Genomic DNA, 72,089 nt, shown 5'->3' with positions numbered 1-72,089 from the left:
AGAAACTTAAATACCAGTTGTACGTCATGTATTCACTATTTCAATCCTTAAATTCTTGCATACCTCTGTTAATGAATAGTGTAGAAATCTTAATTTATATCATGGTCATCTCCGGCAATTTTACTCGTTGACAATGAATCCCAGCCTCTATATATAGCATTTTTTTAAAACAAGGAATGTAAATGCCAGTGCGTAATCTTCTTTACATTCAATTTTCCAATGTTTATTAGGAGCAGTGTCATTAAGGTTATTTACGTAATACATATGCTTTTCATCGCAAAAAAAAGTTTTGTTTTTCGTTGATCGATTTATTAGGATGACATTAAGTTCTTTATCCAGAGATTTCCTCGACCTCAAACGATTTTATTTCTGATGCTGATAATGAAATGAATTATGAAATCTAAATCTTACGATTGCTCTCACAAAATTACAATGCCAACAGAGCTCCATTTTATATCTTCATTTTTTCATCTCTTTATTGTGTTTCTGTTTTTCATATTCATCTTACTTGTCGATGTTTTTAAGTTTCTCATTTTCCAAGCTGCATATGGATTCTCTACTCCTCTTTCCTCATTTCCTTCCCTCTTTGGTAGTGCCAAAATTATTAACATATTTCATCCTACACGGTCGATCTACTGTGATCTGTTACTGTTATCCGATACATGGTAGAAAGCCCTAAATAAGCAGCTACCTTTTCATAACGTAAGTGATGATTATTTTTTTTGATTTCATAGCCATATTCATACCGTAAATAGGGATATTTCAGTTAATTCGTATGACAATTTTGTCATGGATAACATCAATGCTTCATTTGATGAACTTGAGTTTGATTTTGATTTCGATGATCCTGCTCATCGCACTTTTTCCAATTATGTTTCTGTCAATAAGTTTTCTGATATTCTCAAAGAATTAAAAAATAATAACATCTCTCTTTTTTCATGCAAACGTTAGAAGTTTAAATAGACATTTTGACGATCTACTTTCGCCCATAGATAACCAGTCGCAAAATCCCATATCAATAATTGACTTGACAGAAACTTGGCTCAGTAGTGATTCGTGCCTCCCATTCCATATTAGTAATTACGAATTCATTCATAAAAATAGACAAAATAGGGTGGGTGGCGGCGTTGCCTTGTATCTTTTTATTTAAATTACACTGTGCAGGACGAGATTTCGTTATGCAAGTTTGAATCTCTTTTTGTTGAAATTGCTATCCCTGGTTACCCTAATATAATCGTCGGTGTTATTTACAGATGTCCAAATTCAAATGCTCAAGAATTCCTCCTACATTTAAGTGAATTGTTACATAACGCTCATTTTAACAACAAAGACGTTTTTTAATGATGAAACATAATTACAATACTGTTGCACAGGATTTTCTAGAATTAATGCTATCCGCCTCATTCTTGCCACTTATATCGAAACCAACTCGTGTTGCAATTACCTCTGCCACGTTAATCGATAACATTTTTTCTAATGTCACCTCACATACCGATTCTTACATTGTCCTCTCGGATATTTCCGATCATTTTCCCATTCTAGCAGACTATCCCATTGTTCAAACACTAAACAATGGCACCAGTCGAAGTAAGCGTAAAGTCACTGCATAATTTTTTTTTAGCTCGTCTCGGGATTAGTGTTGAGAATATTGATTGGTCCAATGTCTATTCTAACAATGATGTTGATAGTTCGTTTACTGATATAATTACCTCTCAACTAGATCTAAACTGACCTAAGCAAAAAATTAAGTCAAATTATAAGAAAACACCTAAACTTCCCTGGATTTCGAAGTCTCTACTCAGGTCAAAGAATAGAAAAAATAACCTCTACTACAAATTCAAAATAAAGGGTACTAAACAGTCTAAGCAAAAATACACAAACTATAAAAAGACATTAACTAGACTTATTCGTTTAGAAAAGAGAAATTATTTTGTTACTCGTTTAAAAAGCTTCAAAAATGATACGAAAAATACCTGGAAAATAATTAAGCAGGCAATGAACCAAGTAAATAATAATTGTGATGTTACTAAAATAAATCATGAAAATAAGATAACAGAAGACCCCAAAGAAATTGCAAACATTTTCAATGATTATTTTTCTTCAATTGGAAATAATCTTGCTAAAACTATTCCACCAACAAATATAAATTTTAAAGATTTTCTAGGTAATCAAAATCCCAACTCCGTTTTCTTTTTACCAACAAATAAACAAAAAATAATAAAAATCGTTTCGGATTTGAAGAATAAAAACAGTTCAGGATATGATGAAATCAACAATGTTATATTTAAATCCATAATACCGTTTATCGTTGACCCTTTGGTCCATATTTTTAATCCTTCACTATCGTGTGGTCAATTTCCCAATGCAATGAAAACTGCGAAGGTCATTCCACTTTTTAAGAAAGGTGATAAGCTTGATGTTGGAAACTATAGACCTATCTCTTTATTATCTTCGTTTTCTAAGTTATTGGAAAAGATTGTATATACTCGTGTAATTTCGTTTTTTAAGAAGTTTGATATATTTTCTCACTTTCAATTTGGCTTCCGTGAGAAGCACAGTACCGTACACGCTTTATTGTCTTTTGTTGAGAAAGTCTCTCACTCAATCGATTTATCGTCCCACACTATAGGTATATTTCTGGACTTCTCCAAGGCCTTCGACACCATTAACCATGACATTTTACTTTATAAACTGTCGCACTATGGTGTGCGTGGGAAGGCCTTGGAGTGGTTCAGGAGTTATTTACTGAATAGGAAACAATATGTATCTTTAAACGAATATGAATCTGAACTACGAAACACCAGTTGCGGTGTACCGCAAGGAAGTTTACTTGGCCCTCTTCTTTTTGTTTTGTACATAAACGACTTCTATAAATCATCAAACTCCTTATCGTTTATATTATTTGCTGATGATACCAATATTTTCTTTTCACATAAAGATCCAAATATTTTAGTTGATACAGTTAATACTGAGTTATTAAGTATATCGCAATGGATACATGCGAACAAACTTTCACTTAATTTACAAAAGACAAATTACATGCTATTTAGCAACTCTTTAGATTCATTACCTTCAGATATAATTCTAAACAACACACCATTAAAACAGGTTTCTCATACTAAATTTTTGGGGGTCATAGTTGATAACCATCTTACATGGAAAATGCATATTAACAATGTATGTAAAACTATATTAAGAAATATTGGTGTTATCAATAGAATGAAATTTCTTTTACCACAATCCTCATTATTTATGCTTTATTCTTCATTAATTTTGCCATACCTGAATTACGGTCTCTTGATTTGGGGTAATACCCATCAAACATTGATAGAAAAGATTTTTATACTGCAAAAGAAGGTTATCCGGATCATTTGTAATGCTCCAATACGCTCTCATACTAATTCTTTATTTTTCGAAAACAAGATTTTAAAAATTAAGGATTTATATTCATTTCAACTAGGTCAGTTTATGTATCAATATAATAGCAATAATTTACCTGTTGTTTTTCATGACATGTTTCATAAAAATGAGAGCATTAATAAATACACAACTAGGCAATCAGATGAATTCCATTTACCGCTTTTCAGGACGTTCAAAGCCAAAAATACTTTCATTTATGAAGGCCCAAAATTTTGGAATTCCCTTCATAACGACTTAAAAAATTCCCCCTCTATGCATACTTTTAAAAGAAAGTTATAATCTTTCTTACTGAAATCCTATAATCACGTCTAAAAAATACATCACCACAGATTTATATATTTTTTCACCGTTCCTTTTCACCCATGCGCTACTTTGCTTCTGTTTGTCTACACTCCTCTGTAGTTCATATGCAGTTATCACATTCATTCCTCACCCCCCCCCCCTTTCCCCTCTCTCTCTCTCATTCATCCGCTTTCTTTCTTTAGTTTCTCATTCCTGAGTTTTTTGCGTAATTTTCGTTTATTTTGGTTATTTAATATTTTCTTTTAATGATGTCTCCTGTTGGCGATCATGGTTTATATGTTGATTAATTGTATATATAAAATTGATTTCTCGCTTGTCATATTTTGTGGAGCCCACAATATACAAACTTTGCTTTTTAGTGGGATCCTCCATTTTCACAAATTGTAAATCACTAATCCTTTACACAAGATTATTTTGTATGTAACTTTCTTATAACATGCCTTTTTCAAGTTGATTTTATGACCTTGGTATATTTTTTATGATGTCGTCTTGTTATGATTGTATTTATTTGATTTATATTTTGTTGAAAATGAAATAAAATTATGACTAGCGACCCTCGTCTACCATTATGACTGGTGAACCCCTTCTACTGTTATGACTGGCGAACCCCTTCTACTTTTATGACTAGCGACCCTCATGTATTATTATGACTGGCGAACCCCATTTGTTATTATGACTGGCGACCCTCATCTACTATTATGACTGGCGAACTCCATCTGTTATGACTGGCGACCCTCATCTACTATTATGACTGGCGAACCCTTTGTACTATTATGAATAGCGACCCTCATCTACCATTATGACTGGCGAACCCCTTCTACTATTATGACTGGCGAACCCTTTCTACTATTATGACTAGCGACCCTCATCTACTATTATGACTGGTGAACCCCATCTGTTATTATGACTGGCGACCCTCATCCCCTATTATGACTGGCGACCCTTATGATTAATGTAGCCTCTTCCTTTTTATGACTAGCGACCCTTATCTAGTATTATGAATACCGACCCTCATTGTTGATTATGACTAGCGATCCTTATGATCAATTACCCTTATGGTCCAATATGAATAGCGACCCTTATCTTGCATTATAAAAATCGGACCTTATGACGGGCCTTATGACCTTATGACTAGTGACCCCTTTTACCTATTATGACTAACGAACTTTCGGGTATAGGATTTTACACGTTATGACTAGCGGTCATTATGACTTATGGTCCTTATGACTGACGGGCTTATCCCATAATTTCCACCATGGTGAGAACAGAAAAAAAAAAGAATACATGAATATTTATATAATATTGACTGGCCTTGAGGGGAACATCAAATATGTCGCCCGCAACAGAATCATATAGGCCCGAGTCTTTAGACGAGGGCAATATGGTTCTTTTAAGGGCGACGTATTTGATGTTTCCCGAAAGAAATACATTTTCTTTTCTTAGCAGAAGTATCCGATTGGCATAACAATGCTTGCGTGAGGAGTGTCTGAATTCCTAAACGATTCGGAATTCACTGACCGAGTTCGACACAGCACAGTACGGACGTCCTTTTATCAACGCTTCTTCCACGTGTTAGACTCTATAGGGTGATTCCATACGTGTCGTACGGGACATTTAGAGAACATTTGACAGTTTTTTTACAAGAAAAACTAAAAATATTCCAGTAACTAAATATGATCATCAAGTCCACCAAGACTTAACATGACTTGAATTCACATCCTGTATAATACAGATTTAAAATAGTAATGTGTCGTACGGACGCAGAAAAAGTGGCTTTTTTAGAAACCTCAAGTTTGTACTCTTAAAGTCTGTGAGTTGGACAGATAATTTTCATAGAAACTGAACTCAAATTGATATTCAATTACCCAAGAACAAACACATCTATGAAAGAAAGCAAAATAAACATTCACGAATAAATAAAGCAAATTGCAATTTTCGAGAACAATGTGGCGTACGGGACACTCAAAATGTGTCGTACGGGACATCTCTAAATTGAAGCAAAACTTTCTTACTTTATGTCTCTTTGACTTCTTCAATCACTTTATTTGGCTGATGATAATGATAATCCTATCAAACTAAAGACATTCATTATGTTAGAAACCGCTATTAGCTGAATATTTCTGTCAATATATCATAAACAAAATAATGTGTCGTACGGGACACTTGTGTGTCGTACAGGACACTTGTGTGTCGTACGGGACACTTGTGTGTCGTACGGGAAACTTGTGTGTTGTACAGGCACTTGCGTGTTGTACTGGGCAGTCTGAATAAAACAATGAACTTTTTATCAATCAGAAGGGGAGCATTGCCCCTAAATTCTTCCCTTTTAATGAAAAGTCTTTTAATAAGTAGTCATTCAGGACAATATAATTAAGTAACATCAATATATACAATCGGGAGCAATATGTTATCATTTTTTTTTTCATGATGGGAAATGTTCACAGCATTTTTACGAGCTGAAAAACTTGTGGTTTTGTGTGAAGTTATATTTTAGTTTATTAACTGATGATTTCCAATACACTATTTAAACAATGAATGAATGAAACTGTTTGTGTAAATTATGGGGCTAAAATGTTATAATTTTTCATATAAAATGTATCTTTATACATATATGTCACAACTCTCATTTGTTATTTCACAAAATATTTTATTCCTAAAGAAATGCGGTTCTACTTTTTCAAACCTTTCTGCATTTCATGAAACCATATGGTTTGTCTTATTTTCCAGAATTTTTTTGAACAACATGGTTTGTCTTATTTTCCAGATTTTTTTTACAACTTGAAAAAAGTCAGGAGTTTCAATATAAAAGAATTAGTGATCATCAAGGGAAGTCCAAATAGTTGATTGATATTTATTTTTTTTGTTTTACATCTTATAATAATTCCACATTAGCATGCAAGAGGAAGTCATCTTCCAGGCTAGGGTGAATCAATTATAAAGATTTTCTTTTCATGCTCAGTGACAAAGAAATTAACCTGCTCTGACCAGTGAAAATCACCATAGCTGAAGGGATTCACAAAAGAATACACCTACATGAAATCAATTAAAATAGTTAGAATCACCTATTTCATGTTCTATGGAGATAAAAAAAAAAAAAATTCAGTTCACTATATGTCAAATCAATTACTTGAATTAAAATAGGCCTACTATTTATAGTTTCTGAATCCAAATCCTGCAATTAAAGTATACATCCAAAGAAAATTCACGAAAGTGATGATTATAGACAAATTATATATGAATGGAAAGGTCTTGTCTTTTTATACACAAATATGTCACTAAAAAGTCTTATTGATGTCGTGGAAATGCAAGAAATGAAATTATTAGAGACCCTTCTCAGCCGCCCCCAGACAGACAGTCACGCGATCAAAAACAGTCGAGAATAATGACGTCACATGATCGACTCACTCTGTGCAAGCCAGCAGTACACTGATAGCTGATTCACCTTCCTGGTCTCTATTTTTCTTTGAATTTACCGTTTTCTTCATGTATTGTGATATCCGAATTCTGTTTTCGACAACTTCAGACTATAAGGGAACCAGAACTGTGTTATTTTGCCCGTTTTTTATTGAATTGTGAACTGGAAAGATCGATTTTGTCCACTCGACAGTCTTCGTTGTGTTGCTCTACTATTAACTATTGAAAAACTCCAAGCTGCACGGTCCCATTCACTTGCTCCCGATGCATGTTGCAGGCTACGCTGTTTGATCCAGTCAAAAGTCAAGGTAAGCATGTTTGGAAACTGTACTTGTTCTGACGATGCATTCAGGTCAGATGACAGATACAGATCTGATATAAGTTTAGAATCATGCATTTTGGCATAACTACTATTAAAATTAAAAAGTTTTTATTTTAGAAATAATGTTTTTGCACAATTCCAGCAGATTTTTTCTTCAGATTTCTAAAACTGGTCAGGACTCAGGCAGGCGATTAAATTATTTAGGAGCACTGGTATGGACCATGGCTGAAAATCTGCTGTTTCAGAGGAATGTTTAAGTTTTTATTATACACAGAATTATATCACCATGATGCCGATGTCATGAAGCCAGACAAATTTTCAGCAGTGATTACCCTGATTCCTGGCCAAAATCACTCACACGTATTGCGAGGTTAGTATTACTATTAGTATACTAACCTCGCACCACGAACCGCGTTTGGCAGTGGATTTCTAACTAGTGGGTCGCGCGTGCTGGGATCTCACTTCTTGGGTTCACAACACACGACTTCTATGGCCTGAATTTTCTGTGCGCGGCGGCATGTAATGAACCCTTGGGTGGGCCAAAATTAGAGTCTGGTGTTTCTTTCTGATAAGAGTGTTGCTGCATATATGTATGCGTAATGCCTTCAACAATGAAGATAAATGCAATCTTTGTAATGACACAGAGACTCAGAGAGCACCGTACCTCAAGTGATGTTCGTGTAGTCTCCACTTCACTACTGCTACAGCCTACACTACGCTACACACCTACCCGGGTAGGTGTGGCGTACATGTACGGTAGTGTAGCGGTAGTGAAGTGGAGTGGGGCCTACACAAACATCACTTGAGGTAGAGCACCAGTGTTCTGAGTGGAACTTTTCAGGTGTCTAAACCTACTATCATTTGTTGTTGACTGGGAATTACATGCCACCGCACGTCATCAATCATCACGATAATTAAATTCATACTTTGATTTGATTATTTAAACTATTTATTTTTTTCTCTCTTCTACACACAGATCTGCACACTTGCTGACTCTGGTGACTTCTGGTCTCTGCTTGCTACCTCAATCTGGGAGATTCCATCATGTCCTTTTACTATGATTTGGATATAGCCATTTTTTCTTCACTCTTTCCAGGACCTACGGTTTGCAAGTTGTGGACTGATAATGATACAAAAGAAAATTTTTCTTTATCAATCTTGGAAACAATTTTGAGCACAGTTTTGGAGAGAACTAAGAAATTTGACTTGGACAGGAATACAGCTTGTCAAAAATAATAACACACAATTTAAACGAAAGAACAATTTTAATGTTACTAGGGCATTTTGCGAGAAATGTTATACTCAATCACACGTCCCAAATCAAGGGTAAGTCCTTTGATTAAACATGTAGTTGAATTGGGATTGCAACTCGACCTTATTATGCTTGAATTTGAATTTAAGACTTACGCTTGATTTGCAATTGAACATAAGTTTCTTGCAGTGCCCCATAATTATGTTTTGTTATCAGATATTTAACGTGCTGATTTTTCTCGAAAGGTATAATATATTTGTCCTTTTAAACGGTATTTGAATATGGGTACGCCTTTTATTTGTTTTCCACAATATTTATTGCATGTATGAACAGAAGTGAAATATTTATTGTGAAGCACTGTGAATGTTGTGTGCTGTTGTGTGATGGTTCATCATTTTTGTTATAAGACTGAAAGCCTGGTGGATGTGAGGAAGTGGCCTGGATGAAAGAAAAGTGAACATGTGTCCAATTACTGATTTGCATATTCTAAGACAATTTTGTTTCTGGATAAATTTTGCTATGCATTCCCTACATTAAGAGTAAAGGAGAAGTCCACGCAATCAAAAATTCATTTGAATTTAAAGAAAAATAACAAGATATTGCAGGAAATTTCATAAAAACTTTGATTCAAATTTATATAATTACTATTTTAACAGTTCCGTAAATATAACCTATTGTGATCAGATGAAGAGTTTCCTATCGTCAAATCTGCAAAGAATAAAACACAAAATGCCACAAAAAATAGAAACGAATGTGATGTGAGTGACAACTCTAAATTGCATATCATTGTTTTGTGTATATGACTGTTTTGAGTAAAAACAACAAGGGAAATTACTCTATTCAAATAATTTTTAGTTGATGTGGACTTGACTTTTAACTCTACCCCTCCCATCCCAAATAAGAGTAGAAATAATCTAATCAAGAACTTGAAAATCAAAAGCAGCAATTAAGAAACAAGTTTTGATAAATACAGGTCTGAATAGAATTTCACAAGAAAATAAAAAGAGAAAAAAAGATGGGTAGGGACGGGGAAGGAATAAAAAAAAAATACCCAGAAAAAAAAATCCGAGTTTCGAACCAGGGTCCTCGCACATGACAAAACAATGGCCAACGCATTTGGCCACAGACCATTGCCCTATCGGACAGGCATTTTTAAGATATATGAAAGAAAGTCCGCTCGCCGCTGTTTCCTAATAATGCTTCGGCAATTCAACTGCAATTTCAGTCATTTCGCGATGGATATTGCCGTGTTTTTTTGTGGTTCCTGACTTTGCTACTTAATGAAATTTCATAATTTTTGTTCAGTCATAAAGAAGAATGTCTATGCTTTATATTGATTATAACATTAATGTGACGCAAGTGTGATTTCTACGTGAAAATGTGCTTTGTTTATTCACATATATTTCTTGAAAAAAAAAAAATTTCTAAGCTAAATATCGGTTACCAAAATACGTTAAATGTGCACTTTTTTTCACTGTTCAGTAAATTCAAACTTTTATCTATATAACAAGACCAATCTTAAGAGGAATAAACAATTCTAAGAGCAAAAAACGCTGATTGGAAAGATCGTCTCGAATGGGCTGCTGTCCCCTTATAAAAATCGCCAATGGTATTTGAATGGTGGCGAATGGTAGTTGAATGGTGATCTGAATGGTAAATGGTACGCGAATGGTATTTAAGTGGTGTTTCAATGGTAAGTTCTTAATGGTAAGTGGTGGTTTATGGTAGTTGAATGGTGATCTGAATGGTAAATGGTACGCGAATGGTATTTAAGTGGTGTTTCAATGGTAAGTTCTTAATGGTAAGTGGTAGTTTATTTAATGGTAAATGGTATACCATATACCCAATGGTGTCTCAGTGGTATGTGTCTAATGGTATGATTGGTATGATGAATGGTATACCATACCCAATGGTGTCTCAGTGGTATACAATGGTGTCTCAGTAGTATGTGCCTCTAATGGTATGATTGGTATGATGAATGGTATACCATACCCAATGGTGTCTCAGTGGTATACAATGGTGTCTCAGTAGTATGTGCCTCTAATGGTATGATTGGTATGATGAATGGTATACCATATACCCAATGGTGTCTCAGTGGTATTCAATGGTGTCTCAGTAGTATGTGACTCTAATGGTATGATTTGTATGGTGAATGGTATACCATATACCAATTGTGTCTCAGTGGTATACAATGGTGTCTCAGTAGTATGTGCCTCTAATGGTATGATAAATGGTATACCATACCCAATGGTGTCTCAGTGGTATACAATGGTGTCTCAGAATCTCAGTAGTATGTGCCTCTAATGTTATGATTTGTATGGTGAATGGTATACCATATACCAATGGTGTCTCAGTGGTATACAATGGTGTCTCAGTAGTATGTGCCTCTAATGGTATGATTGGTATGACGAATGGTATACAATATACCAATGGTGTCTCAGTCGTATTCAATGGTGTCTCAGTAGTATGTGCCTCTATAATGATATGATGGTGAATGGTATACCATATACCCAATGGTGTCTCAGTGGTATCCAATAGTCTCAGTGGTATATGTGTAATGGTATGATTTGTATCAATGGTATACCATATGCCCAATATGGTGTCTCAGTAGTATGTGCCTATATAGTGGTATAATTAATGGAAAGTTGTTGGATAATTGTAACGCAATTGTGGCTTAGTGGTGTGTGCCTAATGAATGCTATTTATGTTAATGGTGAATGGTATGCCCAATTGCATTACCCAATAACATAATTCCGAAGATTTAAAGAGAAAAAAGATCAAAGATTAAAAATTAGAATTATTAAAAATTTTGAGTTGTGACTTTTATGCGAGCAGCTTCCCCAAATCAGGCCCATTCGCTCATGATGGCAAACATGGTCTGTTGCATTCTTTTAAATTGTCTTTGTCTTTATTAAGTAAAAGGCCTATATGTGTTTAAATATTATTGAACCAGTGCTTAAAATACAATATTATTAATTTGTTATATTTTACAATTGTACATATTACCTTCTAAATTTATATCTGATGCATTGAGTGCAAAAAAAAAGGAGTCAATGAAATCTTATTTGATAAAAAGGGTTTTTATTGTACCTTAATATCAACGGACAAATTATTTCACAGCCGCTCCCGAAAGGGAAGATATAATCATCATTTACCGTAAAAATCTTGAAATTAAAACATGCAAGTTTTAAAGAGCATGAACAAGATGTGTATCGTACTAAATAGAAAATTGTACATTTCACCATCCTTTCTTTTCTCTTTTTGTTTCTTGGTATAATTTGCACGGCACACCACCTCTCCTATCTGTACGGTATACAGTTTTTTTATGTAACGCCCCCCCCCCTTCTTGAAAGTTTTGTTCTATTTTTAAATTAATTTTCTTATTTAATTATGGCCACTTTTTATAAAGAGAGCTATGGGGTGTTGCAAGAAAATATTTGCAGTCAATCCCAAAATTCGGCTGCAAATTTACAAGTGATAGACTACTTTCATCTAAAGTAAACCAATTTATAGATTTATTGATGGAAGAAACAATAAATCAGTTGCAAGTTTGCAATGAAAAGTAAGACTTTCAATTGATTTTGGAGTTTGAAATTGACTTGCGTTCAACTGCAAGTTTCTTGCAATGTCCCATAGGTCATTATTTTGCTTAAAATGAATTTACTGTTGGTTGTCTTCCTCCCCCAACCCCTATTGAAATTCCCATCGGCAAACCCTGATTTTGGTCTGCAACGACCAAAGCCCCCTCCCGGCCAATTTATATATCGCTACTACTGCTTTAATTTTGATCATAAAACGTTTATTTTTTTTTCTTTACAAATTGTGTTTTAATTATTTTTTCTCACTCATGGATGGTGTTTATAAAGAGGAGAGCTATTCTAGGCCGGTCATTACTTGCTTAATTGAAATGATTTGTCTGTTATTGTCTTGCCCTCCCCCCCCCCCCCTTAGTATCAAAATTCCCTGCCGCCAGGCTAGTACAATATGTAACAGAAAAAATCTAATGAACGAAATTCTCAATTGCAATCAAAACAAAAGCGAAATTAAACAAAGAGAGAATTAAAGGAAAAAAGAAATAAGTAAAAAATATATATATCGAAAAACAGAAAAATAAATAAAAAAAAAAGAAAAGAAAAAGACTAAGACAAAGAAAAGAAGAAAGACTGAACAGAAAAAAAGAAGGAAAAAGAAAAAAAGACAATGGAAAGAAAAAAAAGAAAGACATGGAATTGTAGAACAGAAAAAAATTGAGCAAAATGATTTTTTTCATTCAAAGGATAAGCAGTGGCAAAAATTGACTGCATGGTTAATTGCCAACCCAGAACCAATCAAGAAAAAGACACCCCTGATTTGGTCTTACATGCAATTCACTCCTCCCACATATCGGGATGTATCTTGGCTAAGAAGCCCCCTCCCCCTGATTTGGTCTTGATTTACCCCCCCCCCCCCCCAAATATCGGGATGTGCATTGGCTGCGCTGCTAGCTAGCTCGCTCTATGTATGTAAGTGTTGTTCTCGCACGCGCGCGCGCACGTACGCATGTAACCGCCAATTGCAATATTTGAAAAAAGAACCCGATCAACCACTGTTTTGCTGTTCAGAAGTCCGTCTATAATTCATCATAAACTAAAGGAACACAGGTCAGATTCGGACAACGACTTCAAATTCATTCGCAGAATACGCTAAACAGTAAGTTAGATACCAATTTTCTTTGATATTGTTTTCGTAGTTAGTGGCTCGGCCTGATTTTCTAGAATGTTACTGTTAGTGTTACTGTTAGATGTCGTTGTACTGCCACGGGGATTCACTGCCACCGTACCGCCACTGCCCCGTTGGCACGGGCCGGGACACGCCTGTCTCTGGCGAAATGGATTATGGGGTGCGTTAATATGCCTTTGTATTGGCTGAGGTGAGCTGAGCCGAGCAATGTCATTGAGTAGTAATTCGCTCGTATGGTCTGATATCTATTGTCAATGTTTTACAAAACCATCTCTGAATACCGGTATGAATTTATGAATGAATGACTTGTTAAATTAATGGCATGCTGTACAGTGCAGTACTGTCATGACATTGACTGTCAGTGTCAAAGTGTCAATTAGGCCATTGGTTACTGCACAACATTGACATTGTTTCACTGAAATGGAAATCTTGCCGAAAAATATTGCTCTGGAATGAGGCCTATAATTTGTTGTTGTTGGTAGATAATGTTGGTAAATTAAGATGACATGGACATGGTAGTATTCAGGTGAAACATGGTAAGGTGTCCTAAATTTTAAAACATAAAGCAAAGCCTTAAAGGCTACGCAGGCCCTAAAAAGCTACGCACCACTTATTGCGCATGCAATTTCAATGGTAAAATGTGCACTTTGTGTGCGGAACTGTGACTGGAGAGAGTGACAAACGATTCCTATTCAATTTTTCTAGAGAGACTGCAATAATTATTCAGAGAAAACCTACAACTGTTTGGAATTAACATATTTTAGAAATTGAGGCAGAGAAATATTCCATGATAAATCAAGAAGTGTTCTGAAAACATGGCGGGATTTTGGTATTAGTGAGTTGTGTGATATTTTCTTCTTGGTTAGGCCTAAGGTTTTTTAGAATATTTATTACATATGAATACGATATAATTTGTTCAAATATAAAAATTGGCATAGTTTTTGACGTTTGTAAACAAAATTTGTAGTTTACATGTATATGTATGTATCCCCCCCCCCCCAAAAAAAAAAGGGCCTATACTAATCTGAACTCAGCCATGCCGGCTGACTAAAATCACAATTTCTGAATTTTTTCCTTGGGATTTTTCCGTGGGATTGGGCGCTAATTTCGCACCGATCAACTTCGAGCAAAGTTCACCACCAAATGTTGTTCTCAAATGTCATATCAAGTCTGAATTGCATTTGAATGTCCATATGCCCACCGCTTTTCCGAATATCGGGAACAGCTGTATATCGGCTTCGATCTCTACGTCATTGTTTGAATCCTCATGCGTTGCTTTGCCGTAATTTTTATATGGACTGAAGTTCGTAACCAAATCATGCAAACTGCCGCAGGCAAATCTTTTGGTCGCTAACTTCAGTCCTTATAAATAATGGCAAAGCCAAGCAAAGTGATGTCTGACTGAGAATTTGAACGATAACGTAATGTTTAATGTTGGGGCCCGCAAAGATAACCTGGCTTGAGCCCGGACCGGAAGGTTTAGCAAAAAAAATTCTGGGTCCTGGATCGGCCCGGAACTCGGAGTCACCGCTCAACACCGCTGCTGCACTTTTGTACCCTGCGATGTTAGCGAACTAATTTAACCTAAATATTTGTCCGTATCAATTCACTGAGCATCAGGAACATCTTTATTCCGGCTTCCACCATGATTTCATCATTCGAGTTATCAGATTTAGGGTCTCACTCCACTGTATATTTATTTGGATATTTGCTGAAGTTAGCGATTACAACGCGCAAACACGAAGTCAACAGTGTTGCTGCCCTCTGCGATCGTTTGGCAAAATCTGACTAAGAATTTTAACTAAGACGTCGAGATCAAAGCTAAAATAATGCTGTTTCCACTGCTCAAAGTGGCTGAAATTCATGTAAAGGATAAATTAAGTTAGATTATTCGAGAAAATAGATGAGCTTGGTTCATGAATAGTGGTAAATGGTCGCATTATCTTGGTGTTTATTTGGTATTTTTCGGAGACATAACAGCTTCTGATCTTCACTGTTTTGGCTCTCAACCCGGACCGGCTTGGCCTGGGGAAAATCCCCCCAACTCACTGGTCTCTGAATTCCACCCCGGCATGGCTCCCACCATTACGATAACATCGGGAATGGAGCCAAAATACCGCTGTTCCCGATCGTGATGTTTGGAAAAATGGTGGGCATACTGTGTATTGACCTCAAAATGTGTGTAGACAATTACTGGTGGAAAATTTTGCTCGAAGTTGGCTGGTGTGAAACTGCATTAGTGCGGGAGAATAATCTGAGATCCTTTCATAGGGCTAGGCAAATTCATTTTTAAAGTTAATTATATTTTTTTAAATTAAGTTTGTCCTGTGATCACTTTTTATCTGTGTTTATTTATTTACTGATCAAAAACTTGCCCAAAATAATGTCTAGAATTCACCCACTGGCATATGATTGTCCCGGGACGGATCCTGGATTTCTCAAGGCGGGGGGGGGGGGGGGGCACATTTTTTCAGGAAACTTTAACAAGCACAAAAAAAGAGATCTTTACTTGTGTATGAGACAATTACCGTGTTTACACTTGATCAGCTTTTGGTTTATCTTGCACTGCATTTACACGCTGTTACAGCTTGCGGTGCAGAATCAAAAACCTCAATTGATACTCTCACCAACAATATACGTCATAATAAAGACAACGCTGGATCCGTGCGCTTACAATTATGTCACAATGGTAAAGTAAATGAAATGCTCACCAATTGCCGATGCAGAATCGGCTTTCTGTTTACACGTAGTAAAAAAGCCGATTCTGCATCGGCTCGCGGTTCTGAACCTACTACTTTGGTGGTGCAAATTGCTGATTCTGGACCGCGAGCCGATGCAAGTTAATTGTGTTTTACACGCTATGAAAAAGCCGATTAAGTGTAAACACGGTATACATTTCCGTTAGAAATATTTGCTGTAACTTTCAAAAGGAGGGACACACTTGTGTAAAGACGCCATATTTACATTAAACACATTGGCCCGTATTCTGATAGCGTGGTTTAACTTAACCCTAGTCTAAGTGTGGTAATAAACTGCCATATTTAAACCTAGGTTTAAGTTTCGTATTCCGATAGCAAGGTTTAAGTTAACCCTGGTCTAAGTGTGGTAATAAATCCTCAAAAAGTTAAACTCGCGCAGGGGGTAGTTTAAGCCTGGTTTAAATCCAACAAATCATGGCCAACAATTTTTTAGAATTTATGCCTATATTACATTTCGAGCTACTTCCTCAGTTTTTAACCGATTTTCATGAAATTTGGAACACACATTGGTCTCAAGGTAAGGAGGTGTAAGAATTTTTTTCCCCTTTTTTCGGAAATTGTGTTGCCATGGTAACAGTATATTATGGTTCAAAATTTTGCCGTTTAAAATACTTCATCAGTTTTCTACCAATTCTCAAGAAAGTTGGCTAACACATTGGTTTTGAGGTAAAGATGTGCAAGACACATTTTTGCATGTGTCGGAAATTGTGTTGCCATGGTAACAGTATATTATGGCAAAAACTATGTATAAATCTTGCTGTTCCAACTACTTCCTCAGTTTTTAACCAATTCTCATGAAATTTGGCACATACATTAGTCTTAATGTGAAGATGTGCAAAACATATTCTATACCTAAAGTATATAAAAATTGCGTTGCCATGGTAACATATCAAATATCGAAAATTAGATGAAAAACTTGTGGTTTTAGGGCCTAATTACTTTATAATTTTTTAACCATTTCTCATGATATTTGGCACAGACATAAGTCTTGAGGTGAAGATTTGCAAGACACATTTTTGCATGTGTCGGAAATTGTGTTGCCATGGTAACGGTATATTATGGCAAAAACTATGTAAATATCTTGCAATTTCAACTACTTCCTAAGTTTTAACCAATTCTCATGAAATGTGGTACAAACATTAGTCTTGATGTGAGGATGTGCAAAAAATATTTTATGTCTTTATAAAAAAAATCATGTTGCCATGGTAACAAATCAAATATAAAAAATTAAATGAAAATCTTGTGATTTGAACTACTTTATCAATTTCCAACTGGTCAATTCTCTTAAAAGTTTGGCACATACATTAATGTGGAGATGAAGATGTCTAAGACATATTTTTGCCTGTATCAGAAATCGTGTTACCAAGGTAACAACATATTACATAATGAAATTAGGTGAAAATCTTGCGGTTTGAACTCCTTCATTAGTTTTCAACTAATTCTTATTGGTTTTGAGGTATAGATCTGCAAGACATATATTTGTGTGTGTTGGAAACTTTGTTGCCATGGTAACGTCATATTAAATCAATAAATGTGTAAACACATCTCGTGGATTGAACTTCTTCATTTTATGACATAGGCCTATGCTCATGAAATTTAGAACACATAGGTTTTGAGGTAAAATAATCTGCAAGACACATTTTCTCATTCATCAAAATGTGTTTGTATGGTAACTACACACACCAAAATAAGATTAAGACAATGGTCAATGCTAACTGTTGTTGGCTACATAGAGAATTACATGTAGCTGTAGGCTTAGTTCTAGTTTTAAGGGGGGTGCTAGACCTCTAGATCTCGAACTACAGTCCCTAGCTTTAGATCTAGGCCTAGATCTAGTAATATTAATCCAACGTTAGATCTCTAGCCTTCTTCCTTTTTCAGGCCTAACGTTAGACGAGTAGATCTACTGTAGACTAGCTTACATTTACTATTTTTCGATTTAGAATCTAAATTGAATGTCTACAAATCTCTAGATCTAGACCTATTACATGTAGACCTAGACTGATACAGATCTAGTTCTAGATCTAGATAGGGTCTAACTTTTAGTCTAAGTTATTTAGTCTAGAACTAGGCCAGCGTTAGAGATTCTAGATCATACAGTAAGTCAGTAGACTAGATAGCACAGACTAACGTTAGGCCTAGATCTAAATTCTAACATAAATCTAGGCCTGGCCTAGTCTAGTCAAGACTAAGCTGTTGTTGGTCTAGGTTTAGGCCTGTTTTTTAGTCCTGGACCTGGAAACCTAAACAAGTCCCCAAAAATATTTAAATAAAATAAAAACCTCAAAGAAACAGATATGGACCTAAAACAGGAGTATAGAGAGATGTCTAGGAGTACTAGGCTTAATTCTAAATTTAGCCAGGCCTAGTTTAAGTAGTTACTTGGCAAGCAATGCATAGCGATCTAACAGTAACACTGTAGACAGGGATAACCATCGTTTCTGGGGATTTATTGAAAAAATTATGACATTTTACTGTCATATATTGGTGAGAGAGGCCAACGTAGACTGTCATACTCATCATATACATTACTAGTTCAGCGGAACAATACAGAGACTGAAGCTTTATGACAAATCAGATCTATTCTACTACAAAGTAGGCCTACTAGATTCTAACTAAGACTAAGGTTAGAATATAGATCTATATCTATCCCTGTCCCAAGGCTAAGCCAGCCTAAGTCCTGAATCATGTTCCAGGCCTAGACCAATACTATAAATATGTAGCTTCAGTCTCGCTTGCTTCACTACTCACTAACGTTAGACTACGGTTTGCTTCAGGAAAGTAAAAAAAGTCAAAACAATGTTCAATTCTCCTCCAAACAATTGGGCCTAAGCTAGATCTAACTATAGCCTAGGCCTAATGTTAGACCCAAGACTACTCTCAAAAGTTACAAAAATTTTCCCTTACTTAAAGTTAGAATAAAGATGTCGACCTCTTAACTTATTGTTTTAGATCTAGGACTAGAGTCTAGACTCTAGAGTGGGTGAGGTGAATCTATTCAATTTAGATTTTGACAAACATGAAAAGCAATCGATGGGACTGATACACAAAAAACTATGCAGGTCACTCGGTTTGGGATTTAAATGTTTCAGTAATTAACAAATATGAAGATCATCTGAATGAAAATTTCTTACCATATATGGGTGATGAATGCTTTTCTTTCACTACAATAGTTGTAATTAGTTTCCATAAAATCCAAATTTTTAAGAAAAAACAACTTTAGTGACATTTTTTCAACTTTGTTGCAGTCATCCCTGCAGCAGTAATTTACCAAAAAATGCTAGTCTTGGTTAAAGAGGATTATTATTTCCAAAAAGAATTTTAAACCCGGGTTTAACCCAGGTTTAGTTAAACCTGGCTATCAGAATACCAAAATAATTAAACTACACTTAGACCAGAGGTGAGGTTTAGAGGAGGTTTAGTTAAACCAGGGTTAACTTTAGACTAGGGTTAAGTTAAACCTGCTATCAGAATACGGGCCATTGGCCCGAATTCACAAAGGTGGTTTTGAAATCCCACGGTTGAGTCCATGGTGTATGCAGATTTCCTGTATAAATTACGCTTAATTTAGCACGTATCTTGCGCGTGTATAAAAAATGTCAAATTCTGATGCGCGCTTTTGTCGCAGTGCGCCAAATTGACGCCTGTTACCACTGTTTGAAGAGTGGACTCATTAATTCAAAACAGTGGACTCGTGATTAAAATAGCGTGGATAACCACGGCAACAGGCGTCAATTTGGCGCACTGTGACAAAAGCGCGCATCAGCATTGGACATATTTTGATATACGCTGTAAATAAGCGTAATTAATACAGGATATCTCCATAAATCATGGACTCAACCGGGGTTTTCAAAACCACCTTTTTGAATTCGGGCCATTGACTATTGCTCTTATAAGGGGGGGGGGGAGGTAGGGGCACAGGTCAATTGTGCCCATCTGGATCCGCTACTGTGATTGTCAATACCAAGAAAAGAAAATCATATTGAATGTTATCAATTAATTGATTAGGCCTACCTTTTGAAAACTGCTGCTCTGGAAATATGACTTCAGATCATTCTTTTTCTATTAGATAATTTTCTCTTGCATATCTACATGATTGCTGATCAAAACACGTTACGCAGCAGAGTAACTGTGTTATATTGATCTATATATTTCCAGCATGCACACACAGAAAATCTTTGGTGAGGGAATTTTATTTCTGTGACATCAATGTCAAACATATTTTCAAGTGAATTTGCTGCATATGTTGAAATAAAAATGATCATGATGCTGTATATGAGTGAATCATTGAATTTTGGAGCTTAAAGAAAGTTTTACTATATTAGTATTATATTTTTGTTTTTATCTGCACATGCATATTTTCCAACACTCAAATTGATTTTATTTCATTTAAGATTGGACGACGGATACACTGGATGATAATGTAGATGGTCCAGGATTATCTGGGAAGGAAACTACAGGTGTTGAACACAGAAAACCGTTTACAAGAAAACAACTGGAGTTTGTGAAAGGTAATTGTGTAAGAATTCACTTCAGTGGAAAAAATTGCAAAGCTTCATTAAATAAAACAGATTGTACTCCTGCAGTGACATAGCTGAAAAAAAACTTGTGAGGAATGGTAAAAATACTGAAAAAGGCCAAATGTCATCCCCATTTATAGGATTACACGTCCTTTCTAACACCCCCCCCCCCCTGGAAAAAAATCAATATGCTGGCGGGGGGGGGGTGGAAACTTTGGCCCCAGGTATGCATGTGGTATGGTATTTGTCATCATTTGGGCAACCTCCCATTAATTTAACGGGTTATTTTCTGCTAATCTATGGTTAAACATGAATTTCTTTATCATATTGTACAAAATGTTTTGTTGATATTTGTTAATTGGTACTATTCAATTGAAGGGTAGTGTATTATGCAAATTTCTCGATATTTTAGAAAAATATATCAATTTCTCAAGAAAGCTTGCACGCACGGCAAGCATTGATGTTTTGAACCCGTAGCTGACATACTGTCCTTTGCATTGTTTTCATCCCATATTCCTTATTACAGCTGCAAGAAATTAATCTTGCCGGGTACGCATTCACTTCACCTTGGTCGAGTGCAGCACAGTGGATAAATGTGTTGCTGAAGGAAAATACCATTGCTAGGATTCAAACCCACGACACTCTGTTGAAAGGTGAGAGTCAGAACCACTAGACCACGACGCACCCACAATTAACAAGCTGATGTCATACCCCCACTTGTTCTTTTGTATTTTATAACAAGAATTCATGTTTATTCACATTTTGACCTCCAAGAACTAAAAAGTGGAGTGAAAATTTATTTAATGTAAACGCATGCATTGCTTGAAATCATTTCATGCTACGTGGGACATATCATACACACGTGTACGAAAATATGAAATTATTATGATTTCATTTTATAACATAAGCCTAACACAAATTCCTGACGATCATGTGCACATTCCAGTAATTTTTCCCAAAATGTTGCTAAACCTTCAAATCAAAGACTTTGTTATCAGATTTTAACGAAATTGTCAACATTATGCTTTTCTGATTAATTCTCTTCCTACCTAAATCTCCCCTCTTCTCATGCTTTCTTTCTATGGTCCCCTTCATTCTCCTTATAACTATGTTATATGTAAAATGTAACCGGTCGTCCAACCCATTTGATTGAAGGGCTAGGTACTCTAGACTGAAAGTTATGTGATTTAAATTCAAAGAGTACATCAGACAAAAAAAAAACACTGACAATTTCATCAAAATTGAATGAGGATTAACGAAATTATGACGAATTAAAGTTGTTATTTTTTGGTAAAACTGTTCTCTGCAAGTCCTCATGAATATACAAGATCCCAATTTATATATTTTTTTGTATTATATGAATTCAAATTTTGTCCAAGCTAGGTTGTAAAAAATACGATTGACTACTGATTTACTGTGTAAGACAAAAATTATATTATTTCTCACACATAGTTGAGTTATTCATCTGATTCAACACAACAAAAATAGACAAAAAAGAAATAAGTGGGAATCTTGTATATTTGAACTATGGGAAATAGTTAAAAAATAGATTTGCTACTAAGAATTATTTTCTATATGATTTGCAAAATATTAGAAAAAGATGTCGCTATTTTTCTTGTTTTTTTTTCTATTTTCATGATATTTTCTTTATTATTCTATATATTCTATTTTTGATATAGATATTATTTATTTCTTTATGTATCTTTAATGTATTTATGATAAACTTTTGGCATGTTTCTACAGAAAATCATTAAAAACGATTTATCTTTTCCGGACTCAAAAACCTTATCGCCCTTAAACCAACCTGCTTCTACAAACTGAATAATCTGATTAACTCGCTTTTCGCGTTGCAAATACGGCGGAAATCAGAAAATTCAACCTATAACCTCACGTTGCATTGTACATATGTCCAAAATTGCATCTTCTTAGGAAAATTTTCAAAATTTGTGGTAGATCTCACTCAATGTAGCAGGTATACGTGTTGCACGATCAGCTGGCGAGATCGAAAAGGCCAGAATGTGCAAATATATGTACTGCGAAATTGCACTTCCGGGATTAAGCACTTCCGCCAGACACGATACGCTATTTTGCCGTGTGTTTTTACAGAAAAGTTAAACGGATTAACATGGCAATAACCACCTCTCAGAGATGGTTATGAGAAACCATATTTTGCTTGAAGCAGTTTATCAATAAACCGCATCGCGTCTGTTTCTACAAAATTCTACAGGAAAGTTTTCCGGGATTCTGGATACTTACGCGGGTAATACCTTTTAACGATTCTATGTAGAAACACGCCGTTTGATATATCTTTTAGGTGAAAAGAAAATAGAGAAATATTAGGAGGTTACTATTTTCCCCCCTTTTGGGGATATTTATTTCCTCTAAGTTTGGTACTCTTTACCTTTAATCATTTGGCCATGTGAAGGCTATCACACATTTTGAGTTTAATCTTCGAAATTTGGTGTTCATCAGTTTGTTGTCCAAACTCTGTCTTACATGTAGATTTGTTTATAGGAAGATTAACATAATATCTATGTGGAGTGCAATCATTGACCTCTTGTAGAGTCGTGCAGTCACATGTATTCATAATGCTGGTGCTTTTATGCCATACATGTACTTGTCAATACTGGGTTCCACTCTTTTGTACTTGAACTTATTAGTAAAAAAAAATATTTTATTAATGCCATTGAAGTAGCTGTGTGAAAGCAATTACACACAACAGATTTAAAATCAAGGTTATTGTATTACAAGTATCAGGTTTGTTTGCAGAACAGTGGTTTTGCCAAGTACTCAATCCACGTAAAAAGCCATCAGAGAGAACAGGTTTATTCTTGGAAATGTTATTCATTTGTTGTTTTTCAATTAAACTCTGTCTTGATACATGTTTATTTTAGATACCAAGATTGACAGAATATAGATGTCAACGAGGAGCAAAGTCATATATATCCATAACTTATGTGCTTTAATTATAAAGTCTATACTTGTGAATACTGTGTTCCGTTTATGCTGTACTTAAACTTCTTATAGTAAAAACATTTGACGTTCTTGAAATAACTGTTTTCATCATTTTTTTCTTGTGCATACTTAATCCATTATCAAACCTACCATTAACCCGAGCTATATATGCTGTTCACCATTGGTCTACCATTCACTGTAATTTATTGGCCTCCTATACATTGTACACCTTTGGTCTACTGTCTATCATTCAGTGTAAACCATTGGTCTACCATTCACAGTACACTTGTGGTCTATAATATATGGCCAATGGTGTAAATTGAATGGTTGACCAATGGTATAGAGTGTATGGTATGACAATGGTGTACAGTGAACGGTAGGCCAATGGTGTACGGTAAATGGTAGGTCAATGGTGTATGGTAAGCCAATGGTGTACGGTGATTGGTAGGTCAATGGTGTATGGTAGGCCAATGGTGAACTGTAAATGGTAGGTCAATGGTGTGCGGTGTATGGTAGGCCAATGGTGTACAATGTATGTTAGGTCAATGGTGTATGGTGAATGGTAGGGCAATGGTGAACGGTGTATGGTGAATGGTAGGTGAATGGTACGCGAATGGTGTACGGTGAATGGTAGGTGTACGGTGTATGGTAGGCGAATGGTTTATGGTGAATGGTACGCGAATGGTGTACGGTGAATGGTACGCGAATGGTGTACGGTGAATGGTAGGTGTACGGTGTATGGTGAATGGTGTATGGTGAATGGTACGTGAATGGTGTACGGTGAATGGTACGCGAATGGTATACGGTGAATGGTAGGTCAACGGTGTATGGTGAATGGTAGTCGAATGGTGTATGGTGTAAGGTGAATGGTAGACCAATGGTGTCCAGTGAACGGTGGCTGAATGGTAAATGGTAGGCCAGTGAATGGTGGCTGAATGGTGGTCAATGGTAAACCTGTCTATAGTGGCCATGGTAGATCAATGGTGAATGGTGTTTGATCAATGGTATATGAATGGTAAATGGTGCTCATGAATATGGTAATAGTAACGTCCCAATTATTTAAATCAGTTTGAATGGTATACCATTGGGGCTTGAATGGTATACCATTGGTGTATGATGGGTGCTGTGCGAATGGTATTCCAATGGTATATCAATGGTGTTTCAATGGTGTATGGTGTATGGTATTTCAATGGTATACCATTCAATTTTTTTTATAAGGGTCAGCTCAGCTGCTCACTGCTCATTGTGTGACGTCACTCAGCTGGAGCTCGCAAGAGGACCGGTGGAAGGCAGAAATATGGCATGAAAATAAATCATTTTTGAGAGCTGATTTCTGCAATCTCTGATCACTATTTTGAAAAGTGAAGTTATATATCTGATTAGTAATACTTCCCCTTTACAATGATGACCACATAAAGTCATTATAAAATACTTTTGATTCTTCGGATGTATAATTAAATGCATTATATATTGTGTGTCGTACGGGACAACTTTTAATAGGACAATTATTGACAAATGAAGGGCAGTGATAATTATCCTTATGGGATAAAACGATCACCCATGGGTCAAAGAAAGAGAAACTGATATTGTGAAATTGCATCATCAAAAATAAATTTGTAGGAAAAACTTTTGCATTTTTATGTGTCGTACGGGACATTGCCAAAGATAGGTTCGGAAAAATCAGGGCTGCCCCTATTATGGATCATGAAAATGTTGTAGATATTATTTGGAACCATCAATGATACATTATTCCATTGACCTGCAATATTTTCAATCTTCTCGTGCTTTGCCAATAATTGTTTCAGGCAGTCTTTGTACTTGACTATTTAATTAGCAAAATTATTGAAAATATAAAATTCCATTGTTCCCCCCAAAAAAAACTATATCTGACTTCACTTTTGGTTAAAACTCATAATTTTCATAAAATTTAGGTATCATTGTAAAATATTACACTACTTATGACTTATTGAAAGCATGCTGAAATTTAAGATATTTTTGAAGTTCTAGTGTGGAATCGCCCTATAGGCCTTATCGTAATAGATCTAAGTTTGGATTCGATGTTAAATATAAAATAATGGCGAATCAAGAAATTAACCTCGGGTTAGGCCACAAATTAAAGGCAGTTTCAGAAAATTCTACTCAATAATCTGGAGTCCCTTCGCCTTCTTGTAAGCAATGCTACAAAGGAAGCATTGGCTCGTTTAAAGATTGGGCTGGCTGTTTGATTATGTTGATTCTCGATACATTGCCCGGGTCAGCGGAGCTTCTACAACTAAAAAAGGGCGTCGGAGATGTCTTTCGAAAGGTAATAAGGTTCAATATGAATATAATTCTAGACGCCAGGAGGAGTTGGATAAGAAATTGGCCTTATTAGAGTAAGGTAAGCAGCGGGCGCAGCCCTTGCTTTGCTGAAGTAAGGTATTGCAGATATAACTAAAAGGAAGAAACATATCAGAAAAGCAGATGAATCTGAAGCAGGTTAGTGAGATAAAGATGAATGAAAATTCCAAACTAGGCGGGAAACTAGGCTATGAACGGTTGTACATAATAGATATGGCCTTATGTTGTTAATGGAAGCTGTTCGTTTGACAGCGGAATTACTTTATGACTTAATTATGGGAGATTAATCAAATAAATATATAGAGATCATTTTTATATTTTAGGTTGGTCCGCATTGGATGAATACTGATGAGGGAGAAAAGAATGAGGCAAGCTCAGGCTTGTGTAAATAGAAAGCGTAAGTTATTTCGTTCAACAAACAAGGGTTATATTGGGCAAGAATGTTGGAAATTTTCAAGGTTCTTCTACTACTTCCGACAACTTATTTCGTATACCCTTTGGGTCAAGAAATCGATATTCGCTTGGCAGTGTCGCCAACTTATATGTACAAAATAGTTGGCGCGGGTATGCAAGTTGCCTCAGACCACCGACGAACGTTTTGCCTGTGGTAGACATGGGCAGTGGAGAAGTTGCCCCCCAGGTAAAAAAACCAGTTGAAATTTTAACTGGTTTCAACTGGAGTCAACTGGTACCAGTTGAAACCAATTGGCACAACTGGTAAACTCCCACCATGCCAGTATATTCCAGTTGAAACCCATTGTCTCAACTGGACATGCTGAAAACATACAAGTTTATTCCAGTTGAAACCAATTAACTATACTGGTATAAATTAGTACACCAAAACCAATAGGCCTTTCTGGTTTATCTACCAATAGATTCCAGACCATTTGATGCCAGTTGGAACCCATAGAAACCCAATGGGTGTATATACCAGTTAATGCCACCTTAAACCCATAAACCATACTGGTATATCATTAAACCAATTGATACCAGTTAGAACCAACATGCATTACTGGTATACCTACCAGTTGATTCCAGTTAAAACCCATAAACCAAACTGGATCAGAGTGTTCCAGTTGGAACCCATAGACCTCCCATAACCCCACTTGAAACCCATTAACCATACTGGAATATCAAACCAATGGATACCAGTTAGAACCAATATAGGCATTACTGGCATATCTACCAGCTGATTCCAGTTAAAAGCCATAAACCATATACTGGAGCAGATTATACCAGTTGGAACCCATAGACCTCCCATAACCCACTTGAAACCCATTAACCATACTGGAATTTCAAACCAATTGATACCAGTTAAACCAGCATACATTACTGGTATACTACCAGTTGATTCCAGTTAAAACCCATAAACCAAACTGGAACATATTTTACCAGTTGGAACCCATAGACCTCCCATAACCCACTTGAAACCCATTAACCATACTGGAATATCAAACCAATTGATACCAGTTAAAATCAACATACATTACTGGTATACTACCAGTTGATTCCAGTTAAAACCCATAAATCAATTAAACTGGGACATATTTTACCAGTTGGAACCCATAGACCTCCCATAACCCACTTGAAACCCATTTACCATACTGGAATATCAAACCAATTGATACCAGTTAGAACCAATAGGCATTACCAGTATATATCTACCAGCTGATGTCAGTTAAAACCCATAAACCAAACTGGAACAGATTATACCAGTTGGAACCCATAGGCCACCCATAACCCACTTGAAACCCATTAACCATACTGGAATATCAAACCAAATGATACCAGTTAGAACCAATAGGACTTACCAGTTGATTCTAGTAAGAACCCGTATATACATATATAATATATACATATATATATATGTATATTAGAGGCATAGTGGTAATGCATTGTACTTATTTCCAACAGAGTTTATATATATATATATATATATATATATATATATATATATATATATATTATATAAGAACTATGTTTTCATACCTTTGTTGTTTTATTTGTCGCTTCTCTTAAACTGACTTTTGAAATATTTTTGTAATTGTTGATATCTGCAGTAATCATTCAAATTTCTTATCCGACAAGTCACTGGCTCAATATAGCTGTAACCCACTTTACATTAATATTTATATTTTTTGTACAGATCATATTACTTCAAAGTCCTCTTATCTTTGTTTTTAATTCCTTTTGAGATAATTCTTTATGATTATCATTCATGAATGTGTTTCCTATAACTATTATTATTGTTACCATCAACAAAGCGTTACTTTTCTAAAAAAAAAGCAAGTATTATTTCATACAATCCACTCTTTAATCTACATGTATTGTTATTCATTCAACATTGGTTAAATATATATTTATGTGAAAATGTTCATTATATATATGTTAAAGGTATATACATTTAGCCTACTCCCAACCTTTGCCCGTTCCTGCTTTTGACATTACTCCCCCCCCCTCCCTGTATACTTTTCTTTTTGTATCCCCTTTCCAATATTATACATTAGTATCTTTGTTATTTTTTTGTTGCTTATTTGTTTACTGAAATTTTGCTCTGTACAAATTCATGCAATTCAGCCTTTTACCACAATAAATGCCATGCATTTATCCATCCTATACACAGCTCGATTGAGGATAAGAGGAAAAAAATATCTACATAATAACTAACTTAATTATTCTTTATGTTAATTTTAATATTTCTACCTTGAAAAGTTTCATTAAAGTATGTGGTTCGATATTACCATATAACTTAAATCGAAACATGTTATTCTCAGTGAAATTTTCTAGTTTACATTAAAAAAATTGTTATCCTAGATATATTTGTTGCGAGAAAAAAATTTCTTCCTATTTAATCCCTTTTTTCTAATTTAAGTTAAAGAGGACTATTTTACACTATTTTTACAAATCACATAAAAATTAATGTATTTTTCTTTTTTTAACTCACTGATATTTTAAAAATATTTTTGAAGGTGAATAGAATAGCTATTTTTTTCTATTTATAACGCGCATATTTATTGCTAGTTTACAACCTTGCCATGTTAAGCAAGGCTATCTTTATCTTTCAAATAAAAAGAAAATAAATAAAATAGAAATAAAGAACAATTAAATATTAAGCTAATTCATTCTTAAACTTTCAAAGAAAAAAAAAAGCTCCAAAAGCAGAGGCAAAAATCGTAATTTCTTGACTGGTTGCCAACCAAAACCAAACAAGAAGAAATTTGTATGTTAAGAAGTTCGTATTTCTATTTTAAAACTTCTTTCTTGCTTTAGACCCCCCCCCCCTTCGTTATTCCTGACTCAGATCTTCCTTCAATCACCGGGCGCGGGCGGGCCTGCGCATGCGCACTGAGTGCCACTGATCGCTATTATGCAAATTAACCAGCGCCGCCAAACGCAAACCGCCGATCTAATTTGAATTTGAAAGAGCCATCTTCGCCGCGCCGTTAATTTGCACCGCACTTTTATCGAGTGCTAGTGCGATAAAGAAGGGTAAAGAAGGCCGTTTTAATAATAATTCAACCACTGAAATCACACGGACCAGATTTGGACAATGACTTGAAAGCTAAGACATTCGCAGTAGGCTCTACAGGTAAGTTAACAATTTTCTATGATTTTCTTTTCGTAGTTTGTTAAATGGCGCGGCTCGCAGCTAGCTGCGGGGCTAGCTGTAACGTTAGAGTTCGTCAGGACATCCTGTTACTGCCCCTCAGCGCTGCCTGCCGGCCGCGACTAGCCGGGCGTGGATGTGTGGCTGCCATGCCGGTGCAAGTCTGCGCACATAATCATATTGACCTTACGATTTGTGTTAAGATTTAACATGAATTTCTTTTTATTTCACAAAATCTTTCAGTTGATATTGTTCCATATATTGTTATAAGTAAATGAGAGAGATATGTGATCGAATGTGAAACTGATTTTCTTGGTCTTGGAAAAAATCTGAGACTCAGCCAGTTATGATTTTCAATTTCAGATTTAACATTATGATAGTGGCCAGCGCCTCGTGTCTGCGCACCAATCACTTTACACACGATTTGAGGATTTTGATGAGATTTTGAAATGCCGAAAATCGAAATTCATTATTTTTTCCACCATTTTAAGAGTCTGATTTTTTCATGAATAGCTGTTTATCACTTTTTGACTGTGTATTTCAGGAGAGAGGGAGACCCAAAACCACCTGGAGTCATACTGAGCCTCGAGGAGGAGATGAAGTCGGTGAACATGACCTGGGGTACCGGTAGTTTCCAGAAGAAGGCCCAGCTCAGAACCGCCAGGACTCAGGAGTGGAGATCCGAATACTTCGTTGCTGCCCTCCATATGAGGAGGCTGTAAGTTAGGTAATTCAGATGTCAAGTTTTCTTTTGGGGTCTTTGTGTATCTTCTATTATGAGAATTATGGAAAAGAGATGGTGATTTAATGGTTTTAAAGATGTAAAATATGAAATTCTAGCACTTTTTTTAGGCCTAATATGAGTTCGGACACCCTACTTATAATTTTTTTTTGAGGAGCGCGATATTTTTGTACATGACCCAAGCCTAGTTTCACCACAGATTAATTAATAGCTACACAGCTGTTGCATTTACAATTTAAATAACAATCTACAACAATTGAGCATTTTATAAAATTGAGTGTGTCTAGGAAAGCAAATTCAGAGGCATAAGGAGAGCCATTTATTGAGCTCCATGGAATTATAAACATGAAGGACTGATCTCTGCGACATCGATTTCAGAAGTATTCCCAAGACCAAGTGAACTTACTCATTTTTTTAATAAATATGATGATGTGCTGTTTATCATTATAGTTGAATCATTGATTCACAATCCCATGTATTTTTCTTAATGTGCAAATGGAATTTTACAACACTCTGTAGTAACCCTTGCCCGCCTTAGGTGTAGACATGTATTGCTATTCACTGTAATATAGACGTATTTTTATTCACTGTTCACTGTACTGATTATTTTTCTCTCCATTGTTTTAAAAAAAATTATTCAGATACATCGCATCTACCAGCAAAGAACGTGTGCCAGTACAGGGAAGGAATGTACCTGTCGCACGTGAACTCTTCAGAGGCAGTGAGGACAACAAGATCTGCAAGCAAGTGATCCTTTTTGTAAGAAAATTTCCAATTTGTACATTTTACAATTAATTTTTTTTAAGCCTTTGTACACATTTAGAGTATCAAGGCTTACAAAATGTAAAAATTTAATGTTTGCCCAAAAATCATTATGGGAAAGGTGGATTTCCGAGGGAAATCTATCTTTGTTTACACAGTTGTACGAGCAACCTTATAGGAGGCTTGTCTAGGCTCCGTGATGAAAATACAATGTAAAAATGATAAAATTATCTTCATGGAGTCCTCTAGGCTAGCCAGTGACATGGGCCCATGCCCATCAATTTTAATTCATGCTTTTGCATAACCAAATGGCGTGAATTTGGAACTGGAAGTATAATTTCAGATTGACCTCCGAAATGAAACGTGCACAATTAGTCTGAACTAAAATAACATTTCCTGAATTTTTTCTTAAATCTGGAGGCTGAAGTATTTTTTTATCTTTGAAATTAAATTGGTTCTCGTTGTTTTTTACCTCTGACTTACCAGTATGTGTGGGGGTACCGTAGAAGTAGAATTAAAGGGATGGTCCAGGCTGGAAACATATCTCAATAAATAGAGTAAAATTCACAGAGCAAAATGCTGAAAACTTGATCAAAATTTGATAACTAATTAAGGTTTTGAATTTTAAAGATTTGCATTATTCCGGTGAAATAGTTCTAGGCATGTCTTTATGAATATTCATTAGGTTGGCTGATGATGTCATACCCCAATTGCCCTTTTGTATTTTATTATATGAGATTAGGTTTATTAAGATATTTTTAACCAAGAACTATTGACAATTGGATTGACAACTGATTAGGTGCATTAGTTATTGACGCAACTTATTTCATTACAATGGAGACGCATCATTTACACATGTATGAAAAAATCAAACATTTATGATTTCATCTAGTAACATATAAAAAAAAGGAAAGTGGAGATGTGACATCAGCCCACCTAATGAATATTCATGACGAAGTGCATACAACTGTTTTCACAAAATATTGATAAACTTTAAAATTCAATAACTTCTTGTTATCCTATTTTGATGAAATTTTCATCATTTTGCTCTGTGAATTTTACTTAAGTATTATTTAGATGTAAATATTTTCGGCCCGGACCATCCCTTTAATCCTCGGATAAAATTTTGTATTTCATTTTTTTTGTTGCTTTGTCTTGCGTTTTTAAACATGTTCTGGGAACTGCTTTTTGAAAGTTGTCAGCATTAACAAGTTGTCTTTTTCCGACAGTTACCATAGTAACAGTCAGAGGCCAGTGCTTCTCAGCCAATCAAAAGCAATGATTTCACTGAAATAGTCGGCACTGACAATCATGAAATACCCATCAGATGTTAGCAGATAATGTGCAACATAGACTCCTAGATACATATATGCAAACATACATAGTCTAAGTCTTTATTATTAAAATAAATGTATAGGTATAAGGTCGAGGCAATTTCATCTCTGCGATGTCAATTTCAGAAGTATTCCCAAGACCATGTGAACTTACTATACATGTTGTAATAAAAATGATGATGTGCTGTCTATCATTTATAATTGAATCATTGAAATATGGAACTTAGAGAAGTTTCACTATCCCATGTATTTTCTTTATGTGCAGATATAATTTTACACCACTGAAATTTTGTATTACGGTATTCACTGTACTTATTATTTTTCATTCCATTGGTTTTTTTTCTAATCTTCAGATACATCGCATCTACCAGCAAAGATCAAGTGCCACTACAGGAAAGGAAGGTACCTGTTTCACGTTTCCTCTTCAGAGCCAGTGAGGGCCCCAAGATCTCAATAAATAATAATTAAAAAAAGACTCCTTTATCATTCCTTTAAAAATAGTACATATTATTTATTGAAGGTAAATGCTTAGATGCATTATATTCAAATTTTGTCTCCAAGCTAGCATGTAAAAATTGGATTATTTACTGTGTAAGTTAATGATCTGTGTTGACACATAATACAAGAATTATACACAGCATGTTACAGTTTGTAACATAATTTTCTTTCATTAAATTCCTAGTTTAAATACCATATAGATGTTTTTTGTGACTTTTGTCATTCTCTGATGTTTTTTGGTACAGATTTCAAGAGACTGAGGGATTGATTTACCAGAGCAAGTTTACAGTCCAATCCTGTTATATTGTGCATGTGGAAATTAACAAGGTTTCAATACAATGCTACAAATTTACCTTGATTCATTTCATCAGTCCTATGTGCAAGGATAATTATTTCACTTGTCCATGCACATTGTTATAACAGGAGTGGACATTCAATGTAAAGATAATTGAAGATAATTTATAATTTAAATAACCGCCTGAGAGGGGGGGGGGGGGTGTTGGTACCAATATTCTAATGTGTGTGTGCGCAAGGAAAACGAAGGAGTGATTATATGAGAAGAGTAAAAGATCGGGAATGTACATATCCACATGATTCATTTTTGTTTATGCTATACATTGCAGGGTGTTTCTAACTGGTACCACTTGACAATTTATGTTTCCAACTGGTCCTAACTGGTGCTTCCAACTTGTTCTAACTGGCACCAGTTGACAACTGGTGTTTCCAACTGGTTTTAACTGGCACCAGTTGACAACTCATGTTTCCAACTGGTCCTAACTGGCACCAGTTGACAATTGGTGTTTCCAACTGGTTTTAACTGGCACCAGTTGACACCTCATGTTTCCAACTGGTCCTAACTGGCACCAGTTGACAATTTGTGTTTCCAACTGGTTTTAACTGGCACCAGTTGACAACTCATGTTTCCAACTGGTCCTAACTGGCACCAGTTGACAATTGGTGTTTCCAACTGGTTTTAACTGGCACCAGTTGACAACTCATGTTTCCAACTGGTCCTAACTGGCACCAGTTGACAATTTGTGTTTCCAACTGGTTTTAACTGGCACCAGTTGACAACTCATGTTTCCAACTGGTCCTAACTGGCACCAGTTTACAATTGGTGTTTCCAACTGGTTTTAACTGGCACCAGTTGACAACTCATGTTTCCAACTGGTCCTAACTGGTACCAGTTAGGACCAGTTGTCAACTGGTACCAGTTGCTAACTGGTACCAGTTAGGACCAGTTGCCAACTGGTATTTCCAACTGGTACCAGTTACAATTTGTCAACTGGATTCCAGTTGATTCCAGTATTGGAATCAACTGGAATCCAGTTGATTCCAGTATTCCAATTTCCATATTGAATCCAGTTCGCTAACTGGAATCAACTGGTACCAGTACCAGTTGGATGAACTGGTCCTTAACTGGTTTTTTGACCTGGGCCAGGTATCAGGAAGCAAGATCCCAGCAAGATTCATCCTTCAGAGATAACAATGCTCAACAGAGTTAAATGATCCATTGATCATGGTCAAACTGAGCAAGGTAAATGTCAGTTTTGTTCTGTATTTGACGAAGTGTGGTATTTGAAAACTGAAGAGTAGAATGATCAGAAGCGCGTAGCAAATGAATCTATTCTTGATTCTACCTAGTCCATAATTATATGTTAAGAAAAGATGTGTTATTTTGGTTGAATTCCACCTTTAACTAATGAACCTAGACATAGATATGACACAGATCAAACAATCTGGAATATATTGACTACTCCTGGTCCGTCAGCGGGCCCTTCTAAATTAAGAAATACAGAAACAGAGCATTGTTGAATTTGTTTCGGTTGGGAAACATCGAGTAACGTTAGTGTTGATTCGACAAGATGTGCAGGGTAGGAGGAAGAATTTTATTTGAGAAATTATGAGTATGATCAATGAAATTCAGAACCTTTGGTTAAAGGTAGATTGAATGCTTCCTTACAATTTGGAAATCAACTGATGCATCTCAATTTGTTGTAGATGTCAATGAACATGGTTACAAGTTACCTTACAATAAGATGATAAGTCAGCATTGACATCGATCCCGATTTCGTTTCTGAAGCCATTAACGAATTATTATTAAAAAGGGTTTGGTTGTTGAATCCACCACTGCACCCCATGATGTTACCCCTTTTCAGATTCAATTCAGAGTTCAGATATAAAAAGAGACTGGTTCTTGGTTTACGTTATGTCAACTAACACTTGTGGAAGAACACTATTATACTTGAAGACTGGAATGTAGTCATGTCATATTTAAAACAGGGAGATTTTATGCTTTCCTTTGAACTTAAGCAAGGTTATCATCATGATTACATTTTTCAAGTGCATGAAAAATTGTAGGCTTTAGTTGGGATTTTGGTAGTGGTACAAGGTTTTTCTCTTTTTAGGTTTTGCCATTGGGTTGGCAGCAGCTACCTTTGTCTTCATTACATGATTTAAGCCTATTGTTAATCATTGGCGTATAGAAATGGTATTTTCATTGTTTTGTATATAGATGATTGGGTCGTGCTGCTTCCTTTGATTCGTATGATAGGCCTACTATGGTCAAGACGGTGAAAAATGACTTACTTGAAGCAGGTTTGATACCAAATGTTGAGAAATATCTCAATGGACTCTTGTCCAGTGTTTGGATTGGTTAGGAATACCACGGGAAAGCAGGGTAGCTTATATAAAGATTACTGAAAGAAGGATGAAGGATCTTGAGTTATGTTCAGATTCATTTCAAGCAGAATTGCCTGAGGTTTCAGCACGAAAGATCGTAGTTATAGTTGGAAAGATACATTGAATCCAGTGTTTGGCACAGTTACTCAATTTAAAACCAGATTTATGCATCACGAAATCATCCGGTGGGTACATCGGGATAGGACATAATGTGATCAATAGTGATGATTTAATATTCGTGTTCTTCTTCTGGAGAAGAATTTGCATATTCTTAACGTAAGCATTATTTCTGCTTATTCAGTTCCACAGACTTTCATCTATTCTGATGCAAGTCCATCAGGCTGCGGGGCATGGGTTTCTGAGTGCGCAGGCATGAAATGGGATGAGATTGGATTGAGTTTGAAATGGTTAAAAACTCCACTTGGAGAGAACTCAAGTCAGTAAGTATGACACTGCAAACAGTTGTATCTCACATGAGACATAAAACTGTCAAGGTCCTCTGTGATAATAAAGGAGTAGAATCGATTGTAAATAAAGGAAGTATGATTGCAGAATTGCATGAGATGAGTTTACACATCTTTGAGTTGTGTAAAAGAAACAACATTAGTCTTCACGTTCATTGGGCTCCCAGAGAGGAGAACCGTTTTGCAGATGCACTAAGTCGCATGATAGATTTTGATGATTGGGGTGTGTCAGATGAATTTTTCGGATTTTTTGACAAAATCTGGGGCCCTCACACTGTGGACAGATTTGCGGACGATTTCAATTTCAAAATTAAGAAGTTCAATTCTAAATATTGGTGTCCCCTAACAGATCATGTTGATCCCTTCTCATGTGATTGGTCGGGCGAGAATAATTGGGTGGTTCCACCTATCGAATGTATAGGGCAAGTACTTAAGCATCTGAAGGTTTTGTTCTGCTAGGGGGACTTTGGTTGTTCCCTTCTGGCCGTCTGCACCCTTCTGGCCGATTCTTTTCTCTGAACAAAGTGATTTTCGTTCCTTAATCTCTGAATACTTCAAAATTGATAATCCTCAAGGAATTTTCGTTCAAGGCAGAAACAATAAAAAAAAAAAAAATTAAAAAAAAAAAAAAAAAAAAAATCAAAAAATCTATTTTTGGGACAAAGAAATTCAAAATCCCAGTCCTATGTCTACGCCTTAACGGTTTGTGAGAGATGGCTGACATGAATGTTGGTATGTAATACATCCATTTGATGGAGGTTAATTCAAAATTATACTGTTGGAATGCAACATGTAATTTGTACAGGGCCGCATGGCAGATAGCTGCATAGCTAGGATCCACTTATGCTGCAGAGCAAAGAAGTGGTGATGGAAATTGGAGAATGTTATGATTATGTAAAAGGATAACAATCGTAAAGGTTGATAAGGAATTGATATGAGATTTCATTCTCAAATTAGTTATAATTTACTGGCGGCGGAGCTCAGAATGAAGAAATTGGTGATGATTGAAAACATTCAAAGTCTCAAAATTACAGAATTCTTGAGAATAAAATGTTTCAGAAAGTTTTTTGCAAGTGTTTTAAGGCAAAAATTAATATTTTCGCAAAGGAAATGAATCCCAAAGCTATTGTTTTGCTAAGCCTTCAAGACGATTGAAACGAATTATGATATGGAATTGTGATCTAATGAATTTCATACTGAAATTTTAGTGAAAATATAAAACCACCAGGTTTGAGGATAGCTGCATAGTTAATGTTTAATTTTGCTGTCATGGCTGTAAAACGTATTAGAAGTGATTAAATTTTGAGAATTTGATAAGAATGACTGAACTTGAGAATTTATCACAATTTGAATATATTGTGTTGAGATAAATATATACCAGCTTAAGTTTTGTTTAATTTTTCTCAAATCCAGAAATTCTCTTCATGAAGGATATGATATAACTTTGAACAAGGTCTTGACAACTTCGAGAGCTGATAACACTATGAGTAAATACAACAGAGCGTTGAATATCTGGAGAGATTAGTGTAAGCAAAATAAAGTAAATTCTGACACAGCAGAACCAGAAGATATTAGTCGCTATCTTATTCATTTGTATCAAAGAGAAGCTCCTTATTCGAGGATAGAATCGGCTTTTTACGCCATTAAGTGGCATTCTGACTGCAAGCCAAGGATGAATGTTAATCCCTGTGATCGCAAGTTCATACATATTGTTTTACAATGTTTAAAGAAATTACTAAACAAACCGATCGTTAAGAAAGAAGTTATAACCCCAGACATTTTGAAAGCAGTTGTTGAGAAGTATGGATCTTCAACGAGTCTATTAGATATTTGATTATGTGCTATGATTTTGATTTCCTACGCAGGCATTCTATACGATTTGATGAAATGATACATATTCGTAAATGTGATTTAGACTTGTATTTTTCTCATGTGAATACTTTCATCATGAAAATTAAAACCGATATTTACAGGCAAGAAGCATGGGTTCTTATAGGTGCTACAAATTCCCCCACATGCCCCGTATTAGCTTTGAGGAAATATTTGATTGCAGCGGGGCTTAATAATAATAATAATAATAATAATATGAACATTTGTAATGCGCCGGTATCCATCATAAAAAAGATGCTCATGGCGCAATAAAGAAAAGAAAAGAAAAGAAAAGGAAAAAGAAAGGAAGGAAGAAAGAAAACCTACTAAAAAGAGGGGTAGAATAACAATTACCTAAAAGCTTGCGTGAATAACCAGGTTTTAAGAGAACTTTTGAAAGTGGTGAGACAAGAAATATTGCGGATTTCTATTGGCAGTTTATTCCATAGGAAAGGCCCAGCATGTTGAAATGATCGATCCCCCCATGAATTATGAGATTGTGGTACAGCGAGAAAGAATGAACTAGAAGACCTAAGGTTGCGAGAGGGATTGTATGGAGTAATCAAAGAAGAGTTGTATTGAGGTGCAGTTCTGTAAATAGAATGGAAAACAAGTAGTAGGATTTTAAATGTAATGCGCTGTACAACGGGTAACCAGTGAAGAGATTTGAGAATGGGGGTTATGTGATTCCTCTTGGGGGACATGGTGACGATACGGGCAGCATTATGTTGGAGTTTCCTAAGGCGATCTAACTGAGATTGTGAAACATTATATACTAAACTATTGCAAAAATCAAGACGGGATGTTACGAGTGCATGTATAATCTTCTCTGTACAAGACTTAGTGAGATACTTCCTAATGAACCCCAAATTCCGTAATTGGTACTGTACTGATTGACATATACTAGAGACCTGGACATATTAGCATCAAACATAACCCCAAGATTTCTGCACTTATCTGAAACTCTGATTACAGAACATCCTATTTTTATGGAGCAGACATTAGACTTAGATAACTGAGCCCTAGAACCAAGCAACATGAATTCAGACTTAGCATTATTTGCTTTAAGAGAGTGTGAGCACATCCAGTCTAGTACATCATTAATACATTCTTCAAGCTTTTTGATAGCTAGTTCAGTGTTATCTTGACCAGCGGCGAAAGAAGTATACAGCTGAACATCGTCGGCGTAACAGTGGTACTTAATAACAGAGTGCTTATCTAAAATATGCTTGAGACCACTGATGTATACAGAAAAAAGTAGGGGACCTCCCATCGATCCTTGGGGAACTCCGCTTGTCAGGGGAACTTGATCTGACCTTGCACTGTTGACACAAACCAGCTGATATCGATCAGATAGATATGACTCAAACCAGCTGAAGACCTTTCCCCGAAGACCAAGAGATGACAGAATATCCAAAAGTATGCCATGGTGAACCGTGTCAAATGCAGAAGACATGTCTAAACAAACCAAAGCTGTGACACGTCCGGTGTCCATCTCTGACAATATGTCATTCGATAAGTTCACCAAGAGAGTCTCCACGCTGTGATTAGGACGGTATGCCTCTGATGAAGTATTTCTTTTTAGGCCTCTAAATTACTGTAAATCCAGTAATAGTTACAAGTTAAGACGTGGACAGTTGTCTTATACTAGATGTTTAGAATTATTGAGAGAGGCGTTGGCGAAAGTAGGGTTGAATCCAAAGAGTTTTGGCATGCATAGCCTCCGAAGTGGCGGAGCCACAGCAGCAGCGAACTTTGGTGTTCCAAGACAGGTTGTTTAAGAAACATGGTAGGTGGAGGTCGGAGACTGCTAAGGATGGATATATTAAAGACAATATGAAGGATTGTCTTTCAATTTCTATGAATTTGGGGCTTTAGAATTATTTTTATACCGGGTAAATTAGCCTCAGTATGATTATACGTATACTTTGTTAAAGATGGATTGTAGGCGTTCGATGAGATTGTTGAATGAGACATGTATTATTATCATTATACATTTAAAGTTGGTTAAATTGAAATGATTGCGTCGTGTAACTCATTTTCTTGTTTACCCGTTCTTTGATTGACTGAGAGGGGGAGCTATAAGTTTAGCTTGTATTGCCGTCGAAGCTTGGTGCTCCCCTCGAAACAGGTATGTTTTTTGTAAAGTATATAAATGTTTTCTATTTCAGGTGTTGATGTTGTTGCACTGGTTGTGCTTAAGGATAGTGAGGCGTGACTGAAAATAATTTATTCACGATTGAGAGTCGAATTAGGGAATAAATACATTTTCTTTTCTTAGCAGAAGTATCCGATTAGCATAACAATGCTTGCGTGAGGAGTGTCTGAATTCCTAAACGATTCGGAATTCACTGACCGAGTTCGACACAGCACAGTACGGACGTCTTATTCGGGATGGATATGTGGACGATTGACTGGATGCAAGAAGATAGAGCAAATATAATTCTGATGGGTGGATAGGCCTTACAGCATGTACATTACATTGATGAGTTCTTCGAGATCTGAACTCAGAGGGAGGCCTCAGTACATTCGTCAGTAAGTACCGTTCGTGCTGTCTTGCCGTCGAAGCTTGGTGCTCCCCTCGAAACAGGTATGTTTTTTGTAAAGTATATAAATGTTTTCTATTTCAGGTTTTGATGTTGTTGCACTGGTTGTGCTTAAGGATAGTGAGGCGTGACTGAAAATAATTTATTCACGATTGAGAGTCGAATTAGGGAATAAGAGCCAGTCAATAGTATTATTACTACCTAAGGCTGTAGAATGTGTAATTCAAGCTACTATTTGTAACAATTTATCCCGGGGGGGGGGGGCACTTCCATTGACGAGTGGATACCATGCGCGACCATGGGGTCTCAAAAAGCACCCTAAATACGTATTTTCCATATTCTGAAAATGCACCCCTTAACAAGTATTGGCATGTGAAAGCCTACCCTTAACAAGTATTGGAAACAAAACGATACTATTGGCAAGTATTCCCTGAATTGACCCCCTAAACAAGTACAGCAAGATTTGAATTGTTATGTCACGGAGGTCGGTCGTCGATTTTACCTTTACCTACATTATTGGGTTTAGTACAGCCCCACTCACGCAAATCTACTCTAATTACATATAGTGTTGACTCTTGGGGCAAAAGTACATCCTTTATAAAACATCGAAAATAGATACCCTTTTTTCATTATTTTAGTGCTTGACACCCTTATTACGTTACGTACGTAACATGCGCTATCTTGAAACATGTTTTTTGGTCGCGCATGGTATCCACTCGTCAATGTAAGTGCCCCCCCCCCCGGGCAATTATATGCCTGTTTGCTTATCACTACTTCTGATTTCAGGTTATTCACGACCTTAGCGAAGTAACCCTTAATAAGCAATTGTGACGTAATCGTTACCTTGCAGTCGCGCATCATGCATGACGCGCACATTCTGTGACTCAACGCGTATAAATCTTGCGCTTGGGTCTCACACGCGTAAAACATTCCCCATAGACTTTTGGCACTTAAGAAAAATTCATAAAAAATAAATGTGAAATTAGAGGGTCGAATGTTTACTACCTTTGGATAGGATATATATCTGACATTCCATATCTGACCAGAGAAGGGTATCGTAGCCAGCTCATTTTAAAAATAAATCGCAATTTATGAAGATAACTATGATGGGATCAAATTCATCAACTGAAACAGTAAAATAGCCCCAATTCTTCCGCCAGTCAAAAAATAGTTCCAAATCATTGATATATCTTCCCAATTTGGGCAAAGGAAGTTCAGTAGTTACCATTTCTAGAATCAGTGTTAGATTTTGAATCATATTCATACACTTTTGTCAATCAGCAATATCAAATTTAAAAAATTCGAATGGGTTGGGTCGAACGAATATCTTTTGCCCTCCTGATGTAATTAGGCTCATGGCACCTATATTATATGACCTATGAATTTTATTTTTTTTAATAGCTACTTTGCTATTCTTTTATATCTGTACACTCGCACTAGCACAAAGAAATGCATTGAAAATGCCTATTTTCTATGCAATGATCCATTTTAATGTGTTACTCATACATGTTATATTTACTATATGGATGTCTACTTATCCTACCTGCATATAGCCCAATGAGTGAATGCAATGACAATATATATAGGCCCCTATTCTCCTTGTAATATAAAGGTGTATGTAAATTTTGTGTAGATATCAGAATACCAGAACTGCCCCAAACATAATTACCAGATATACATGAGATTGAATGAGGAAACAATAAAAGAATGAGAGCATATTACTTTAGTACATTTGCACTTGACCTATATATCAAAATCTTCCTAGGGCTATTGCCTATCAGATGCAAGAAGGAAGATATACATAAATAGATAGAAAGAGAGAGAGAGAGAGAAAGAAAGAAAGATAATTTTATAGATGGCATGGCTTATAAAGAGGGGGGGGGGGGGGGGGCTAGACTAAGATTGGAGCACACAGCTACCCCACCCCCTCCCTCCTTAGTTGAGCACTATTAGATACCTTACCTTACTCTGTGCCTTTTTCTAAATACCTTCTTGAAGGTACCACTCTAGTTCTCTTCAGTAAAGTTCACAAAGTGATATTTCCTCTCTACCCCATTCCAAAGAACAATTTTAACATGAGCAATTTGTAAAGGTCTTTCTAACATTAAGTAGGTGATCATACACTAGCACAAACCAATGATGAATCGAAACATAAAGAGGCCTAGACTCTCATTGACCAGTCTATATGCATTCCTAGGCTTACATACACATACCTACTAACTTTACCTGATATATAGCCTTGCTAAGCCATTAAATCCATTTTTTGCACCACTTGATGACCAAACATATTGATATCAGTTAGAAATTGTTTGCTACTGAGGAGTTTGGGCAGGTATTCCATCCACTATAGGGAACTCGCCTGTATTACCTATAGGTCTCACGCGCGTAAAACATTCCCCATAGACTTGTGTGTTAAAATGGCACTTAAGAAAAATTCATAAAAAATAAATGTGAAATTAGAGGGTCGAATGTTTACTACCTTTGGATAGGATATATATCTGACATTCCATATCTGACCAGAGAAGGGTATCGTAGCCAGCTCATTTTAAAAATAAATCGCAATTTATGAAGATAACTATGATGGGATCAAATTCATCAACTGAAACAGTAAAATAGCCCCAATTCTTACGCCAGTCAAAAAATAGTTCTAAATCATTGATATATCTTCCCAATTTGGGCAAAGGAAGTTCAGTAGTTACCATTTCTAGAATCAGTGTTAGATTTTGAATCATATTCATACACTTTTGTCAATCAGCAATATCAAATTTAAAAAATTCGAATGGGTTGGGTCGAACGAATATCTTTTGCCCTCCTGATGTAATTAGGCTCATGGCACCCTTGGGTTATGTTGTTGTTGTTGTTGTTGAATATGATGGCGCTCTTCAATCTCTCCAGATTATACGCGCCAGTCACTTTCGTAAGTAGGACGTCGTCGGCAAAGGAGATCCATACGACGTTAGACCATTGGTGACGATTATATGACATATTAATATAGATTAGTCACCCATCCACCTATTATATTAGTTATGTTTGTGTATGCCAACGAACGTAGAGGGCAGCAACACACAAGCGTGTTGCTCTAAGGAAGGTCAACTCGATACGCGCATGCAGCTGAGCTGCGCGCATATTTTATTGTGCATGCCAACGAAATCAAATGCCGATCCAATACAACAACAAATTAATAGTGATCAAGAAACGAATATGAAAGAATATGACTACAACGATATCAAAGATAACACTAAAAAATATGTTGAGGAATATACAACCATATAAAAACATACTTTGATATTTTAAACTTTACAAATATAAGTTTCAGGAAACTAAAATCATTACCAAATCGGTGATTGTTGTTATCAGCGATTTCACCAGACGGCTGTATTAGGTGATTTGCGCCGAGACGATTTTGTGACCACTCGCAAAGCATTTCGGGATTGAATATAACCACCTTATTTTCTTTGAGCTCTTCGCTGAACCCATCATCACTCTATGCTTAAGCTTCATTATGCTCCGTCGTCTGCTTAGATCTCAACCCCTTGTCTAGCACTGGTACTTGCTAGGCGTCGATCAGCATTTATCTGCAGCCCATAGACCGTGACTAATTTATGAACCGGCAGCAATGCCAATGGGTATTAAACAAACTTATTTACGTACATCTATCAGTAGTATGTTATTTCTTTTCACCATTTTCCCCAAAATTTATAAATTTAGAAATACATTCCAATCAGTAATAAGTGAAGTCTACATCTAACTTAGATCTTGATCATGTTGATCGATAGACCCAAAGCTTCAGTCTCTGTATTTTGGTTGTTCTGCTGAACTGCGCTGGCTCACTCTCACCGATGGAGATTATAGTAATATGTCAGAAATTGTTGAATAAATCCCCAGAAACGACGGTTATTCCTGTCTAGTTGATCGATAGACCCAAGTCTAAAGATCTAACTTTATTAGTCTAACTAGACAAATCTCGATCTGTTAAGATGTTGTTCCACACTGGATATCTAACTTTAAGTAGATCTAGAAAAGATCTAGCACGACTTGTTGGTATGAGATAGTCTATGCAAAAATAATAAAATAATAATAATAAACTCAAAACAGACGGATTTCACCCTGTCTACAGATAGGACGCCTAAACCTAGACCATTTGAGGGTTGGTCTATGCAAGCTAACTTTGGTTCAATTAAGGCCAGCCTGCATGGGCTAGCCGCTAGGACTAGTCCGTTAAATGCCTACAGGGTAAATTCCTTGACAGGCGCGGATTCAGGAGGGGGCCGAGTCGGCCCCGGCCCCCCCTATATTTTGGCAACCTGCAGAAAAAAGTGTACTCTTTAACTTGATAGAAACGATAAAAAACAGAAAGAAAAGTAAGAAAGAGGTATTATACCAATGATGTGTAATTTACAGCCTCGTAACGGCCGGCCCGACCCGAAAGGAAACAAGAAAAAGGTGGGGGAAGAATTGGAAAATAGAATTTATATAAAATATTTCGCTCGCGCTTCGCATTGCCTGTGTAATGAATCTCATTCAAGATGATTAAATGGCACTTAATATGTCCAGTTCTGAAATCAATTTGCACACAATATTTTAGCTCGAGCATCAAGCTTTCATTATTTTGTTTGATTTATACCAATTGTTAATATATATAAAAATTTTCAGCTCGCGCTGCGCGCTCACATTGTTTGATTTGTGAGATACCTATCCTCTTTGGAAATTCTTACCAAAATTTCTCAAAATGCCCCTTAATCATGTCAGTAAAAATTTAAGCTCGTGCTTCGCGCTCGCATTTATATGTTTGAGACACATCTTGTTCTTTATTTAAATAAAAACGTGCTTAGACTGTCAAGTTTTCAGGTCGGAATATCAAAAATTTTGAGCTCGCGCTTCACACACTCATTATTTAATTGGTGATACTGTATCCATTAATCACTAAAAACAGTCCTAATTGAGTCCCTTTTCACGTTACTATATTAAAATTTCTGCTCGCGCTTCGCACTCGCATATTATATTAAGACCCATGAGATACCTCCTCTTGTTTATAACAATAAAAACCAAAACTTCAGTCTTTACTTAGGACTACCCCCTAAAAAACCAACAAAAAATCAGATTATAGCGGCCAATCGAGAAAAATGTTGATGAAAATATTTTTCGGCCCCCCCTATTGGCGAAAGCTGGATCCGCCCCTGCTTGAGTCTAACTGTTAGATCTAGAAGATTATATGGTTGACAAGTTACCGTTAGGCCTTAGCGTTAGACATGAAATCCTTAAAATTCACTTTAGAAAATGCATAAAATCACGACGAGCTCAGTCACTTTGCTCTTTCGTTTTCGAAATTTCTCAAACAAATATTACGCGTTCTGCCGGCCAAGCACAGGCCAGGCCCAGGAAAATTAATTATGGCAAACAAATTATGTAAAAGTCTTTAAACATTGATTGCAGAGAATCAATGGTCAAATTAAGATATGGATGCTGTCTATCAAATCAACTTTCTGCCCAAAATCAGAAATTAAGATGGTCTAATCTAGCCCCCATCCCTAGTCCAGGCCTACCCTAATTTTAATATTTGCTGGGTTAGGTCTAATGCAAAACGATGATGGCACTCTGCCAAACGATGTAACATTGCAATCAGTTTCCATCAATTAGCTGATTTTTCTTAGAAATTATTGAAGAAAACCAGGGAAAATGTGGATAGGTGGCCGTTTATTTAAGCTTTAATTTGGCTTTGGAAGTTTGGTTGCTCAATCGACCTTCGACGCGACGCAGCCTGGCTGTGCAGCTGCAGCGCAGCCAATGCAATGCATCCGATGCATGTTTTTTTTTTCGCCGTCCATATAGTCTCGGACTCGAAGTTGAAATTTAGACCCGGATTTCGGGGAAACAGCGCCTTTATTTCAGATTTATAGATTTAAGGACGTTCCACAGTTATGCTTGTGCGCATTATGATCTGCGCATAGTTTACACTCTGCGCGCTGACGTCACAATGGATGAACAGGTGATTAATTAGCTGCGGGTATGAGCTGATTTTTCTCATCTTCTGCACTTTAACTGCAGATCCGATGTGTTATTTCATGAAGCTAAAATGTGGAATTATTCCATGGACGATTAAAAAAATTCTCTACAATTTCAAAATACTTTACTCTGCAGTGCTGCCAAGAATCACGAATATTACCCCGAGTTTGAATAAATGGTAGAGTGGTTTTGATTTTTTCTTCACATAGATACAAAGTATTCGGCGCATTTTTTGTCTTTTAAAAAGCACATTTGCTCTAATAAAAATGCTGATAGTTTAAAAACAAGCACATGAACCCCTATTTTTTAATGTTTGTACCTCTTAGGTATACCTTCCTTTACAACTCTGCACATTTTGGTGAAAATGACATGGATTTTGAATAAAGTGCAGCATTTATTGTACGTTTGTAGTTTGTTACTGAAATTTCACATTTTTTAGATTGGGATTTTGTTATCTTTTACGTCATTTTTAAGAACTGGCAGTGCTGTTAAACTTAAAATTGCAAACAAATATCACTATAGATAAATTCTCCATTTTAACGATACAATTATTAACTCTCTTGCGAAATTTGATGACTTTTTCATGTATTTTGACTGAGTAATAAAGGTTTAAACTCATTGTAGTAATCTTGGGCGGTCTAAAAATGCCAAATTCTTTTGAATGCGCAATTTTTAAGAACATCAATTTAGGTGAACTTAGAAGCTCTATAGCAAAAAATCAAGCACATGGACCTATGTTAATTTTTGCATATTTCGAATATTAATGTTCTAAAGTATCTATGAGCAAAGTTTGGTGAAAATGACATGGATTTCACTTTAACTGTGGAACGTCCTTAAAAGTCGAATGAAATTAAAAATTTGAAATCTAACCTTGAACAATCATCGTTGATAAACATCAGCCCTGAAGCAATTGCACTTCAAATCAGACTACGCAAATTGGACGTCATTGTCTATGTTGCTAGAAGGTCTATGACGAGTCGCCTGAAGCCCCAGCGCATCATCAACGTCACTAGCTAGCTGCGCGACCGGTGTAGCGGCGGATTCGGTTCCACCGGCGGATACCGTATCCGCCGGCAGATATCGTTCTAAATGACCGATATGGTTTTTAATCGGAACCATATCCGCCGGGTTTGCGCGGCTTGAAGTTTGCAGATTTGGTTCCTCGGCGGATTTGGTTCTATTGACGATACGTGTAATATTGATTTGGACAGACGTCCAACCTCGGCAGCGCGCGCATGCGCGGCTCTGGCTATGTCTTTACCAATGGGGGAGGGGATTTTTATCCGCCTTTAGACTTTTAGTGAATTTTTATTCAGGGGCGAATCCATACAGCTTTTGACGAAGGGCTCGATGGGGGTGAGGGAATAGGAGAAACAATGACTCGATATTTCATGTATACTTAGACCTGGCACATGCGCCAAAACTTTGCTATTTATTATTATCAGATTTTGATGAAATTTTCATCATTTTGTTTTGTACGCCCTACGTGAAGTTTTATACTATTTTCAGTCCGCAGTATGCAACGATCTCTTTAACTGTGCTTTTTCACACCAATGTTAATGTCAGTTTGCCAGACTGTTTGGCGAAAATGTGCACCCCCATACAGTGCGTATAAAAAAAACGGGACAGTTTTGAAAAGTCTATAAACAAATGTTTCAAATTAAGATATCTATATTTTGATGTTAATAGATGCTCTGAAATCTTATCTTTGAAATGCCATTTTAAAAAAATTGTTCATGCTTGAGCGAACACGGGACGTTTTGGTCGGGGGTTCAAAAAGAGGCTTGCGCCAAAATGGTAGAAATTGTAAATTTGATGATCAGACTTTTGGCTAATCAGCAGGCTTTCTTTTAACCTTTTCATTATCTTCGCCATGATTTTCGAATTATGCTGTCAAATTTTATTTACAAATGTATTTATTTACTTGAATTATTTTGTTTTTTCATTAAAACTTCTTTAACCTTTGAATTTTCCTTCATAAGTAAGAAAAGAAGACTTTTGTCAACCCAAGGAAGAAGATCTGCGTTATTAATCATGTTAATTGGGAGAAGTTGTAGTTATTCAGATCGTATTTTATTAGGTGAAAAAATTACGTTATGGTACCTCTATAATATAAAACATGAATCCTATTTTCAATGGGTCATTGATTCCTTGACCAAGTTTAATTAAGTGCTTGACAGGGCAAACAGGAAAGGATTCATGTCTTTCAATGGCAATGTATTGAGTAAATTTTGAAGGAGCTAGATATGGCAGATCGGATAAAATGTATTTAAAAAGTTGTGAGCGAGCAAGCAAAAATTTCCACTTTTTAAATATCCAATTCTGTGATAGATTTTGACAAAATATTTAGAAAAAAAATAATATTTCACTTTCTATCTTTCCTTGTATTCCCTTTCCACTTTTTTTTATGGGGGGGGGGGGGGGTAACACCCCGAGCCCCCACCCATCTGTATGCCACTGTTCAAAAGCACCATGACCTTTGTAGCACACAATGGAAGGATTTAAAAAAATACACGCTTTCCCATACTTCGGTTTAAAAATTTTGTTTTTGCTTATAGAATGAATATTGAAAGCTAAAAGAGAACATATTAAAAAGAAACAACAGAACAATTCAGGCAAATAAACAGATTCGAAAATGAATTTTAACAGCATAATTCGAAAATTATGTCAAAGATAATTAAAAGGTTAAAAGGAAGTCTGCTGAATAGCAAGAAGTCCGATCATCATATTTATCATGTTATGCCATTTTGGCGCAAGATTCCTTTTTAACCCCAAACAAAAACATTCCGTGTTCGCTCAAGCATGAATAAAACTAATTTTTTTAAATGGCATTTGAAAGATAAGACCTCAGAGCACCTATTAACACCAATATATAGATGTCATAATTTGAAACAAAAATTTTATAGACTTCAAATCTGTCCCGTTTTTTCGATACGCACTGTATAGGCATATAGGTTTTTGAAACTAACTACAAATGTTTAGAAAAATTTCAACAAATTAAAACTTCATATTTCCAAATAAATGATGCAAATAAGTGTATGAAAATATGTTTTGCTGTGAACTCATATTATTGCTTGTAGAATGCTAATTTTGGTTGAAAACATAAATTTGACATTTCTAACAAAAATCCCCCTCCCCAAAAAAAAATGTCAAAACATGATTTATTTCTTATGTAGTTTATTGTAGGCCTATTTTTAATTTATCATGTATTTTTTTTTTAATTCTTTTTTTCTTCAATATTTTTGTTAAGGAATCTGAACTTGGGGACCGGAAGTTCACCCTGACAAAAGTTAGATACGCCACGTATCGTATGCTCCTTATTTTACCTCTCAGTCATCTAATTTTAAGATCAATATGGGATATTTAGTGAAATATAATTTCTCCTTTATATATTTTGTTTCTCTTAATTACTATACCCCCTTCTGGATTTTCATCTCTTTATTTTTTGCCTTTCTTTCTGTCCCTGCTCATTTCGCCCCTTTTGCCTCTTCTCCAGTTTCCTGGCATTTCTGGCACATTATGAATATATCTGGGGCGTATACGCGTGGGTGATATAGCACCAAAAAGGGAGAAATAGAAAGAGGAGGGAAGGGAGAAAAAAATATACGAGAAAATGTGGAGGAAATAATAATAATACATAGGAATTTCGCAAATCAAGAATTTCATTTGCAGTGATCATTATCTATACTTCCCTTTAGAAAACTTATTACAAAATCCTGCCATTGTTTGCCCTTATTTAATACTCTGTATCAATCATAATTGGTGCATATTGTATCCAATTTATCCCTAAAATTGTGATAAGAAGGATTTAATAGGTATAAAATAAATAAAAAATGATTGTTTTTTATTACAAGACGTTTTTTTTTTTTTACAGTGCACACCTATATAGTTACCACTAATGCATATAGCATTTCCATTTATTTGAAAGCAAGGTAAAAGAGCGTTGCAGATTAAATGCCTCCAGGCTCACGGGCATAGGTGCCGCGGCCGGGGATCGAACCCCGGACTTTCTATGTATAGCCAGGCCGCCTAGACCACTCGGCCACGGCACCTCCACGTATGTGAGTGAAGGATATCGCGATAGCGCAAGAACGATATCTTCCGAAGAGAGTGGCCTTTTTTGGTACTGAATCCGCCGGAGTAGAAAACTTTCCGCCGGCGGATTTGGTGCCTAGAACAGTATCTGCCAGGCGCAGGATCCGCCGGTACACCGGCCCAGACTCGGCGCACCCAGGCCGGAAAAATGACCTCGATTATTACGGTGGTTGTCTATGCATTTATTAGTGGTGCAGCGAAATTCAGCAGAAGAAAATAACAGATTAGGGGTATCCTCGTCATAGATTTAATATTCCAAAATGAGGAAAAATGTCAAAATCATGATTATTTAAGCTAAATATTTTCTTTAAAAATAAAAATAATATTTTTAATAATTATACCCAGAATAACCGATCTAATAATTGTTCCTTAAAAAATATTTGAAATTAACAAATGAAAAAAAATCAACTCGACAAATTTTCCAAAACCCCACCTTATTTTTTTAGAGTGGTCACAAAATTCGAGCGGAGTTGACCTTCCTTAGAGCAACACGCTTGTGTGTTGCTGCCCTCTACGTTCGTTGGTGTATGCTCTGACCGCACCGCGCATTATCTACAATATTGCCCTCTCTTTTGTACAGGATTTCTAGGGGCAAACCCGGGGAGGGCAACATGGCAAATGTTTACCTCGTTGAAAGTAGCGAGCAAAATATGACTTTTATTCATCTCCTAAAATGCCTTGTATAGCAGGCGCGTAGCCAGGGGGGGCGGTAGGGGCAGTCGCCCCCCCCCAAAACGTCCCCAAAAAGAAAAAAAGAAGGGAAAAAAGAGGGGAGAAAAGGAAAAGGGAAGGGAGGAAAGGGAAGAAAGGTAGCTTTGTCGGGTTTTTTTTTCTTTTCATTCTTTATTTTTTTTCTCAAAAGAGAAACTCCTTCACTCTTGCTCTAAATTTATATATGAATTTTGCTCCCGCGCTGCGCGCGGTTAATGACAATATTGAAGTCCTCCATTGTTTCCCCCACCCTTTCTCTAACCCTGTTTTTCCACCTCAGCTATATGTGTTTCTTGCCAGTTAAAGTTCAAATGTATACATTAGGGCATGGAATGAGAGTAAGGTTAGGCTGAAGTATATGAAGTTATCTTTTTTTTTATTGATCGCGCAACTTCTGGTCGGGTCGGCTCCGGGCGGTTAAATCTTTATATCAATTTCTGCCGTCACCTCCATAAAGTCAACTTCTCCCGCTTTTCAGCTCATTACTAAACAACCATAATTTTGGGGCAAACAGGTTCCTAATTTAAAAAGAGGAATGTATAAAATTTGTGTCGTATTAAATAAAAAAGTACAATATTTTTTATCAAATTCTATTAATCTTCATGTCATTTCCCTGCACATTCATCTCCTGTCCTTTTTTGCGCACTATTTTCCTTGTAATGAAGTTCAATAATCTTAGGAAATCAATTGAATTAGAGCCGATGGGTATAGAGATTTTGATGAAACGTCCGCCCTTTGAAATTTCAGAGTTTTTATTGCTCTGCGCGGGGAGGAATATCTTCCTCCCGGCATATACACTTCTTCTCCTCTGTTTTGCGAGTTAAAGATATGCACTGTCGCTAAATTGTTTGTAATCAAATCTGATCTTTCCAAGGGGAGTATTCAATATATCTTTGAGAATACCCTTTTCTCGGGACCCTTTTCATGGCAAAAAAATTGATAAAACGCTTTACATGTAGGGTTATTATGATTTTAATTTCCTCCATTGTATTCCTTTTTGTGCGTTCACAATCACTTTTGAAAACAAGGTTCAAAATCACAATATAGTCAACTGAATTGGAGCTGATATAGGTACTAGAGACAAGAGAGACGGCTCCTTCTCATTTTAATTTATGAAACACCAAAAGCTTCGCGCGGGAGGGGGAAACTCACCCTCCCTGCACCCACCCCCTAGGGAGCGCGCTTCGCGCGCTCTGTAAGTGTTGGCACCAAAGGTTGGCACGCTTCGCGTGCATTTACCGCCCCCTCCAAAATGAAATCCCGGCTACGCGGTTGTTGTATAGGTAATAATAAAGTATATACATGTACATATAAAATTATATATTCGTTTATGCTACTGGGGCATCTGGCGATGTCTCCTCATTATAACTCATGTTCCATTTTTTTTGTAATTCCCTCAACATTTATCGTGATGACAAATTGGAAGAGTATAGTACTTAATCAATTATCACACATGCAAATGTAACAAGGGAGATGAGAGGTGATTCTGTGTAGGTAACATGCGACCATAGAGCAATGCGACTGTATTTGCCCGCGGATTTTCATCTCACCGGAAGCATGTACCAACTGATGTCATTTAAACATGTTTACGATCGTGGTTCTGTTTATACTTCTCCAGAAAGCCTGATTCTGGTCAAACGACGTTTACAATTGCACCTTTTGTGAGTTTACGATTGGCGTTTGTATGGAAACGTCGTTTGAATGAAAGTAAGCATGGACGCAACCGTGTCTTGGACTAATCACGTTTGGAAACGCTAATTCTGGCCTGAAAAGTGGAAGCATAGACGCGGCCTTACTTTAATTTAAATGACGTTTCAAAACGCTGATCGTAAACTCACAAAAAGGTGCGTCTGTAAATGTCGCTCGACCAGAATCAGGCTTTCTTGGGAAGTATAAACAGAACCACAATCGTAAACGTGTTTAAATGACGTCACTTGGTACATGCTTCTGGTGAGATGAAAATCCGCAGGCAAATACAGTCGCATTGCTCCATGGTCGCATGTTACCTCCACAGAATTACCTTCCATCTCCCTTGTTACATTTGCATGTGTGATAATTGATTTAAGTACTATCACTAGCAATACTCTTCCAATTTGTCATCACGATGAATGTTGAGGGATTTACAAAAAAAACCTGGAACATAAGTTATGAGACATCGCCAGATGCCCCAGTAGCATAAACAACAAATATATTTTTTATTATTTTATCATGTATACTTTAATATTCTTTATTTTTTTCTCACTATTATCCTCACCATGGTGGAAATTATATGGCTAGTAGCTCCATGCAATGACTAAAATTTGTCGGTGTTTAAATAGCAATCGATGTACCTTCCCCATAACAACACACGGGGAAAAAAAAAAACTTTCGAAAAAGGGCGCGCCCAATTTGACCTCGCTTTCCTGCTAAACGAAAATTACGATGCGAAGCCAGCTGGAGTTCAGGATTTTCCCTTTGAAAAGTTAAGCATAAACAGCACTCCCATAACCACGTTTACGATTGGCGTTTTGAAACGTTTGAAAACGCTGATTCTGTCCTCGCAATGGAAGCATAAACACACCCTAAGCATGGACGCAACCGTGTTTTGGACTAATCACGTATGGAAACGTTGCTTGCCAAAACATTTCAACTAGCGTGCAGCACTAGCATTTTGATTGAGTAATGTATACCTCTATATTAATTCTATAACAAACTTTTTAATTCCCCTTTTGATGAGTTTATCAAAACTTTTGGCTTGTAATTTGCGCTCACATCAATAACTGTTAAAAATACATTAACCCATGCATCCTATTCATAATTACAAAAGTTCTTAAAATGTCCAGTTTTCAGGCCTTGATATCAATAAAGTTTGTGCTCTTATTACGGTAGGCTTATTAGATTAATAAATAAGATAAAATTTTTATGAATTCCTAATTTCCTATAATAATTAAAGTGTCCCTTTTAACAGAATGAAATATCGGCAAGTTTCATCTCACGCTAAGAGGAAAAGGAAGATAGTCATCATTTTCATATGATGATGAATGTTCGTAAATGTCCTGGTCCTTGGTCAAAATAATTGATTGCACCCTTTATTAAGTGCGATCCCTACCCACTTCACAATTTTCCTACACAGTGCTTGAAATAGTGCAGTTTCACCCTTTTTCAAATCTAAATATATATTTTCAGCTCGTGCTTAGCACTCACATTATCGATTTTCATGATGAAAAATATATTTAGAATGCCCAGATTCTAGGTCTAAATCTAAAACACGCGCATGCATGTTTGCGCAGCTTATTTAAAACGTGCTTAAATTATCCAGTTTCACCTTGGAATATTAATACAATTTCTGCTCGCGCATGGTATGTTGGAAGCAAGGGTGGATCCAGGATTTTTTGAGGGGGGGGGGCACATTTTCCCCGAGGAAAAATTTGACCAAACAAAAAAAAGAAGGGTTTTTAACCAAAAATTAAGGGAATTTCGTCCGCGAAGAAGAAAAAAAAGTCTTCACTTTCAAAAAAAAAGGGGGGGGGGGGCACACTTCTGTTTTAACGGTATTTTTACATTACAAATTTTAATTTCGCCTCTCAAGGGGGTCATGGGCCGGCTGTGCCCCCCCCCCCTGGATCTGCCAGTGTTGGAAGATACCCAATTGCACAGGTTTCATGACTTACAAAGCATGAATAGAGTGTCTCGTTTTTAGATCTCAATCTCAATTTTTTACGTTCGTGCTCGCATCAATTGTTTAGCTATATACCTAGCCTGTTCATGATTACCAAAAAGTGCTTAGAATGTCCATTTTCGTTTAGGTCATAACGTCAAAAATTTTTAGCTCGCGCTTCGTGCTGGCATTATTTCATTATTGAAATATGAAATGTCGTCATGGCAAACTAAAACAGTCCTTAACAAGTCCCTTTTCGACCAGGCTGAAACGTATATTTTGAAAATGTCTGCTCATGCTTCGCTCGCAGTAATTACATGTATTTAGTTGGTATGCATCTTGTTCAGGATCACAGACATTGCCCAGAATGTTCAATTTTTAGGACAAACTACATGAAATTTCCAAAAATTTCGGCTTACGCTTTTTGCTCACACTATTTAAATAGGGCTTATTGGATTATTATATATTTATGTTGTATTAAAATAAAGCTATAGTTACTGTTAGGACTATCCCTTCCAAAAAAAAAAATCAACTTTGAGTGGCTGATCAGGGAAAATAAGGGTGAAATATGTTTTTTGCCCCCCCCCCCCATTGGCGAAAGCTGGATCCACCCCTGCAAAAGGTATGGGGACAAGAACCAGTATGACAATTTTTTATTCAATGTCTTTTCACTTGCCAATTCTCTATATATAATATTAACATCCTCTAAAAGTAAAACAATTGTCTTGTGAATTTGGTCCTTTCTGCCTGTATACCATTGGCTTTTCAAGTTTGATATATGTATATATGTGTATATATATATTGTGAAAGAAATGGACGAAGAGAACAATGGTAGGCGTAGCTTAAATCAAGGTTCCCCAGAGCTATCTACCCCTTGGAATAATTGGTGATGCCGAAAAATGTCTCTGCTGGGAACTGAACCCGGGCCCCCAGCTTTGGATGCCGGTGCCTTAACCACTAGACCACAGAGACGGGTTAGTGACTAGGGCGACCCCGATCCGGTTGACCGTCAGATATACAGATTTTCGACACTATACCAATTATAATTTCCTTAATACTAAATAGGTTCATTATTGCGGATTGAAATAATCGCTAGAGGGTATTCATTTGTCTCGCAATCTACTATGGTCAACAAGGAAATTCGTGATCACTCTCGCAAAAAGTGTTCACTGGCTTTCTAGGAAATTCGTGATCACTCTCGCAAAAAGTGTTCACTAGCTTACAAGTTCACGAGCTTTCGAGTGCCGCTGCAACTCTTTATCAAGTGACGAAAATTATCTGAAAACGTACTCTATTTATACTAATCTCCAGGACCGTACACACGAACGCGAGAACAATAGGTGGGCATTGATCCGTTGCGTCGGTATGCGGCCGGTAATCCGTATATGCAAATAAGCCGGGGGTATATGCAAATACGCCGTGGGTCGGCAATATGCAAATTAGACAAAATTGGCGGGCTCGCTAGTTTCCCGTGGGCGCCCCGGGGGGGGGGGGGGGGGGGCACTTACATTGACGAGTGGATACCATGCGCGACCAAAAAAACACGTAAAAAGGATGCCTTTTTCCAGATAGGGCACGTTACGTACGTAACGTAATAAGGGTGTCAAAAACACTAAAATAATGAAAAAGGGTATCTATTTTCGCTAGGAAAGCTACGTGTTCAGGGTCAAATTTGCAAGGGTACAAAAAATTAAGACTAAAATGTTTTAAAAAGGATGTACTTTTTGCCCCAAGAGTCAACACTACGTGTTTAGAGTACGATTTGCGCGAGATGTGGGGAGGTTGGGCTGTACTAAACCCAATGATGTAGGTAAATTAGGTAAAACCGACGACCGATCGATTGAAATATCGCTGTTCTTGTTTAGGGGTCCAATTTAGGGAATACTTGCCAAGAGTATCGTTTTGTTTCCAATACTTGTTAAGGGTAGGGTTTTACACGCCAATACTTGTTAAGGGGTGCATTTTCAGAATATGGAAAATACGTGTTTAGGGTGCTTTTCGAGACCCCATGGTCGCGCATGGTATCCACTCGTCAATGGAAGTGGCCCCCCGGGGGGCGGGGGCTGACTAGCTGAGCGGTCCCTCGTTCGGGGCCGGGAACGATCGGGTCGGCGTGCACTGCCAGGTAAGGGGGTATTGTGCTGTCGGATGGTTCGCATCCAGAAGTCGGGGATGTCGATCCCGCTGTCTCTGTTGAAGTTGTTAGGACAAAGACGTATACTAATAGCCTCCTTAATCCTGCGTGTATACCAATGTCTCTCTTTGGCAATGCAATGTACACCCTCCCAATCTGGGTGGTGTTGCTTCTCCCAAGCATGTTCTGCCACCGCGGATGTGTCGGTTCGCTGTAACCAAACATCGCGATTGTGTTCAGAAATGCGTTCAACTATCGGTCGGGCTGTTTCTCCGATGTAAGACCCGTCACATCCCTGGCAAGGAATGTTGTATAATACGCCATCACGTCTGTGATCAGGGATAGGGTCTTTGGGGTGTACAAGCTGTTTGTGTAAGGTGGTGTCCGAGCGAAAAACCGTTCGGATACCGTGACCTTCTAATCGGCGTTTAAGTTGTTGTGAGAGGCCATCTATGTATGGCAAGACTGTGCAAGTCTTGAAAACCTTCTGATCCCTTAGTGGTTGTTTTTTCTTGAAAGTGTTCTTGATAAAACGGCGTGGGTAGCCGTTGCTGTACAAGGCGCCACGTATGTGTGCTCTTTCTTTCGGGAGTTAAGGTGGGTGAGTTATGATACGTGCTGCTCTGTCGAACAGGCATTTAACAAGACCCTTCTTGACCGATTTGTCGTGATGAGAATCATATGGTATGTATTGGTCTGTATGAGTGGGCTTGCGGTAGACAGAGGTGGAGAGTTTCCCGCCCTCGTGTCTTTGGACTAGCGTGTCAAGGAATGCTAATTTCCCTCCTTGCTCAGTCTCCAGAGTGAACTGGATGGACGGTTGCTGGCTATTCATGTATGAGAGTAGGCTGTCTGTTTCGGATCTGTTTACGATTATGAAAGTGTCATCGACGTATCTCTTCCACACCCGAGGGTGGCATGTGGAAGGACACTTGGGCAAAGCGTTCTGTTCAAAACCTTCCATATATAGGTTAGCCACAACCGCTGAGACTGGGCTACCCATTGCTGCTCCTTCTGTTTGCTCATAGAAAGAGCCTCTGTACAGAAAATATGTGGATCTGAGGACGAACTCCAGGAGTTCGGCTATCTGTTCGGGCATAAGTGTGGTACGTTCTGATAATGTGGGATCGGATTGCATGCGTTGCAGGGCCGTACTGCATGCGCCCTCTATCGGTACGTTAGTGAAGAGGGAGACTACATCAAAAGAGATCATGGATTCCTGTTCGTTAACTGTCTGCTCCGATGTGAATTCAGCGAATTCACTGGAGTTGGAAACCGTGTGTTCTGAGCAGTTAGTGAGAGGGGACAGGATGTCCGCCAGGTACTTTGATAGGTTATAGGCAAATGAACCTATGCATGATACTATTGGTCTGAGAGGTATCCCGGGTTTGTGTATTTTGGGCAACCCGTATATTCTAGGTGGCTGTTTCTGTGTGGGCTTTATCTTTTTGTATGTAGCCTCATCTAGAACTTTGTCTTTTTTTAGTGCCAGTAACGTACTGGTCAGTTTGCGACACATTCGATCTGTGGGGTCTTTCTTTAGCATTTTATACGGACCAGAGCTCAGAAGCTCGGTCATTTTGTCTTCGTAGGCGGTACTATCTAAAATGATTGTGGCACTACCCTTATCTGCGGGGAGGATTGTGATGCTATCATCATTCTTGAGTGTCTTAAGAGCATCACGCATCTCTCTTGTGGTATTCGGTTTCGGAGGACGTGCTCTCTGTAGAATGGAATCTACATCTTTTCGTGCGGCATCGGCCGAAACTGGATCAATATACTTGACCGCGGTTTCAACCTTAGCTACAATCTCGGTAATGGGCAATTTTGGGGGCGACACGGCAAAGGCGAGGCCTTTCTTAAGCAATTGCTCCTCGGTGGAGGAGATCTGTCTCGAGGATATAAATAGAGTACGTTTTCAGATAATTTTCGTCACTTGATAAAGAGTTGCAGCGGCACTCGAAAGCTCGTGAACTTGTAAGCTAGTGAACACTTTTTGCGAGAGTGATCACGAATTTCCTAGAAAGCCAGTGAACACTTTTTGCGAGAGTGATCACGAATTTCCTTGTTGACCATAGTAGATTGCGAGACAAATGAATACCCTCTAGCGATTATAATTTCCTTTGTCGGGTGTAGGTGGGTTTTGAACAATGACAAGCTGCCATGCCTCAGCTGGATCAAAGCTTGCTTTGATACAGTACAGGTATGGGAGAAAGTATACAAATGTGTGAAATTATACATGAACAACAGCTTTGGCAACTCTTTTATTTAAATATTTTGTGAAAGAAATGGACAAAGAGAACAATTGTAGGCGTAGCTTAAATCAAGGTTCCCCAGAGCTATCTACCCTTTGGAAAAATTGGTGATGGCGATTTGATTTAAGCTACATGTACGTCTACCATTGTTCTCTTCATCCATTTCTTTCACAAAATATTTAAATAAAAGAGTTGCCAAAGCTGTTGTACATGTATAATTTCACACACACACACACATCACCATATGAATTACCATGGCTCAACCTGCCCCAGTCCGAACTTAATATGATATTTTCATATCGACACATTTTTTACGCATCCATCATGTAAAAGTGATGGCTCAACTTGCCCCTATGCTCAATTTACCCCGCCTTCCCTATGTATACGTCGCAGCAAATTATGAACTTCCTCATTAATTTTCAGCATAGATTATTTGTATCATGCTTGTAAGAGTGCATTTCATTGGTAGTCAGTTCAACAAGTAGCCTAAATCAAGATAAATGAGCACATACAGGAAGAGTTTTCAGAATACAAATATTAATGTCTATAAGCACTCTATTAAATGGGGCTTATGAAGAAAGTTTAGGGAAAACATGAAAGTTTTCAGAACACAATTCTAAGCTGGTCATTAATACTTATGAACATCTTTATGACACAATAAACTGAATTATGAAAAGAAAAAAGAAATATCAGTGGTGTCAGTGAACTCTCTGTTCAACCATCCCCTAAGAATTCTCAACAGTTTGCTGTCCATAAAAAAATTAGAGGGTGTAAACACTCTGCCAGTGTTGCTGCTCTCTATGCGCGTCTTGTCTGTAACAAACCTCGGCCTTGGAGAGAGGGCCCATTCACTGAGTCAGATATTATTGTCAGCTAGTCTTATCTCAGCCCTATAAAAGGTGACAATATTACTGTAATTGTTCTTTGACATAGGCGTTTAGGTGATTTGATGCGTGTGGTACGGGAAATTTCAACAACAATTTCCAATCGGCCCCTATTCCACAGAGGGGAGTGCTTGAGCAATATTTTTTTTTTAAAGGAAAATGAAAGGATAGATTTATTATCTGATCATAAAGTGATTACATTTCACTGATTAAAATAAAATTAAAATGAGGCAGAACGGTTTCCTATTTCCCATGATATGCCAAGTCAAAGTTATCAATATTTTGATATTTGAAAGACCCGTGGAGATCGCCATTTTGCTCATACTCCTTATATCTCCGTGGGGGGTTGTGACGTCAGCGACGTACAACTCGGTGTCCGACCTCGGCACTCCCCTTTGATTACTAGCATAAAATACATGGGCAAGAGTGGTCAGAAAGGGGCACAAAATGCAGCTTTTGCCAAATTCCTGATCCGCAGAAGAGGCCAGAAATCTCTTTAAAAAATGAGTGGCTGCACTAAAGGTGGAGAAATACAACAATTCTTCCAAATTCACGAGGAATGATGTTATTCGTAGCGAGCATTTTACCGATTTCTTCGGCCGAGTATTGGGACTCGAAGTCGTAGGCTCTAGGGCCTTCTAACTAAGTTCTATTTTAATACAAACGTCCGATAAGTTTTGTTTTACTTAAAATCGACGGTAACAAATAATAAACAACGTTAGATATATTGAAAAATAGCACAATTAACAATTTAACGATATTCAAAAGGGATAGACAACCAAACTTCCAACATAACAGTTAACACGATCACTCGGTATGTGGGCCGGCGGTCGGCACTCAAGGGTTCATTACATGCTGCCGCGCACAGAAAAATCAAGCCACAGAAGTCGTGTGTTGTGGACACCAGAAGGAAGATCCCAGCACGCGCGACCCACTAGATAGAAATCCACTGCCAAACGCGGTTCACGGTGCTGGCTTATATTAGTATAATACTAACCTCGCAATACGTGTGATGAGTGGGCGGCCGGGGACGGCTGTACTGTCTACGTACAAATTTAGCTTTGTCAAATTTGCCAATTTGGTAATCGTAAATAAATGTGTAAACATTTTCATCAAAACTCATCAATTTGTGTTTTAAACCATAAAATAATTTGAATAGCTTTTTGATAATATTTTCAAGTGTTTTATGTGTATATTATATTTATTTCTTGTAAAAAAAAGTATCTATATTATGCGAACTCGGGGTTGGTTTTAGCCTGTGACTAGCTGCACATGGAAGCTAGTACTGAGAGCAGTTGTACGTCGCAGACGTCACAATTTTGAACGAACCTCGCAACAATGGCGATCTCCATTCAGAGACTTTGAACGTGAAGAAGTCTAACTTTGAAGAGGTGGTACTCCACTCTGGGAAATCGGATTTGGGTATAAGTGGATTCATTTTGATTATCATTTACTTATCAATGATATTATGTGGTATTACATTTTGGGTTTCATTCTCCTTTAATGATAAAATTGTAGTGGGTAGTCATGTGAAAAATTGATAACCTACATGTACAAAATTTTTTTGATTATGGGTGAATAAAAGGTGACGTTGTGTGTTGTACGGGACTCAGAAATGTCCTGTATGACACCCAACATTTTCACCTATAATTTTCCCATGGACAGCATATTTTTGTTGGTTGTCATTTTTTTACATGCCTACCTAGTAGTACTTTATTGTTACAACAAAACAAACTGAAGTTCCTCGTTTGTTTGGACAGCAGGTTGAAAAATGTTGTGAATATTGTTTATTTTTCTAGCATGGAAATCACCTTATTGACAAATTTGAAGAGGAAACATTGTGATATTCTGGAGTTAGTATCAACAAACTAACCCAAGTGTTTAAGGAGAATCTTGCCACAGCATTTATCATGTTCATACTTCATACACTATATACACAAAAGTACAATATAATCCAATAAAAAAATGACAAAAGCATGATAACACAAGAATGCCCACTCACATCAAACAAGGTGGTTCACGTACCAGTCTCGCCTGATTTTGCGATCAATAAATTATGCAATATGACCTTTGACCTTATCATCCTCTTGAACACACATGTTTATTTTTACCAAGTGTGATGAAAATTGATGCAGAAATAAAGAAATGAGAGCAAGTTCCACAAAAACTAAGCTAAGGCGAGCAAATAATATGCCCGCCTGTAATGCAGAAAATGGAGTTACTGGTCAAGCAAGAAAAGTGGAAGGTGGCAACTTCACCTTTGACTGTCTGACCTAAAGTTATCGCGTTTACAAAAACTTCAAAAGGGTAAGATGAAAACATGTAAGTGTGACCTTGACCTTTGGACCTAAAAATCAATAGGATTCCTGGGATCCATGCTAGTATCATACACATCAAATTATATGAGCCTAGGTTAAGTTAAACTGAAGTTATCGCGTTTACAAGGAAAAGGTTAATGGATGGACGGACAGACGGACGGACACCGAGTGTGATACCATAATACGTCCCATCTAGACAGGCGTATAAATAAAAAAGGGTGGATATGACCTTTATCATCTGGCCTTTTGACCCCTACATGACCTTTGACCCCACCATTCTCATGAGTTCACATGTGATATTACCCAAGGATGACATAATTGATGCAAAAATAAAGAAATGAGAGCAAGTTGAACAAAAACTTTAATATCTTGGAGCAGACAAACAGGAAAAGTGATCACTATGGGTCAGATGCATAAAAAGTAGCAACTGCTGGCAAGCAATTGCTTCAAGCACAAGCAATAGCTAGCCAAGCAAAAGATCATGCTTCAGCAATTGCTTTATTTCATATGCATAACACTTTGCTAGTGCTTGAACCCTTTTCTTGCCTTCCGAAAACAATTGCTAAATGTTTGAACAATAGCGACGTCACGCTGGTGCGAACGCGACTCACAGAAAAGGCGGGACTCGAACACAAAAATGTGGCAGTGCAAATTACCGATTCTTTCCTGTAACATCTTTTCCTCAGAAGTGGTGTCAAACCAACTCGTTTCTTTTTGATAAATTTATATATGTGGCATTTGGTTTGCACTTATTAGGAAGAAAACAAGGACATATAGGTTATGGTACACCTTGGGGTTCTCTCTCAAGTGCATAAATATGATGAAAAAAACATGAATACCCTGATCAAACAAACGCTCAAGCTGCTCTGACAGAGCTTGAAAAAACCCAAGCAAGTGCTTAAACGCACAAGCGAAATGCTCGCTTGATGCATACACTTTTTAACAATAGCTTAACCGTCAAGGAAATGCTAGCAGTCAGCAATTGCTTTAACTTACTATAAAAAACATTTGCTCGCTCAATTTTATGCTTACGGAATCAAGCAAAAGCCAAGTAAAAGCCTAGCAAAAGACTAGCAACAGCAATTGCTACTATTTATGCATCTGACCCATTGACACACCTATTTGATCAAAACTCATTTCATTCTAGGTGATGGACAATACCTATTACTAACTAAACACAATAAAATTAAAGCTGTCCTTGATTCTTAATTATGTAATTAAGTAAAGTGAGGGTGAATGAATCTGGTTATTGGAATTGTGAATGAAGCAGTGCTTGATGATCCATTCATTGATTGGATGTAAGACTGAATGATCACTAGAATGATGATGATGATGCACAGCATTTGTATAGCGCCATATGTCTGTCAAAGACATTCAAAGGGGCATTGGATAGATTGATAGAATAGATTGTTATCTGATAATTGGACCAAAGGAAAATCGACCATTTGGGAATTGGACCATTTGGATATTAGATGACATGGTTTGAATAAAATTATAGAACAATAGCCATTACTCTATTTGACAAATGGACTGATGGACCAAATGGTCATTGGACAAAGACTTTATCAATTCAAATTGTTATTGGCCTAAATGGTTTTAACTCAGTCACATTTCCCCTACGCCGGCAGTGCTGCAAGTCGAAACCAGCCGTTTCAACATTTTTTGTACCAGCTACATATAGGGGGTTTGAATAAAATTGAATAAAAATGCTATTTTCGACACGCCGTACGACCGTGGTAGGTGACCGAGGTTTAATTCACATTAGACCAAACGGTGAGTGGACGACATGGTCAATAGACCACATGGATATTGGACAAACTGGTAATATAGACTACATTAAATGATCCAGATTACTTTGGACCAAACAGTAATAAACATTTATTTCAATATTAGACTATCATAGTCATGTAAATTTTGAATGTCAGAGGCAAACAGGAAATACCAGTCAAACCATTTGAATTATAATGCTACTTAAATTATATTATTCATTCACTACCAGTGGTCCATTGCCATACTCTTCTGGGCCAATTCATCAATTTGTACTTAAGTTTCGATTATTTTCTTCTTCTTCTTTTTTTTTTTTTTTTTGGGGGGGGGGGAAGGGATATTGATCAGTGAATAAAAAACAGGGATAACTTGGCAAACCACTAAATTACATGTATAATATATTCAAGTAACAGTTACAATTTTTAAAACAATTCTTTTAAGTGTAGAGGATATCATGGCATAATATTAAGCATGGTGGTCAAACTCCAAGTTCACAAAATGCTAATGTCGCTCAACCTGATCCCCTGAAAACTGTTGTAAAATGTCTGCAGGTTTTTTCCATTCATGATTTCCATAGTTTGAGGAGTCCATCTTCACTGTATGTGGCTAGAAGATTGCTATGAGGGTGGGGCACAATACCTATCACATCCTTTTCATGAACCTGTGAGAAGGAAAGAAACTACTATGATCAACATTGCACATTTTGTATTAATGAAGAGTTCAACAGTTTTAATGATACTGATGTGTAATGTCTTTAAAAACAGATTTTGCATTTAGTCGTTTCTTATATCATATCTTGGAGGAGCATGATGAAAAACATCCACAGCCCAAATTTAATAGGAAACAGTTGAATAGGGTCAAAGATATAATCACATAAATACATAATTAGCCCCAATAAAATCAGATCTTCACCTAGGTAGTATATCCATTCCTCTCCCGTCCCTCACTCTCTCCTTTTCCCCCAATGTACAATAGCTATATCTTACAGTCAGTGTCCTTTCTAGTTTTCCTGTTGATGTTGAGAAGCAGTACAGAACCAGATCCTCCCCTATGCAGTAGATCCATTCTCCTCTTGGTGAAAGACAGCTGCATGTAAAATCTCCACCCTCACGCTTACCAGAACTAAAACTCCTAACAATCTAATGAAGAAAAACAAAATGGATGACACTCATTAACTTCTTATATTGGACAATGCCCACTTACATGTAGCTTGTATTACACAAGTAAATGGGAAGCTTGAATGTACAATATTAATACCATTGTACACATGCTGTTTAATATGTAAAGCTTTATGACATCACAAATATGATTCAATTCACTGCGCCTAGTAATAAATACAGTACTACCCTACTGCTGTACATATGACCTGGTCTTGTGGGATTTTGCTTCTTACTTTCAATAATTCTTTTCTCATATTCAAATACCAAAGTTAAGAAGGAAAATATGGATTATTGTTCATATTTCATTATTTCATCAATTTTCATTTACTGGTTTATTTATTTCAAGTAAAACAATGATACACATACTGCAGCTAAAAGTTGAAATGTATGCATTTACAGAGGTATAATAGTTTCAAAATACATGTAGCATAAAACAATAATGTTAAGATAAAACTAATGTTACATTAGTGAAAACACGCAGCTCAGCAGTTATTTAGGAGATTGATAAAATGCGGTATTGCACTATGTTTAAAACGGAAGGTCCTGTATCTGTATATATACTTTTGTTTATTGCGTAAAGTCATGCCAAAAATGCTCCTTTCCGGTAACCAGTTTTTACAATGTGGGCTTTTGCTAACTTCTGAGGCATTGTACAACACAAATTTTACCGGCAATCTCAAAACAATAAGTCACTAGGAAAGGTTCTCTATTAATAGCCAAAATAGTAATTTGGTCTTCAAAAAGCAAAAACTATACAAAATTAGCTTTTTACTACTGTCAATTTTCAAGTGGAAAGTTGAATTAAAAAAAAAGATACAAATGTTTCTTTCACACAAGTTTTTGCAGAGTGCTTGGAAATTTCTTTGAGATTGTACAATGTGCATATCTCATGCTTGAGTTGAGTGAACCCTGAAATTTAAATATTGTTTTCTCCTTATTTCTTAAAACTCTTGCTTAGCTTCATCTGTATTTTATCAAGTACTCATGTGGGTTATTGTGGGTAATTTTGACAAGATATATACCACATTAAAGCTTAGGATATGCTTTTTCAAACTCAATAAAAATTTCCAAATTTATTTTAGTATTGGGGTGGCTGGTCACAAATAGCAAATATTCTTATCTGAACAATGGTACATTTACAACATTTGGCATCCAATGGAAGAAAGAGACTCTATTCAACTGGGCTATGCCTCATTGAGTAGAGCATCTTACACCATAACACTCATGCCTATTTGCTATCCGTATACCATTAAATATTCATATAGTCTTTCTTGATTCTACTTAATATCACTCAGTTAAATGAATAAATGTATCTGCCTGTTTTGTTTAGTTTCCAAACTCAGCTGACCAATCAAGAAAATTGTAGAGTTTATAAATTTGCAACCACTCCCTCTCACCAGCCGCGAATCACATGCGCAGACAAAGGTATAGATAGCTCCCCTGACAACCGGCCATTGGCAAGCACAGAGACATATTGTTAGGCAAGGATATATAGCAATAGGCAGGAGGGACACAGGTCCACATCTTTGGCGGTCATCCAAACCGTCGTATCATTGACTTCAAAGTTTACTAGGACATACTTTGTTACCCAGCCTTACAACATTTTCAGTGCTACAAAAATACATGGTTGGAAAGACCAAGACGATTGCTTGACATTGTTATTTTTGTACACAAAACCGAGAATCAGAGAAAATATCGCAAGAGCTACAAACTTATAATTTCACTTTCAGTGGTTTAAATTTTCCCTATACAAAAACGCCATAAGGGATACAACAATACTGACCGCGATTTCAATGTGCGATCAAGCAAAACGTATCGTTCTTTCACTTGCACAGTCAATGCAGTGCAGATACAACGGTTTGGCTGACCGCACATTTGCATACATTAAGTATACACAGCTGTTGTTTGCAGTACATGTTTCCTATGGGATTTGAGCATTTTATCAACAATTTTTATGACATCGCTGTGAAAATACCCACATACAGTGTACCAAGAAATTATTTGTACATGTACACTGCACATTAAAAACACTGTAAAATGAATGAACTATGCTGGAAGTAAAACAAAAACTCATAACCTGGCTTTCTTAAAATCTAATGAATTATTAATATGAAAGAGAAAAGTAAAGCCATTGTTTTTCACCTACATGTAGTTGCTGATTGTGATCAGTCATGTATGGATCATAATTCATTAAGTATGATAATGCATGTAATGAAATAAGTCTTCTTGACAAGCTAGCACCTTAAGAGGTATGTCTCAACCAAATATACTTACCTGTCCTTGCATGTTCATGATTGCAACAGTGTTGCTACGGTTACAAACAACAAATTGTTCAGCATTCTTGGGATATGGCAGGACTGAATTAACTGTGATATCAGTAACTGATGAACCTCCAAGTGACTTGAAGGTATTGATACACTCTGTAGTCTTGATGTTCCAAACCTGAAATACAATATAAAGATTGATTTACTGATGCATGTACTAAATGAACAAATGAAACTAAGCGTGAGTCATATCTATTATTTTGTAAATCATTCTCCAATGGCTTCAGTCGAACATTGATGTGTTTATTAATTTTTTATTGTTCTAGCACGACAATGCAAGGTCCCCAGTGTGGCGTCAACACGACTGTCGAGATTCCACTTCCCAAATAGCTGGGCACAAGTAGGGCCTAAGCTGACAAACGATAGTTCAGTTGCTTATTCCATGAATACACACAAAAAGGACTGCATTCAGTACTTTCCCCCAAATATTGAAAATATTCACAGGTAAAAACAGACTCTGGGATGTAAAACTAGATGGGCTCTTGACTGGACACAATCAAAATTTATGCCTCCGCCATATAGCAAGAATTGAAAAACAATGTGCTTCCAAAATAAGTAATCAAAGGTCAGCTATATCAGGAATACATGGTATATTCTTGTGAATATTATACTACAATATGAAGTACATGTAGCTCATCAGCTTCAATTTTACACCTTGCTTGCATCACCGTTGTCTTGGATCACAGAGGTTGAATCCTTCAGTGGTGAAGTGTACAATATCTACTTTTCCAAGGGTTTGGTTTATAAAGTACAAAACCATCTTTTCTGATAGTTCTTAGTTTTGTTTTTTGTAGACATGTAGATGATGGCATGGAATTCATCTTTGTTGGTCTGACTCAACTTTTTCATTGTTGGTCAAGGGGTACATGGCTTTCAAACTCCTCTATCAATTTGTGTTTTTTCTTTAGAAAGTTTAGAGATCTGTGTTCTTTGACATCAATGACTTTGGGTGCTTGGCAATAGATGGTGGATCTCTGATTTTCTTATCAAGAGAGTCAATGGCAACCCTTGGTCATGCTTTTATATTGCAGATTCTTGCAGTATCTGAGTAGAAACTTTAGTTTATGAAACCGAGTTGATGACAAACCAGATGCATTGATTCATTTAAATTATAACAAGTGTCATTGTCCGGCAATATATAGCGTTGAAGCAGGAGAAAATTGATTAAAACAAATTTGATTTTGTTCCAAATATAAAAATTACCCGACATATTACAAAAATACTGTGGTTGTACACCATAATCCCACCAAACTAGTTATGAAAACAAAGTATTTTTTGAGAGCTTAGGTGATATTTACCTTAATGGTACCATCTGAAGAAGCACTGATAGCAAGATGACCATCAGGAGCAAAGATGGCTTCATTGACAAATGATGTGTGACCACGGAATTCCTTCAATGTTTTGCCTGATTTCAACCCATGTATCCTGTGCACAAAATATACAGTTAATTACGTATTATTATTACAAGTATTTGGGCTATCATGTACAATAAATAGATTACACTGTATGTCCATTACAAATAATATCTGATCCCAATCGCTATTAGTGCTGCTGGTGTAGACTGGTACAACTACAAGAAAAACAATATTATGCATCAGTAAGCCAATTTGTAATCAGGGCCCTTTGTGCATCACAGAGTGGTCTCAAATATACAATGGCAAGCTATTGGGCACTGTTATAGAAATCTAAGAGAAAAAGAAATTACTGAATTACATTATACTTCTAAACATTGACCGAATCTGAGATTCCAAGGGAAAAAAAATCAAAATATTTTTTAGTCCAAGTGAATGATTTTTATGCTTCACAATTTAAAGGAAACATCATTCCACTAGTTTGTAAACGAACAACAAAAAAGAAAATTGTGAAAAACAAAGTCAAATGAGACAGCTGCAGGCCTGCCAACATTTGAAAATGATAACAAGTGGATCGCCTCAAGCAGTCTCGCCTGCATTACGCGATTCAATAAAGCAGCAATGCTGACTTTGGCAAAGGACTATAAAATAATTATTCACAAGGCAACACCATTCATATAATAATAGAATACTACATTCATTGACACTAAATGCCTTTGACCTTGATGACCTAAGACTTGTGCAAGATGAACAATGATTTCCACATTTCATTAACTATATCCATACACTTTCAAAGTTATGATGGCAATTCAACAATGACCCACAACATGGCCAAAGTTTATTTACCTTTAATGACCTTTGACCTTGGTCATGTGACCTGAAACTTGCAAGGGATGTTTAGTGATACTTGATTACTCTTATGTCCAAGTTTTATGAACTAGCTCCAAAAACACTCAAAGTTACGATGACATTTAAAAAACCTAACCTTAGGTTAAAGATTTCAATGTTATAGCTGCCCCTTTAGTCTTGCTCTGCTTAGCCTTTTGATAAGGCCTCGCGTCTAGTGGTGGCTGAGACGAGACTAATGGCAAACAACGAGAACTGATGATACCCGAGTGAGCGTGAGAGCGAGCGATGTTAGTCGTAAGGCATTTTGGATTCTGGCGTAAATACAGTGTATATGAATTATTCATGAGCATGCCGATATGCCAATCCGCACCGTCGGTGTCTATGTGCGGCAAAGTATGATGAGCATGACCTTGAGTGCGAAGAAATGGTAGAGTGGTTTGGAATTTTTCCCCACATAAAGTATTTGGCGTATAAAACAACACATTTCACAGTAAACTATGAAAATACTTACGTTTATTTTCTTATTTACGAGATAACTGGATATACTCATTTGATTTGCTTGTTCATTACGATGAACCAGCACGCCGAATATACAGTACACAATTTTCCTGCGCGCGCGCTACATCTCCCTATGAATGCACTATCCCAAGATCATCGCGCAATTTGGCGTCCATTTCCTCTCATGAGCCTGCACGCAAGACATGTTGCCACGCAAGGCGAGGGGTAGGTGGGAGGGTTCAAATGAGTATATCCAGTTATCTCGTAAATAAGAAAATAAACGTAAGTATTTTCATAATTTACTATCAATAACTGGGATATACTCATTTGATTTGCTAGACCAACACGGATTCAACGTGAAGGGAGGCATGTCTAGACTAAGAAAGTGCGTACAAAAATAGGGAGATGAAGACACGAAAGGCCGCTGCCTTAAGGACAGAGGAGGCAAATAAGGCCTCATGTGAAGAAAGGTCCTTAACCCTAAACTGACCGGGGGGGGGGGGGGGTTGAATCAACCCCCCCCCCTCAACATTTTCTGCGATCATTTCGCCGCGCGAATTTTTTTTACCGCGCCACTCACAGAGTTTATACTTTCAAGTCTTGCGCATCTTTTGAGACCAAATTTGCGACGCCTGGGTACGCGGTTCCGAAATTACGCAACATTCTGTAAGTGCATGTCAGACCAAAAATTGTTCCAAAACATGATTTTGTGTACAAAGTCAATGCAAATTGAGTTTTCTCATCTTATTCATAAAGATATGATTATTTTTGCTTTAAACAGCTGAAATCAATTGATTTTAGCTTAATTATGCTTCAAAAAGGTTGTGCAATAAATCTGGTGAAAAAAACAAAGAAAAACAAAAGGTTGAAAAACAAAGAAATTCATAAAACAATAAAATACATAAGAAATTGATTTCTAAACTGAAGTTTTTTCAATTGCGATTGTTAAGAATGCTACAAAGAATATTTTTACTAAAAATTAGCATTCTAGGAGCTTTATTTAGTGAATTAGAGCAAAAAGTATGATTTATGCATAAATTAGCATAATTAATTCATATAAAATAAAATCTCAATATTTTGGAAAATTTTACCATACAGCCTTGTAGATTACATCGCACACTACCAGCATGCAAATTTTTGCGGCGCTCGCACGATCGGCGGCCGAGATCTCAGGGGGGGGTTGAATCAACCCCCCCCCCCCCCGGCCACAGAACAGCCAAAAAAGCCCGGCCTAGTTAGGGTTAAGAACAAGGAATCAGAAGAGCGCCAAAAAGGCGGTCCTCAAGATGTCGTATACGACGATTCCATAGAAAGAGCCCAAGAAGAAAGATACTATAGTATCATGGGCCCTCGGCCTAGTGTCAGAAGGAGAACATCATCACAAACTGACTTGATCGTTTCAACAATCCAGCGTGAAAGATGTCTCGAGAAGCTGCCGCAAACGGCTTGCGCGACAAAACAACCAACTTCACAGAGTTGGGAATTGTCTGAAGAATGGCAAACAAAGACGTGGGTTAGAAGTCACACCTAATCTATCTAAGCCAATCCCGGCAACGGTCCGGGAGCGATGCATAAGTATGCAAAGCTTAGTACT

The 72,089-nt window shown here is 36.9% G+C and overlaps 3 protein-coding genes and 1 long non-coding RNA gene across 5 annotated transcripts; 2 read left to right on the top strand and 2 right to left on the bottom strand.

The window, feature by feature from the left end:
• Positions 1-13,268: 13,268 nt before the first annotated feature.
• On the top strand, positions 13,269-21,974 carry LOC135154292 (uncharacterized). The gene is made up of 3 exons (XR_010293748.1): positions 13,269-13,400; positions 20,584-20,700; positions 21,236-21,974. It is a non-coding gene; the product is annotated as an uncharacterized LOC135154292 (long non-coding RNA).
• Positions 21,975-29,413: 7,439 nt separating this feature from the next.
• Positions 29,414-33,050, top strand: LOC129274355 (uncharacterized). Of its 2 annotated transcripts, none has more exons than XR_010293747.1 (4): positions 29,414-29,593; positions 30,156-30,338; positions 30,995-31,112; positions 32,803-33,050. XR_010293747.1 is itself a non-coding variant. In XM_064100323.1 (4 exons), exons 2-4 carry the CDS (start codon positions 30,208-30,210, stop codon positions 32,884-32,886), a joined length of 324 nt encoding a protein of 107 aa, XP_063956393.1. In that variant the 5' UTR covers positions 29,414-29,593; positions 30,156-30,207; the 3' UTR covers positions 32,887-33,050. The 2 variants fall into 2 exon arrangements, 1 of the variants encoding a protein (XP_063956393.1); XM_064100323.1 differs by having other exon boundaries at positions 30,156-30,329.
• Positions 33,051-57,680: 24,630 nt separating this feature from the next.
• LOC135154175 (uncharacterized) lies at positions 57,681-60,191 on the bottom strand. The gene is made up of 2 exons (XM_064099483.1): positions 60,168-60,191; positions 57,681-58,976 (listed from the first exon to the last, which is right to left on the bottom strand). Exons 1-2 carry the CDS (start codon positions 60,189-60,191, stop codon positions 57,681-57,683), a joined length of 1,320 nt encoding a protein of 439 aa, XP_063955553.1.
• Positions 60,192-61,991: 1,800 nt separating this feature from the next.
• LOC129261463 (WD40 repeat-containing protein SMU1-like) lies at positions 61,992-70,600 on the bottom strand. The gene is made up of 4 exons (XM_064100322.1): positions 69,095-70,600; positions 67,747-67,914; positions 65,299-65,451; positions 61,992-64,973 (listed from the first exon to the last, which is right to left on the bottom strand). The coding sequence occupies exons 2-4, from the start codon at positions 67,762-67,764 to the stop codon at positions 64,875-64,877; spliced, it is 270 nt and encodes an 89-aa protein (XP_063956392.1). The 5' UTR covers positions 67,765-67,914; positions 69,095-70,600; the 3' UTR covers positions 61,992-64,874.
• Positions 70,601-72,089: the final 1,489 nt, after the last annotated feature.

Source organism: Lytechinus pictus, chromosome 5 (genome assembly GCF_037042905.1).
Source record: "Lytechinus pictus isolate F3 Inbred chromosome 5, Lp3.0, whole genome shotgun sequence".
Classification (NCBI taxonomy): Eukaryota; Metazoa; Echinodermata; class Echinoidea; order Temnopleuroida; family Toxopneustidae; genus Lytechinus; species Lytechinus pictus.
Note: the sequence above shows the minus strand (reverse complement) of the source record. Positions and strands in the feature narration are given on the sequence as shown.

Coding starts and splice junctions, on each gene's coding strand:
- LOC129274355 (XM_064100323.1), top strand. CDS start 30,208: ATGAAGTCGGTGAACATGACCTGGGGTACCGGTAGTTTCCAGAAGAAG. Junction 30,330..30,994: donor GCCCTCCATATGAGGAGGCT/GTAAGTTAGGTA, acceptor AAAATTATTCAG/ATACATCGCATCTACCAGCA. Junction 31,113..32,802: donor GCAAGCAAGTGATCCTTTTT/GTAAGAAAATTT, acceptor TCTAATCTTCAG/ATACATCGCATCTACCAGCA.
- LOC135154175 (XM_064099483.1), bottom strand. CDS start 60,191: ATGGGCCCTCTCTCCAAGGCCGAG. Junction 58,977..60,167: donor GCCCTCTCTCCAAGGCCGAG/GTTTGTTACAGA, acceptor TCCTCGAGACAG/ATCTCCTCCACCGAGGAGCA.
- LOC129261463 (XM_064100322.1), bottom strand. Junction 64,974..65,298: donor AACTAGAAAGGACACTGACT/GTAAGATATAGC, acceptor TCCTTCTCACAG/GTTCATGAAAAGGATGTGAT.